This window comes from Rhineura floridana, chromosome 3 (assembly GCF_030035675.1).
Source record: "Rhineura floridana isolate rRhiFlo1 chromosome 3, rRhiFlo1.hap2, whole genome shotgun sequence".
Taxonomy (NCBI): Eukaryota; Metazoa; Chordata; class Lepidosauria; order Squamata; family Rhineuridae; genus Rhineura; species Rhineura floridana.
Window position 1 is genome coordinate 194931747 of NC_084482.1, and position 60948 is coordinate 194992694.

The window sequence follows — 60948 nt, forward strand, 5'->3', positions numbered from 1 at the left end:
TGGTTTTCACCAGGCCTCTGCTCCCAAGGACCAAGTTCATTGACTGCATGTACTGGAGGTTGGGCCCGAAGGGCAGTTTGGGGATTCTGCTTGTGTACCGCCCACCCCGCTGCACGGCAGACTCCCTGACTGAGGTGCTTGAGGTGGTCTCAGATGTACGAACACTGACCCCAGAACTGTTAGTGTTGGGGGACTTTAACGTGCATGCCGAGACCACTCTCATTGGAGGCCCTCGTGATTTCCTGGAAACCATGGCTTCCTGGGAACTGTGCCTTAGTAATACTGAGCCCACACATGTAGCCGGTCATGCTCTCGACCTTGTATTTGTCCTGGGAACGGAGGTGAGTGGTCTGAAGTTGGGGGCTATTTCTTCTACCCCCGTGTCATGGTCAGATCACTATCTGGTGAACTTTGATCTCTCGATGCCACACACCCTCCGCAGGGGTAAAGGACCTATTAGAATGGTCCGCCCCAGGCGCCTGATGGATCCGGTTGGATTCCTGACTGTGCTTGGGGACTTGGAACCTGCTGAAGGTCGCCCGGTCGAAACACTGGTGATGGAATGGAATGAGGGAATCACCAGGGCATTAGACCAGGTGGCTCCGAAACGTCCTCTCCCCCTGAACAGAACTCAGACAGCACCGTGGTACACACCCCGGTTGCGCAGTCTGAGACAGGAGGTGAGACGACTAGAACGCCGGTGGCGGAAATCCCATTCTGAGGATGTTCAAACACAGGTTAGAGCAGCAATAGCTGCCTACCAGGTGGCAATAAAGACAACAAAGAAGGATTTCTTTGCTGCCTCTATTGCATCCGCAGAGTGCTGTCCCAGGAAGCTGTTCCAGGTGGTCCGTAGCCTGGTCGGTCCAGTTGCCCAGGAACCCCTGGAACATTCTAAGGCTTCCTGTGACAAATTGGCAAGGCACTTTGCCGATAAAGTCAAACACCTAAGGAACTCGATTCCGTATGCCGTGGATGCAGTAGATGATCCAGAGTTGGCCAGCTGCAATCCGGTTCAATGGGATTGGTTCCGGCCTCTTCCTTCTGAGGATGTGGACGAGGTACTTTCAACTGTAAAGCCTACCACCTATCTGATTGATCCTTGCCCTTCATGGTTCCTTATGAACTGCAAAGAGAAATTGGGCGAAGGGATCAGGGCGGTGGTAAATGCATCCTTGAAGAAGGGTGTAATGCCATCGGCCCTCAAGGAGGCAATTGTAAGACCTATCTTGAAAAAGTCCTCCTTGGATCCCCAAGTTTTGAACAACTTTCGCCCCATTTCGAATTTGCCATTTTTGGGCAAGATCATTGAGCGAGTGGTGGCAAATCAGCTGTCAGCACACTTGGAGGAAACGGATTATTTGGATCCATACCAATCGGGTTTCAGGACTGGACATGGTACTGAAACAGCCTTGGTCGCTCTGGTGGATGATATGAGGAGGGCATTAGATAAGGGAGAATTCACCTTTCTTGTCCTCCTGGATCTCTCAGCGGCTTTTGATACCGTTGACCACGGTATCCTGTTGGATCGCCTGGGAGGTTTGGGAATAGGAGGCACTGTTTTACAGTGGTTCCGTTCCTTTCTCTCTGACAGGCATCAACAGGTAGCATTGGGGGATGAGGTTTCAGACCCTTGGCCCCTCACTTGCGGAGTGCCACAGGGTTCTATCCTCTCCCCCATGCTATTTAACATCTATCTAAAACCGCTGGGAGCCATCATCAGGAGATTTGGGCTGCGGTGTCACCAATATGCTGATGACACGCAGCTCTATCTCTCATTTAAATCTTCACCAGAGTTGGCTGTGGAGACCTTGTCCAAGTGCCTGGAATCCATGAGTGGATGGATGGGAAGGAACAGGCTGAAGCTCAATCCTGACAAAACCGAGGTGCTACTTGTGGGTGACAGGGGAAGGTTGGATATTGTTGACCTGGAACTCAGTGGGATAAGATTACCCCTGAAGGATCAGGTCCGCAGCCTTGGGGTTGTTCTTGATTCCAAACTGTCCATGGAGGCTCAGATTTCGGCAGTGAGCCGGGCAGCTTGGTATCAACTACATCTTATCCGGAGGCTGCAACCCTACCTCCCTATTCATCAGCTCCCACTGGTAGTACATGCCCTGGTCACCTCTCGATTGGACTACTGCAATGCGCTCTACGTGGGGTTACCCTTGAAAACGGTCCGGAAACTACAGCTGGTACAAAATGCGGCGGCTCGTCTGCTCACAAATAGCCGCCGCTGTGACCACATTATGCCAGTGTTAGTTCATCTACACTGGCTTCCAGTTGTTTTCCGGGCCCAATTCAAGGTGTTGGTATTAACCTTTAGATCCCTATACGGTCTCGGCCCAGTTTACCTGAAGGAACACCTCCAGTACCACCAATTAAGCCGCCTGACCAGATCAGCCACACAGGGCCTTCTCTCAGTCCCACCAACAAAAACAGCTAGGTTGGTGGGAACTAGGGAGAGGGCATTCTCAGTGGCGACCCCCACTCTCTGGAACTCCCTCCCGTTCAATCTTCGACATGCCCCCTCCCTGGATGCATTTCGCCGAGCATTAAAAACTTGGCTTTTTGAACAGGCCTTCGGGACCTCCAGGGTGGGCTAATCTTTATCAATATTACTGAATGCCCGTTGTTTATACACTGTTTTATGATGCTGTATTGTATTTGCTCTGTATTTTAAATTGTAATTTTACTGGAATTTAATTGTGTACGTCGCCTAGAGTGACTTCGGCCAGATAGGCGACACAAAAATTAAATTATTATTATTATTATTATTATTAAGATACTTTTAGGTTAGTAGCAACCAGTATGCTCAAGCCTCCTTTAGGGTGACCTCTTTTATCACTTTGTATAGCCACCAGGGAATGAGTCGTAAAACCATCCAAATCGAATTGATCTACAGCCCACGTCTCTTGAAGAAAGATCACGTCAATTTTTTTGAAATATATCAATAGGGATGGATCTGCTGATTTAGTTTTCACCCCTGCAATGTTCCAAGAGAGTAGAAAGAACTTAGAGGTCAGATGCTTCAGTCAACGTTTATTAAGCCGTGGTGTCTGATTTGATTGTTGACTCTTCTTGTTCTGTTGTTGCAGAAAACTGCTGCCTAGGGGTGAAACTGGTCTAGGAGTTATTAACAATTCCCGATCTCGATGCAGTGGAGCAACATTTGATGGACATATTTGGTTGTGCTTTATCGCGGGTTCTTTGTAGTCATACGCCTTTTGCATTGTGCTTTCTTTAAATTTCTCGAGGGACTTGTCTATATTGTTACTAACAGATAGATCCAAACTTCTAACTGTTGTTGGCGTGAGAATTCTTGGAGGACAGCTTGCTTCTGGGGAGCAGCTAGTGAGTGCATTCCCTGCAGATTTACTTAATAGAAGCGATGTTAGATTCTGTAATCTTTGGACTATATCAATTTGTGCAACACTTGAGAGGTCAATATAGGCTTCTAAAAGTATTACTTCTTCATCGATACACATATCGGATCCTCTCTCGATATCCAGCCCATGGTTCATTCCAGTTCCTGGGAGCTCTTTTGCTTTATCTTTGGGAGGGTCTTGCTGGCACATATATGGGGCGGTATCTAGTCCTTGATTTAAATCTATTGCTTTTATTTTTTGGGTATCTGGCCTCTGGATTCAATTTTTTGGTTTTATTGCCACCTTCTGTTGGATTTTTTGTTGGCAATTGGAAACAAAGGGGTTGTGGCGGTGCTTCATTTACAAATAGTCTCTTAACTTCGATACCATATCGTAACAGTATCCTTTTATTTTGAAATAGTATATCTGCCTTCTCCTATGTATCAAAAGTCACTATCGAGCTCATCGTTGTGGCTTTATGATGTAAATATTCCACCGAGAATATATTTACTAAAAAGAACCGACTGGGCAAGACATTGCTGAGCAAGTTCAACAAGTGAGTTTTACGTTCCCGTCATGTGGCATATCCAGTTGGTTTGGGATAATTCGTTATAACGAGCTTCTTTCAGGCAAGTGTTATATGCCATTTCTGGGATGGGAATTGTGGCTTATCGGCACTATTCCTTAGTTGACCAGAAGATCGAGAATCAGCGGGCTGTCTATGGGTAATATTTTCTTGGGTCCCAGGCTGAAGGGATATTGGAGGTGTTATTGGATCCATTGTCCCTTTGGCATGGACTCTAATTGTAGTCTGCCGTGAGTGGTTTGTTTGTTGTTTCCCTTTAGGAGTGGAAAGTGTCTCCAAAAATTTAAATAATTTGGAGAAATTCATCTTGCCATGCCGCTGTGACTTGGGCCTTTTGATGTTTTTACTCAATTTGGTAGATCTGACAGGCTTACTGCGGCCCCTTCGTGGTTTAATTGTGGGTTTACCCTTTTCCTTCTGCTTGATGTTTAATTGTCTCTTTATTTGATTCGGGCTTGTCCACTGCTGAGTTTGGCTGGATTTCAGGGTAGAGTCCAGCAAAGGGAGATATTTACTATACGCCTCTACCAAAGTAGTTAACAGATTGTTCGTCTCACATATAAAGTTTTTAATGTGCTCAATGTCCTTAGTCAGTGACAAAAACCAGCAGTCCACTGGAAAGTGACTAGGAATGATTTGATGGATTACTTTTCCCGGAATGACTACTTGGACTTAATGTAATAGGGGAAGATTGAGATATGGGATAAGGACTATCAAAGCCTGCTTCCGTATCTCCCAGATCTCTTATTCCCTTTCGTGAATTTTCCCTGGGCAAAGACTGCGCTAGGTTATCTGTTTCTGCAATTTCCCACGCCAGTGAAGGTGTTAATGGGGCAGAGGGTTCCAGATGCAGAGCCCCAATTAGGTCTATAGTCCAATCCAGAGGTGAATCTCTCTGGGAGCAGTTATCTTTTTTTCTTAAAGCGCTATCCACCACATGTTCCCTTTTTTCCGCTGACTCATGGTTACTGTTCTCCAGAGCCACAGCTGCTTTTGTCTGTTCTTTAGGTATAAAGTAGTGGGTTATTTTCTCCTGTTTTGCGTTTTTTCTCTCAGATGTCATTTCCAAGATAGCCAGCCCCTGTAATTTATAATCCCTTCTCGTGTTGACCATTTCAAAGTATTCGTCCTGCCCTTAAATCTCTCTGCATATGCTATGCTGGGAAGGAATTCATTCTCTACTCACTTTTGCTCTTTTCCAAACGCCCCTGGATTCCACTCCTTACAGCTTCGGCTAGCTTTGTTTTAAACTCGTATCTTCTTAACTTCGTTGTTTATTTAAACAATCGGTATCTACATTCCTTCCTTGGCATCTCATAGCAGAAGCTGATAACCATCAAAAGGAGTATCAGGTCGCAAGGAAACCGGCCATCTTTCCCAGTCAACACATAAGAACATCAACTAAAACCGTCAGGAAAGGTAAGGGAAAATATGTTAAGAGATAAAAGTTTGTAATTGCTTTAATTCAATATTTTGGCAGTTGTTGAAGAGCCCGGAGGTTTGCTGTTATCTACTGGACGCCATCTTGGATCGATCTGCCTTCTCTCTCAGCTTATGTCTTCTTTCTAGAAAGTGGAATAAGATGGAGAAATATTCTTCCAGAAAGTGGAATAAGATGGAGAAATATTAAGTGTACTAGAATCTGGGAGACCAAGGTTAAAATCATTCACAAAGCTCACTGTGTGACCTTGGGCCAGTAACTGCTTCAGCGTAACCTACCTTATAGGGTTATTGTGAGGATAACATGGGGGAAAGGAGACCCCTGAATGCCACCTTGAGCTCCTTCAAGGAAAGGTGAAATGGATATAAAAGTAATACTGATAAATAAATTATGATAATAAAAAGTCTATCTCCAGCCAGACTGTCCCTGATTTTTAAGTGGGAGGGGTGTGTATATATGTGCAGCCAGGTTTGGAATCATGGGGGGGGGCTTTTTAAAACCCTGGGATACAGCCAGGATATCCAGGCCTATAAACATTGGACTTCACATGTATGCCCCTCACAAATCCCATGTGTGGCTGCCTGCTGGGTAGCAGTGGAGGAGAAATTTGATTCAGTTCACATTTGAAGCTGAATCTATCAAATTTGCACTTTCCGAAACAATATGAAAAATGAAAAACAGTCATCCTTTGTAATGTGCAAGTATACAAATTTTGTGATGTAGTTTTCCAACCAACCAATGTTTTCAAAATTGCATATATTTGGGGAAAGTGTGTTTAAAAACAAATAGTGAAAATAACATACAAAAGTGCAGTATATTAGGAAAAATTGCTTGCAAAAGTGTGCACATTAGTCAAAACTGCGTGCAAAATGTATTTCCTAGGAGAAATTGCACTAAAACGCTGAAGAATTTTCATGAGGATTTTTTTTAAAAAATCTGCAAATTGCTGCAGAAATGTAGAGAACTGAATTTATGATTGAAAACATTAAAAACTGAAAGAACCAAAATTGGCAGATCGTTCCATCCCTAATGCACACTAGGGATCATAGAATAGTAGAGTTGGAAGGGGCCTACAAGGCCATCGAGTCCAACCCCCTGCTCAATGCAGGAATCCAAATCAAAGCATTCCCGACAGATGGCTGTCCAGCTGCCTCTTGAATGCCTCCAGTGTCAGAGAGCCCACTGCCTCTCTAGGTAATTGGTTCCATTGTCGTATGGCTCTAACAATTAGGAAGTTTTTCCTGATGTCCAGTCAAAATCTGGCTTCCTGCGACTTGAGCCAATTATTCCATGTCCTGCACTCTGGAACGACTGAGAAGAGATCCAGGCCCTCCTCTATGTGACAACCTTTCATGTATTTGAAGAGTGCTATCATATCTCCCCTCAGTCTTCTCTTCTCCAGGCTAAACATGCCCAGTTCTTTCAGTCTCTCCTCACAGGGCTTTGTTTCCAGTCCCCTGATCATCCTTGTTGCCCTCTTCTGAACCTATTCCAGTTTGTCTCCATCCTTCTTGAAGTGCGGAGACCAGAACTGGATGCAGTACAGTAGGGCCCCGCCCGTTGCTCTGAGCGAGTCGTCAGAGCTTGGAAATGTTCCTCCTACAGTTGGGCTGATGGGAGTTGTAGTTGAAGCAACGAACGTTTCCAAGCTCTGAGTCCGAGAAAAGCATCAGGCGCCATTTTACAGTGTACTACTGTATTGTCAGTGCAGTCTGATTCAGCATTTGTGCATTCAGCGTCTCTGTGTTCTGGCAATTTTCCAGAAATCACCGCACTGACAACTCACTCAGAGCAACGGGCGCAATCAATTGCGTCATACCGCAAAATCGCTGCAAAAACGGAAAAAGCACCGCACATATGGGACAGGGACCCAATTCAAAACCGTTACATTAGCGAAGCGCTGTAAAGCGAATTGCCGTATAGCGGGGCCCTACTGTATTCAAGATGAGGCCTCCTCTGAACCTGTTCCAGTTTGTCTGCATCCTTCTTGAAGTGTGGAGACCAGAACTGGATGCAGTATTCAAGACGAGGCCTAACCAGTGCTGAATAGAGGGGAACTAATACTTCACATGATTTGGAAACTATACTTCTATTAATGCAGCCTAATATAGCATTTGCCTTTTTTGTAGCCACATCACACTGTTGTCTCATATTCAGCTTGTGATCAATGACAATTCCAAGATCCTTCTCACATGTCATATTGCTGAGCCAAGTATTCCCCATCTTATAGCTGTACATTTGGTTTCTTTTTCCTAAGTGTAGAACTTTGCATTTATCCCTGTTGAATTTCATTCTGTTGTTTTCAGCACAATGCTCCAGCCTATCAAGGTCCCTTTGAATTTTCTTTCTGTCTTCCACAGTATTAGCTGTGCCCTCCAATTTTGTATCATCTGCAAATTTGATAAGCATGCTCTGTACCTCCTCATCCAAGTCGTTAATAAAAATGTTGAAGAGCACTGGCCCCAGGACTGAGCCCTGTGGTACCCCACTCATTACTTCCACCCAGTTTGAGAAGAAACCATTGATAAGCACTCTTTGAGTACGATGTTGGAGAATTCTGATAAAAAAGGGAGTGGAAATTGCTGATGTTTGCTTATTCGTCCCATGCCCAGAACAGAAATCAACCCAGTGAATATGATCGATATTTACTGTTATTGTTCCTTTCAGTCCGCAAACGATACATAATTGACTACATTTTACTCTCCCATTTGGATTGCATTGCATTTCCTTTGCATTGAAACGAACGGGGTGGGATAGCATAATGACAATTTAATTTATGTAATTAATTACATAAAACAACATAATTTCATCACAGTGGACAGCAAGACAAATAACATCGGTTTGGGATGAAAGACAAAATGCAACAGAACCAGAACAGTGCTGCATGCGATGAGTATGAGGCAGAACAGAAAACAATGCCTTCTTACATCCTTCATGCACATGCAAGGAACATGCACAGAATTATTGCAGCAACACACACTTTGAGTGTGAATTATAATAGCATTCACTAATAGGCAAAAAACCTTGCGGTTTAAGAATGTACCTATAGCCCACAGATATTTCTATCAAACTTTAAAAAGCAGGGAAATTGGGCAGCTATAGTGAATGCACCAGGGGAGCAGGAGACCTGAACTCCTCTCTGAGATATTGGACTGCTCTACAAATTGGTCAAAATGCAAACACCATTTGGGTTGGTCTTTCACAGTCCAATCCACTTGCTGTGTAGCTTTGGAAGAATTTGGTAACATGTGCCTCTGAGCATATGGTGAGTGATGGCAACACCTGCCATCTCCAAAGATAGAGAAATATATTTTTGTATGTTTGTTGTTCTTCTTACTTTGCTTCTTTTCTGTTACTACTATTTGTACAGAGAATCTAAACTAGAACATTTTATTTTCCTCATTATTCATCCCAGAAATCTATGTCAAATTTATTTTTATTAATTTCAAAGCCTTTTTAGTGGTCAGTGTCATATGATGGTGAAGACAGCCTTTTGTGTTTCAAATTGGAGGTTAATTTCTATTTCTATTTTGGGTGCTTTAACAGTTGAATCTGAAACTGTAGTTTGATGTAAAATCAGACTAATTCTAATATGTTGCTACTTCAGCAGTGACTCTAGCTGTTGGGGAAAAGAGGATGCATGTTTTCAGCCTGCTATGTTTAAACCACTTCATTTAAGGCAAGGTAGGCACGGTCAATTAAAAACATAGAGCACACCTAGCATTTTGTTAGAATATATTTCACCTCCCACTGTTTTATCTTGTGCAAATTGACACACTCTTGAGGTCCACTGGAGACTATTCTGCAGAAGTCAGTGCCATTATTATGTTTGGAGTTTTTTTAGTGTAAATTTTGCAAAGTGTGGCTGTACTTCACATATTTGCAGAAATAGAAACAAAAGAAAATGATTTCCTATAGGAAACTTCACTAAAATTGCAAAGGAAATCAGACATATTCAAAGTGACCATCTGAACTATATCAACTGTCTGAATAATGTTGCTTCCTCCCTGCTAAAACAAGATCAGCACATCACATGTCTTGTTTCTGTTATTTGGGCTGATTGCAGGTGTTGCCACCACTCACCATATGCTCAGAGGCACATGTGACCAAATTCTTCCAAGCTACACAGGAAGTGGATTGGACTGTGAAAGACCAACCCAAATTGTGTTAGCATTTTGACCAATTTGTAGGGCGGTACAATATCTCAGAGAGGAGTTCAGGTCTCCTGCTCCCCTGGTGCATTCACTATAGCTGCCCAATTTCCCTGCTTTTTAAAGTTTGATAGAAATATCTGTGGGCTATAGGTACATTCTTAAACCGCAAGGTTTTTTGCCTATTAGTGAATTTCCCTGCTTTTTAATCCGGGAGGTAAGAGATGGGATCCTGTGAAAATTAGCACCAGCAGTAACAGAAATAGTTCAGCAGTGTATTTTAAATGTTATATTACCATCAAGAATGCCTTTACCTTTACAAGAGAGTCATGGCTTAGTGGCAGAGAACATGCTTTGCATGCAAAAGTCCCCACATTCAATACCCAGCATCTCCAATTAGGGCTGGGAAGGATCCTTATCTGAAACCTTGTCAGTCAGTACTGAGCTAGGGACATCTATTGTTATAGGAGAAGGCATTAAAAAGGATCTTATTCTCAATGCAGCAGCAAAAAAAGAAGGAGGGGCATGGCTGTGACTATCATGAAGAGACCCTGCACTTTTTAATTTGCTACTGCACTACTGGTCACAAACAGAAAAACCACTTGGCCACCTCATTAGTGTAATATGGTATTACACTAACTGCAAATGTTTGATGCCCCTGCAAATGTTTGATGAAGACCTCTTCTCTGCAAAAGATGAAAATGAAAATGCCTCTTCCCTATACACCAAAGGCTTTCACAAAAGTGGAAAGTAGTGGCCAACACAGCACTAATTTCAGATGGGAGCTTCAACACAGGACTAATTTGAGGTAGTGAGTGAGTGAAAGAGATTTAAGATTAAACAACCAAGAGCTAAATTCAAGATTAAAGTGTTAAAAACAAAGAGTCGCATCAAATCTCAAAATAACTACAGCAATGTAGCACAGGTCAAACAGCCACACACACTTCAAACAAAAAGCATTTGAGCATTTGTCATGTATAAACCCATTTAAGGATTTATACCACCAGCATCAACCCAAACACAAGAAGCCTCTACTTTTCTCCCATGAGTGGGAAAGCAATGATCCCTCCACCCATTGCCGCCCTGGGCTCCTTCTAGGAGGAATGGTGGGATATAAATTTAATAAATTAAAGAAATAAATCTGCTGCTACAGTCAATTTAAAAGTTCTTTTCAAAAAAGAAAAAGAAAAAGCACAAAACCAAGAGACTGAACAACACTGGACTACACTTCTCAGCCCCCGCCCCCAATATCTGTACAGCCATACTAGGCTACTTTGCAGGGTTGCTGTAACATGGCTGCTGTAACCTATTTATTTATTTATTTATTAAATTTATTAGTCGCCCATCTGGCTGGCTGTCCAGCCAGTCTGGGCGATGTACAAAATAAAAACATACAAATACATTAAAACATTAAAAATCTCAACAACAATAATAAAACCTAACCCAACCTATGCATTCTCCAACACTATATCCACCCCTCCCCACTGCTCTACTATGCGTGCGTGTGTGTGTGTGTGTGTGTGTGTGTGTGTGTGTGTGTGTGTGAGAGAGAGAGAGAGAGAGAGAGAGAGAGAGAGAGAGAGAGAGAGAGATTTAAGATCCAAGAGCTAAATTCAGGATTAAAGTGTTACAAACAAAGAGTCTCATACAATCTCAAAATAACTACAACAATGTTATGAGCACAGGTCAAACAGCCACACACACTGCAAACAAAAAGTATTTGAGCTTTTGTCATTTATAAACCCATTTAAGGATAGGGGGTGGGGGTGGCAGGGCGATTGAGCCAGAGGAAAGAGCAGGCTGCAGGAGACAGCGGGGGTGGGAACACACACACACATCACCGTCACCTCCATTCTGCTGCTGCCTTCTCCATCATCCTTGCCCTGTGCCTTTCTCCCTCCACCATCCATTTTTCTCTTTCTCTCTCTCCTAACTGTCTGGCTGTCCATTTCCTCCCTCGTGCTTCCTTACACAGAGCACGGGGGAAAAGCAACACTGACCAGAAGGCCAGTGTGAGTCACATGTAGGGCTGCTTATTGCAATTCCACAAATCCAGGCAGGCTGATTTGCATATTATGCAAATTATAAATTAGTTGCATAATTTGCATAGTATGCAAATAATGTCCTGATTAGGCAAATTAATCATATTAAAAGTTGCATTGTCCAGTTTTGTTTTGTGCCTAGCAATTACCACCAAAAACTGGGGGAGGATTTGAAGATTTAAAAAAATCCTTCATTTTCAAACTTAAATGCCTATTATGGAACATTTATTTATTAAGAGGATTTATATCCTGCCTTTCCACTGTTAAAAACGGAGTTCAGGGCAGCTTACAAACATTGTAAAAACAATAAAAATGCACAATCGATGTAAAAACAATAAGAACATAACATAAAACAAGTCAATGCAGCACTATAACATCATACAACTTTTAACGCAAATAGAAATCAAGATTTCAATATTATCAGCTCTGTCAATCATCTTATCTAAAGGGAGCATGTCTGAGCATGTAAGAAGTGTCTTTAGTACACCGATTCTCACATATCCGATCAGAGAGAGGGAAAATGGAGCCTTCTATGATAAAGGCTAGAACATGATGGAGACCTGGGTGATGGCACCTTTTTTAAAAAAGAAAATAAAAATGCAGTGAATTCTAGAGACCTGGCAAGCTGTGGTAGCATTAGACAGGGTAGCTGTTCCATTCCTTAAGGGGGGGAAGGTTACGCCCCCCACTGCATTGAATATATGCATAGAGAGAGCAGAGATTGGAAAAGTTACTTTTTTGAACTACAACTCCCATCAGCCCAATCCAGTGGCCATGCTGGCTGAGGCTGATGGGAGTTGTAGTTCAAAAAAGTAACTTTTCCAAGCCGTGAGAGAGAGGGAGCGCCTCTGTGTGTATGTATATATATACACATGCGTGTAGGTATATGTGCACGCGCACACACACACACACATATCCATCCATGGGGAGATGGAAGTAGGGTGATCTTTGGTGGAGAGATGCCTGCCAGTCATTTTGAAGAAGGGTATGTATCAAAAATTACTTTTTAGCCTTTTCTGAATTGCTGAACAGAGGCTCTGTCATGCAACAGGGTGAGTGAGGCTGCATTCCAATGCAACTTTACTTAGGAGTAACCACCATTTAACAAGCTGGGTACAGGGCTGAAAAATGGAAATGCTAGTATCACTGCCTTTTCTACAGAGAGGTTTGCTTTTATATTTTGTATCTGTTCACGGGAGGGAGTGTTTAGTGGAATCAAACCCTTTTATTCCACCCTCCATGATGACAGGCAGACCCTCCCACTGCATTCACCACTTAAGACACATATCCTGAGAAACAGGCAACTGAGATGAAAGCTGCTTCTCCTTGCTGACACAACCAGAAAGTGTATGGGTAAGGGGTGGAGCAGCTGCATGTGTTGATCAAGTGGGCATGTGCAGTTTTCTAACCTGCTAGATTCTGCAGATGCAGCTCGCAAGCAGACTAAAATTCTTCATTTTTCCAGGATAACTGTGGTGTCTCTCATTGGCTAAGAACAATGGAAGCCAGGAATTAGGGTTGCCAGGTCAGAAGCATCCCAAACCCTGAAATTTCAGGGGTGGGCCAGAGGAGGTACTCCTGAGTGATGTCAGGGGGTGCACCTGAGTGATGTCACAGGGATGGGCCCTAGTGCTGCCTAGGATTAAGCATGATACATTAAGCATCAATCACAGTTGTGTAGAGCATACAATGAAAAAAAAACATTTTTCTGATTGAAAATTAAGACAGAAATCTTAGCTAAAATATGAAGCCCGGGTAGGGAACATTTAATCTAGCCCATTTGCTTTCAGCAAGAAGGGTTTAAGTGCCCCCAGGCCAGTCACCAGAAGGCCATTGTAGGAAGAAAGGAGCCTAGTGTTGTGGAGATGTTAGATGGGAACACTCAGGAGTAAAGATGGATGTCCCCAAAGGCAGCAATTCTAAACACACTCACTAATGGACTAAGCACCACAGAACTCAACAAGACTTACTTCTGAGTAGATATAGTATGGATTGTGATGTTGGTAAACCTTGACTATGGATCCTCTGCAAAGACATCCATATCCAAACAGGGTTGGCAACCCCCTGCCTGCAGTGCCCTGCCCGTATCTTTTAACATGGCTGCTCCAAAATTCTTAACAGATTTGACCCTTCAGAAAGAGGTCTGAGAAATGAGTAAGAGTAAGAAGGTTCTCTTTCTGTCTACCCTGTGGACTGCTATAAACTCACTTTGACAGCCAACCCAGTTCCAGTGAGCAATAATGGACAGAGAGAAAACACACATGGTTTGGTCTACTTTCATAAGCAGCAGCTTGGGAACAACAGTTGCAGCCACACTTCCAAATATATGAATTCTCTTTTACCACTATTGGGCAAACTGTCATGCAACCAACAAGATGCATAACCAGTGGGTTTAAGGGGGTTGTCCTGAGCACATGGAACTACTGCTGTTGCTTCTATGGCTGTAACAGAGTGAGGTTAAAGATAAGTGAAATGCAAATAGAAAAAACAACAACACAAAAGCCAGTAACACTTTCCTAAATGCAATACCATACCAACCACAACAAGATTCCTATGAATAAGGCAGAAAACTTTGCATCCCACAACCAGCCAGGATTCATAACCAAAAACCAAAACTAAAAAAATCCTACCAGACAGTCAGCCAAGGTCACAGAAATCCCCATGCAGCACAACCTGACCTGGGGACTTCAGTTAACGTAGAATGCTGCAGCACGATTGCTGACATGAGTGAGATCCTATCAGCACATTACACCTCTGCTCTGAAATCGGCATTGGTTGCTGATTTGCTACCAGGCCAAGTTCAAGCTGTGCTTTCCATGTTATGTTTCCAGGCATGTAGAAGCTATTGTGTTTTTAAATCTGTTTTTAACTCATTGTTGGTTTTATTATTTTGAACTTTTTAAAATATCTGTCCTTAACGCTTTTGCCAATAATTTTATTGTTTTAAGTCTTTCTGTAAACACCTTTGACATTTTTTACACTAAAGCGGTATATAAATGTTGCAAATAAAAATACATCAATAAATGTTGGAGTCACTGTGGCCCCTGAGTCTCTTCTCACTTTTAGGAACCAAGGAATCTGCCTTATACTGACTCAGGCCATTTTGTACCATCTAACTCAGTACTCGTGACATGGACTAGCATTGGTTCTCCAGGATTCCAGGCAATAGTCTTTTCCAGGAATTGAATTTTGCACCTTGTATGCAAAGCATATGCCCTAACGATGAGCTACAACCCTCCCCCTGTTTAAAAAAGTATCTTTTAAATTTTTTCTTTGCAATTCACTCTTGAATGCACATCATACCTACAACATTTATTTATAGCACATTCAACACCTATTTGAAGCACATGAATCCCACCACAGAATCATGGGAATTTTCATTTGTTAAGGGTGGAGAGAACTATAACTGTGAGGGGGAAACTACACTTCCCAGGATTCTTTAGGCGAAGTCATGGGCTTTAAATGTAAGTTGGATGTGCTTTAAATGTGTTGATCTACTTAATCAACTTTGCCTGCATGTAAATCGTTTTAATTAATTTTTCAAAATGGAAATGAGCTATAAAGTATACTGGGTGACCATGTGCTACTCACCATCTCTCAGCCTATCCTCCCCTCAAGATGAAAACAACAGAGTACCATGACCACCCCAAGGAAGAAGGGCACACTTAAAATGTAGAGAAAAAATCATCTACAACCATAGTGTGAAATCAAATACTTATTGGGACGCAGTATGAAGAAATATTTATATAAACATGACTATCAAATATGTTTATTAATTACACAATCTGTAAATATATTTATAGTGCAATCCGATGTTTGTTTACTCAGAAGCAAGTCCCAATGTATTCAATGGGGCTTACTAAACTGGGAAGTGTGCAGAGAACTACAGCCTCAAGTGATAAGGAACTTGTTCTTTCAACAAGCCTTTTAAGCTGAGACCTTATCCCAGTCTGAGTCTGTGTTGGAATTGCTTTTTTAAAAAAATATTTTTAAAGCTTTTTAAAAATGTTTTCAAAGATGTTTTAATAGATTTTAAAGTCTGTTTTTTATGATGTTTTAAAGTGCTTTTAGTACTTTTGTTTCCCGTCCTGGACTCCTACTGGGAGGAAGGGCAGGATATAAATCAAATAATAAATAAACTTCATTCACCCAACCCAAAATTCAGAATCATGCCTCTTTAGGCTGTTTTCCAACTGTTTATTCTTGCTTTATAGTTATTGAATTTTAAAGGGATTTATTTCTTGTTGTGAGTTGTCTTGGTTTCCAATCACCAACCCAATCACAGAGTTGTTAGAAAGACTCCATACACACACTGCAGATGTATAAATACATACAGCCCATATAATACTTTATTGTCAAACCACTTGGTCATTGCAAAAAATCAGTATTAATTTTAAACAAATCAGTATTAGTTTCCTACATAATAAAAAACTGTAATACCTAAGTAAGCCCTGCCTAATTGCTTTAAAACAGGAATGGAGAAGAACAGAAAGAAAGTCCTTCCCCCATTTTTAACTCTTTCCCACTCACCTCCCATCTGCTGCTGCTTTCTCCCTTCATTTTCGGCCATTTTCTCTCTCTCTCTCTCTCTTGCTTAATCACACAGAGCAAGCTCAGCAGAAGGCCAGTGTGAGTCACATGTCTGTTGCCCACCAATCACAGGAGCAGACTTTCTCTCTCTCTCTCTCTCTCTCTCTCTCTTCCTCACACAGAGCAAGCTCAGCAGAAGGCCAGTGTGAGTCACATGTCTGTTGCCCACCAATCACAGGAGCAGACTTCCCCTGCTTCCTCCAAGTAACTGGAAGGGGAGGGGGAGGAAGAGTAAAATGAAAGAATTCTTTCTTCTGTGCATGTGGTACGTTATAACCCACTCTAAGGCATTTTTAATCACTTAATTAAAAATAAACCGTGCCGTTTTTTAAACTGAAACTACTTCAGATGAAGTACAGTGTTTGGGGCAAGCTCGGGCAATTGATTAGGGATACCTTAGAGTCATCTCTGAGTTGTAATCAAGGACAACAGATTATGTCAATTTCAAGGGAAAAAAGTCCAAATGGCTTCAATTTTTTTTCCTCCCCTTTTTCACTTTAACCTGTGGATTCTCCGTGGGGGGGGGGGTGTATCACCAAGAAAACTTCCAGAGTTGTAGAACAAGCGATTCTGAATCCAGCAGTATAAGCCTTGTAAGTTTTTGTTTTGAATTGGGACTGTACAAAGCACCAGAAAGGGGTGTGGGGGGTATTTTCATTTAACATGGTAGAACGCGAAAAATCCCTACTGACTATAGTATACAGCCACTCTCGTGGCTGTATAATACCACTGGGCAGGTACAATTTTCTCTTTTTAAAAGCTCTGGGATTGCTGTGGCTACATTTATTTATTGTTATATTTATATCCCACCTTTTCTCCAAGGAGTTCAAGGTGGCATACATGTTTCTCCCCCTCCCATTTTATCCTCATAACAGCTCTGTGAGGTAGGTTGGGCTAAGAGAGAATGGCTCAAGGTCACCCTGTCAGCTGCATGGATGAGTAAGGATTTGAATCCTAGTCTCCCAGGTCCCAGTCCAATGCTCTAACCACTACGCCACACTAGCTTCTCAATGAAGTCAGACAATTACTGGGATGTCTCCTGCATCACGTCTAGTTTTACCCTCACATGATTGTTATCCTCTGTATGGCATGAATAGCTAACCCTTTTTGGCCCACGGGCCACAATCACCCTTGGCCAATCTCTGGGGCAGGGGGCATATGCAACTGTTGACTGTGAAAGAGTGGATGTGGCCACCCCGTCTCTTTCTCTATCTCTTACAGATATATGTACAAGACACACAGGCCCCCTCCTTGGCTGGTCCATGCAGGTTAGCCAAAGAGAGGGGTTATTGATCCTCTTTGCTCATATGATTGATCTGATGATTGGGGACTAAGTAATCTGAATTCCTATCAGGCTGCTGGGCTTACCCAGGAAGAGGGTACTTGGAAAGGGTTAATTTACATTGCAACTGATTAATAGTTGTTAATAAATTGTAAGCTCCAAAGAGGTTCTCTTTAGAAGGAATTCCTCTTATGACTATTTTCTTGAAGAAAGGATTCCAAAAATGGATTGTGGAAGTGGGGGGAATGGGTTGAGACATCAGTACATGATAAATGCTGCCTGTTTTTCAGACACATTTTTCCATCTGCATATTTAATGGGCAAATAACAAAGTTGTAAAGCTGTCACATTCAACATTGTTGAAATGAGTTTCTCATGTTCATCATTTTTATCCTGCCCTTTAGACACAGAGTTCAAGTCATCTTTTTTAAAAAAAAAAAATCTTAATAATAAACCATCAATAATTAAATGAATGAATGAATAAATAACATCAGACAAATAGACTTTTCAAAAAGAGCAGCAATGGAAACCAAACACAGCTAGATAAAAAGAACAGATCAAAATAACTCAGTCCCTCTGCACGACACACACAACACACACACACAAATACCTTGGTGAATGGAACAGTTTTTAAAATTTTATTCAACAACGTAGTAGGTGCCAGTCGAGAGAAGACCCCACCACCACTAGTATCCAACCAGTTTACTTCCAAAGAAGAAGGCATCCAGAAATTGACTTCTTGTGACAGGGTTGGCCCGAGACACTTTGCTGCCTGAGGCAGAACAGCAAACCCCCCCCCCCAAGCCACAGTGCAAAGTACCAGAAGCTGGTTGAGTTACTTTGGCACCTGAGGCAGAAACTCCCACAAGTGCCTCTCTCTGGGAGTGAAAAAACCACACAATTAAATCAAAATTCAATGCTGTTTCATGGTTTCTAAAGTCTTCCGTCTCAGGCAGCTGCCTCATTCTGCCCATTGGTAGGGCCGACCCTGTCGGATGATAATCTTAATAACTGAGCATGTTCAATGAGAAATAGCTGAGGTTGGCAAGTCCAGAAAATTAAAGAGCTGCATTTAGTACTTCCTGTGTGGGTTCTTTCCTGATGTTTGTGGAGGGTTTTTGAAGCTTTGAGGATTCAGTTCCTATTTTGGAGGGCAGTGTTCGTTAAGTGAATACGCCAGATCAAATAGTTGGTGAATATGGAGGAAGAAAAGAAATGTGCAGCCAGACCCCAGAGAGGAGCAGTGCCTGCAATACCACCTCCTGTTCCAGCCAAAGGTACCGCTAGAAATATTCTATATATCTCTTTCATCTTTCAAATGATGTAGCTAACTATCCATATACTTATTTCCATGCATATAAGTGAAGAGTACATCCCCTCTGTGACCAAACATGCATTCAAACCTTTGGTTTCATACACATTCTTAAAATAAATGCTTTTCTTTATGCTGATACATGCTACTTTTTAAAAAAAGACTCCCTCTTTTTTAAAAATGGGAAAGCTGTATGAAGTGGGTATATTATTCCTGAAGAGATAGCAGTGCTTATCATTTGTGTGTGTGTGTGTACATTTTCATCACATCAGAGAAAGTTTCCATCAAACATTCCCACGAGTGGGTGCGCTATATAGCACAGTGGGGAGGAGAGCTTGGCCGGGAGTCCAGAGTCTGTGAGTTCAAATCCCCGCTCATGTCTCCTGGGTGTCAAGGGCCAGTTAAAGATCACCCCCACAGGGAATGGCTCAGGGGTTACGTGCCCTGCCACCTGTGCAGCCGTGGGCAAGCTGCAGAGTCCCAATGAGCCCAGTTGCCCCCCAGCTGGCAGTTGCAGACAAGAAAAGGGCTGACTTGTGCAGCTGTGGCAAGCTGAGCAGGCCCTAGCCAGCTGGGGAGGACTAGCCTCAGAGGGAGGCAATGGTAAACCCCCTCTGAATACCGCTTACCATGAAATCCCTATTCATAGGGTCACCATAAGTCAGGATTGACTTGAAGGCAGTCCATTTCTATTTTCATTTAAAATGTATGCATTATTTGGTTTGGGGAGGAAACTCATGCAATGGCAGCATTAGGGCTTCCCTGTTCTAGCACATGGTGCATTTAGATGGAGGATGACAACGGTTGTGTTTCAATGCCCTTTTTTGGGTACCGCTTTATGACTTCCCAGTCGGCCCTATCATTAAGCAGAGGGGGGAAGTTGCCTCAGGTGACAGTTGGTGAGGAATTTTTGTAAATCACCTTGAGAGTCATGTGAAAGATTATTTATTGTTATTGGTATTGTTATTATTGTTATTGTTGTTGTTGTTATTTAGATTTATTCGTCATTTGACACCCAAAGGTCCCCAAGCAACCTACACAATGTTAAACCAAAAACAAACAAAACACAATAAAATATAACAATAAACAATAAACAAAACAATAGCAATAGCAATAATAAAAATTATACAGCCACAAGAGTGGCTGCATACTTTAGCCAGTCTGGATTTTTCACATTCCACAATGTTAAATTGAAAATAGCCCCCCATGCCATTCTGATGTTTCCCATAAGCTCATTTCAAAGCAAAACCTTACAAAACTTATAGTCCTGAACTTAGAAACACTTACTTAACAACCCTGTAAATTTTCATGGCGATACACAAAACAGTCAGAGAGAATAGGGAGTTCAAAGTCTAAAAAGAGAGAAAAAAACCCGAGAGCCCTTTCGGACTTTTTTCTGTCAGAGTTCTCATAATCTGTTGAAATTCATTAAAAATCAGCCATGTTCACAGAATACCTGTAATCCTATTACTGACCTTGCCCCATACTCTGACCTTCATCATCTACAGTTGAAAAGTTAAAGCAGTACAATATCTCAGAGAGGAGGTCAGGTCTCCTGCTCCCCTGGTACATTCACTATAGCTGCCCAATTTCCCTGCTTTTTAAAGTTTCATAGAAATATCTGTGGACTTAGGGTTTCCAGGTTCATGGCCTGAGACTGATCCTGTATCTTTAGGAGAAGGGAAAGTCAGCCAAGTGCAGGTGTTCTTGCAACATTGTAATGAGAAAAAACATAAGGTGGAATTCTCTCTTCCCCCTGCACAACTTTTAAAGAAACAGAAGACCTCTTGGAGGCTGGGCGGCAACCAAGAGGTCTTCTGTATCCTTAAAAGTTGTGCAGGGGGAAGAGAGAATTCCACCTTGTGGTTTTTCTCATTACAGTATAGCAAGAACACCTGCACTTGGCTGACTTTCTCTTCTCCTAAAGATACAGGATCAGTCTCAGGCCATGAACCTGGAAACCCTATGTGGGCTATAGGTACGTTCTTAAACTGCAAGGTTTTTTGCCTATTAGTGAATTTGTCAAAGAGATGTTGGAAGGCAGAGCTGTGCATGTGCTGCATGGCCTGCCCTGCACTGTAGAAATTAGCCTGCCGGCTAGGGTTGCCAGATCTCTGGTTTTCTGCCGGAGTCTCCGGGAAAAAGGGGCCGTCTCCGGGCATAGTTGCTTTAAAGACGTTGATCTCCAGCTTTTGAGTGTTCGCCAAGCCACGGGCATAGGCTCTTGTTGAGGCGTCTTGCAGAGAGAGAGAGAGAGAGAGAGAGAGGCCAAATTGTGCAACTTGATCTTGAGGCTTCCTCCATGCAGGCCCCCTCCGACATCTCCGCAAGCAAAAAGAGACTCACTTGCTCACTCACTTCAGTTCTTCTGAGTTGGCAACATAGGAAAGGGAAGTCCTTTTGCAACCTTCCCCGGTGCTCTAGAAACAGCTGCTCTATTGGGGTGGTTGTTAACCATTAAAGCGCAGAGTGGCTGAAGCCTTGGCTGCTTCACAGGGAAGAGGTGCAAAGGGAGGTGGTGGCTTCTGTATGTTTTCCCTCCTCCATGTTAAGAATAAAAATTAAAATCCCATGCATGCTTTTAAAAAAAAGGCTGTCACAGAAAAAGTTTAGCTTAGGCTAAACTCCTCTGTCTTCACTTGCTAGACTGCCAACTGTAGCTCTGTAAGGGGAATGGGGGTCTCCTAATGATTCTCAGCACCCTTAACAAACTACACTTCCCAGGATTCTTTGGGGGAAACCATGATTATTTATAGGGGTATGATAGTGCTTTACATTGATAGTGCAGATGGGACCTTAATCATTCACCAGTCTCATAAGGAGTAAAGAGTCCCCCCCCCATTTTTGTTGTTGTTAGGTGCCTTCAAGTTGATTATGACTTATGGCGACCCTACGAATCAGTGACCTCCAATAGAATCTGATATAAACCACCCTGTTCAGATCTTGTAAGTTCAGGTCTTGTTTGGTCTTCCTCTTTTTATACTCCCTTCTGTTTGTCCCAGCATTACTGTCTTTTCTAGTGAATCGTGTCTTCTCAATTTGTGTCCAAAGTATGATAACCTCAGTTTCATCATTTTAGCTTCTAGTGAAAAAGACAAATAATTGGGTGTTAGAACAAATTAAACCAGAACTGTCACTAGGAGCTAAAACGATGAAACTGAGGTTATCATAGTTTGGACACATGCTGAGAAGGCATGATTCACTAGAAAATACAATAATGCTTGGAAAAACAGAAGGGAGTAGAAAAAGAGGAAGGCCAAACAAGAGTTGGATTGATTCACATAAAGGAGGCCACAGACCTGAATTTACAAGACATGACATGACAGAAGCTATTGGAGGTCGCTGATTCATAGGGTCACCATAAGTCTTAATCTACTTGAAGGCATATAACAGTAACAAATTCACACTTCCCATAATGGTTTAACACTCAATCTTTCTTCCTAGCACCCTTAACATACTACATTTCCCAGGATTCTTCAGAGAGAAGCCATGACATTTAAAATGGTATAAATTTTTTTTAAGCAAATATTAAGAACAAATACCCAAAGCACATTTCGGGGTGGGCACCCCCAGTTCCTAATTTTTCAAAATACTGTACCTATTTTCATTCTGTGTAGATTCCCTTGTCCATGCCATATCCCCACAGGAAGCTCTGGGCGAGATGGGATCTGGTGGCATCTCATAAAGGACACTCTTTCCTGACCCAGAGCACATTTTGGGGTGGGCATCCCCAGTTACTATTTTCCCCCACAATCTTTAGCTATTTTCATTGTGTGTAGATGCCCTTGTCCATGCCATGCACCTGCAGGAATCTCTGGGCCAGGCAGATTTGGTTTTATGATGTCCTCCTCGTGCATTTATGAGCATTGCACAAGCCCGATAATTTTGTCTGAATAATTTTACCCTGGAGATATTTGATATGGGGTATTCCAGTACATGTTTGGGGGTTGAGTATAAACTTTACTTTGGAGTTCAGGGAACTGTGAACGTTCCTTTTAGTGTTTTGAACTTTAGGGCAAATGAGGAATTGGGAACTAACAACGCCATTCAGCATTGTAATCCCAGCTGGGATTCATTTTTTCAGCTCTGGTAAAGTGAGGTTGGGAAACACTCATAAGAATTCTGCTTTTAGGCTGCTGTCTTAAAGCACACTTACAAAGAGGGGAAGTTAGACTCTGTCAGATCTTTATTGAGCATTTGTTCTCATTTGTTTATGGCCTGGCAATAGGACAAGGAGCATTCATCCTGATTTTCATGCAGGGCATTTACGCAGCTGAGAAGTGCACTATTGGGGAGCAGCACAGTAATCATTCACAGAAGGAGCAGATTAGGCGAGAAATCTGTTTCTGGACTGGATCACCTCAGACTGCAGGGTGGCTGTGGGAGAATGGAACATTTCTCCATACAAGTTAACCAAAAACGTCCCTGCACACAGAAATACAGCAGGTAAAGAAAGAGCAGTTCAGCCTAAGCTAAACTTTTTCCCTGACAGTGATTTTTTTTTAACATGCATGGGATTTTTATTTCTGTTAACATGGAGCAGGAGAAGAGTACAGAAGCTTGCTGGCCACCTCCCCTTGCTCTCCCTGTGAAGCAGCCAAGGCTTCAGCCACTCTGCGCTTTAATGGTTAACAACCACCCCAACAGAGCAGCCGTTTCTACAGCACCAGGGAAGGTTGCAAAAGGACTTCCCTTTCCTATGTTGCCAACTCAGAAGAACTGAAGTGAGTGAGCAGGTGAGTCTCTTTGTGCTTGCGGAGATGTCGGAGGGGGGCTGTATGGAGGGAGCCTCAAGATCAAGGTGCACAATTTAGGGTGACAGGTAGGGAAGAGGGGGATGTTGGAAGAAAGCGGGAACCCCCCCCATTTAAGTGTCCCCTCCAGCAGACTCCCAGTGTTCAGGGATGCAATCCTGCCCCATGGATCCCAGCTCTGCCCTGCTGCTGGGTCCCCTCTGCCTCCTCCCCTGAGCTTGCTGTGTGTGGGGCCAGGTCTGAGTGTCCCTCAGGACCATCTGCATTTCTGGTGAGGAGTAAAATGATGTATGTAAATAGCAATCGACCCTGCTTGTTTTAAAGTGCTGCATTTTCCCCCCTTTCTCTTGGAATTTGACTATATCCGATCAGGGCCAGCACCAGGCATGACTGGGCCCTTGGGCACCAGTCTGCCCCGCCTGTGGTGCCATAGCCCAATATCCTCCCCATACAGGTGGCACAGGCTAATAAGCCCACCTACCTCTCATGTTGTATGAATGACTTGCATGCATAGCGTGCACCAAGATAGTGGCGGGGGCATCAGCCCCTTAGGGAAGCCCCTGCTTGGGTGATGGCAGGCATGCATGCACATAGTGCATGGCATTCATACTGATAGGAGGGGTAAGAGAACAGCAGCTACAGCCATCTGAATGCATGCATTTGTGCTTGTTCAGCAGTGCAAGGCTGCCACTCCTCCAACCTGGCAACCAATGCTTTATTTTCTCCTCTCAAAATGGATGGCATCCTTTCAGGACTGACCTGATGTCTTGGTGCTCTGAGAGTTGACTCAACCAGATCTAACCAAACCAGCAACACTTACAATTAGACTGCAGTCTCCTGAGTGCATTAAGATCTACTACTGTAGCTCCATTAGTCTGTTGAAGCACTAGAGTAGCCCTGATTGAAATTACTATGTTGATGCTCTGACCTTCAAATCTATTAATAAAATAGAAAACCACCTATCTAGTTCTCCTCTTTTTCTGTGGCAGTGAAACAATGTGTTGCCAACTGCTAGGGAAAAAATGTTGAGAACTACAGGCAATAAAATACCATGTGCAATAAAATAAAATAAAAATACAGTATCTGGCAGAACAGACCCAATTTTCCAGACACAAATAGGCCAGCATGCAACTTATTCCCTGGTGGTTAGTAGCATAATACTGGATTAAATGTCTGGTGTGAATGTGGCCTGAGTCTTAGCAAGTGGAGGAAGTAACTCCTATTGAGTTCTATGGGGCTTAGTTCCTTAATAAGCATGTTTACAGTTGCTGCCTTCAGGGGCATCCATCTGTGCTCCCATCTAACATCTCTGCAACACTAAGCTTCTTTCTTCCAATAATGGCCTGGCCTGAGGGCACGTCAACCCTTGTTGCCAGAAGCAAGTAAGCTAGATTAAATGTTCCCTAAAGGCGTTGAACTGTGACCTGGCAGACCAGACCTTGGGCCAGTCACTGCCTCTTAGACTCAGAGGAAGGCAATAGTAAACCACCTCTGTCTGAATACTGCTTACCATGAAGACCCTATCTGGGATCAACTTGAAGGCAGTCCATTTCCATTTTGCATCACCCTAAGCTTGTGAGAAAGAATGACCTTGTCACTTCAGATGGACCTAGGAACACCCTATTTTAGGTAAGATTTCTATTTTAATCTCCAGAGAATTTTTTTTGGAATGGTATGCTCCAAGCAACTGTGGTTGATACAATGTATCATGTTTAATGATGTCACTAGGGCCCGCCCCGTGACATCACTAGGGCCCGCCCCATGATGTCACTAGGGCCCGCCCCCATTTTCTCAGGTTTTTGGATGGTTCCGACCTGGCAACCCTACTGCCGGCCTCAAGTGGAGGAGAGGATGTTGACCTATTGCCAGTGTCAAAGTAAAGCATCATACATTTAAAGCAGTATCATACCACTTTAAACAGCTGTGGCTTCCCCCAAAGAATCCTGGGAACTGTAGTTTGTGATCGGTGCTTAGAGTTGTTAGGAGACCCCTGTTCCCCACACAGGACTACAATTGTTGGAGTGGTTTAACAGTCAATCTCTCTTCCCAGAGAACTCTGGGAATTGTAGTTCTGTGAGAGGAATAGAGGTCTCCTAACTCTCAGCACCCTTCACAAACTACAGTTTCCAGGATTCTTTGGGGGAAGCCATGACTGTTTAAAGTGGCATAAATGTATAGTGCAGATGGGGCTTTAGATTGAACTAGCAGTTTTGTGGGTTTCTGTTTGTGGAATGTGGGAGCAGAGCCATCTTGTTCGCCTCAGGCAGCAAAAAGTCTTGGGCCAATCCTGAATGGCTTTATGTTACCTTGTTGTTTGTAGGACTGTGCGTGTGGCCTTCATTTGATTTTCACTGTTTTTTTCTTTTTGTCATTATGCTTTTAAATAGTTTGCAAGCAGCTCTGAGGAACCTCATTGTTTGCAAACATTTTATAAATAAATAACAGATTTTATTCTTTTAAAACTGATTCTCCTTAAGTGTGACTAAGGTAAAAGAAAGTAGTGGGGAGGCACATTGAAAAGAAAAGGCTTTCAGCATCCCATGGGAAAGCAGAAACGAGCGCAACAAGTGCTGTTGGCATAGACACTATTGGCCACATGTAACAAAGCCAAAAGTCCAAAGTGTGGGAGAGAGAAAGCCAGCAAGACCTATGAGACAGCTAAGCCTAGAACTGTGACAAAAGAGCTAAATCTTCCCCTAGCAACAACATGAACTTCCCAAGTAGGCTGACAAATGTGAGAATTACATCTCAGTGCTGCCAGTCATGCGAGAATTCATATTTATGTACAGCAGTGGTGGGGAATCTGTGGCTCACCAGGTCTTGCAGGACTCCAATTCCCATCAGCCTTAAAGCCAGCATGGCCAATGGTCAGGGATTATGGGAACTGAAGTCCAGCAACATTTGTAAGGTACAAGAACCAAGGCCTACATATGAGCAATGAGAAAGCTTTGCACTCCAATATGCAAATATATGAGAATGTAGGGTTGACTGGCAGCAGGAAGGTACCACTTCCAAGGGTGCAGATAGATGTTATCTTGGCAAATACATGGCCCTAACTCTACATTTGCCATGGTGACAGTAATGCAAGAAGGTCACTTCCTCCTGCACACTGATCCTCGCCTGCAAACACCTCTAGGCTGTTTCCCACCATGCAGGCTCAATGTTAGTTTCAGAGGCCCACTGCGCATGAGCAGATGACAATACTGAGTATTCTGGTGCACTTGCATACTGGAGTGCAAACACTTCTCATCACTCGTAAGTTGGCCTTGGTCCTTGTACCTTCCAAATGTTGATGGACTTCAACTCCCATCATCCCTGACCATTGGCCATGCTGGCTCTAGGACTGATCTGAGCAATAACACCTGGCAAGCCACAGATTCCCCACCACTGTGGCATATAAATGGGAATTCTCACATGACAGACAGCACTGGGCTCTCATTTTTATATTTGCATGCAGTATCTTCTGGTGACTTCTGCAGCTGTTACAGGCAATTTCCGATCAGTTGCTCTTTGAGATCAGTTGGATTTCACTCATTTTGTTCTTGTTGCATTTGTACCCTGCATTCCTTCCATGATGGCTCCCACCTCGCCCCACCCTCTGGGCCTAGGAGACTTCATAGAGAAGCTGCAGAAGGTTTGGGAGCTGTGGTGGCTGGTGCCTGTTGAGACTGGTGGGGTGGAAGGCAGGGAGGCCAACATCAGGTGAAGTCTCTAGAGCCAATGGCAGGCAGAGCCAAATCATTCTAGTTTCATCCCCATCCTGCTCTTTGCTGAGTTCTACAAGGGCAACACTGAGACAAGGAGGAGGAAGCTGGCAGGCATTTCCATCTTTCTTGACTGGTTGTTAAGAAAGAAGACAGGCAGATGGAGGCTGACTGAGAGCAGACAGAGGCTGGCGGGGCTGTGCTCCAGTCATCCTAATGGACAAGCCTCCATTTGGCTGTGAGGAGAAAGACTTGCTATCAGGGAGCAGGATGTTTCCCCACTGCTTGGCCCTATTCTTTGGCCCTAGGAGCATCCATAAGGGAGATACTGACAGAAGAACTGTGAGGAGGCCTTCTGGTATGTTGAGTAGGTTTCCCTCTCACCATTTAGCTAGCACAGAGATGGGGAACTTGTGGCCCTCCTGTTGTTAGACTTCCATCTCCCATCAGCCCCAGCCAGCATGGCCAATGGACAGAGATGATGGGAGCTGTAATCCAGCAACAGCTGGAGAGCTACAGGTTCCTCAACCCTGCATTAGTGCTTTGGGGCTATTTTGGGGTGGGAAGGTATTGAATATAATTGATTGACCTATTGGTAAGCTTTACAATCACTTTGGCGGGGGGATACTTTATTGGGAATACCTGATCTCGGGTGAACCCACATCAGGAAAGATGTATCCTGAATGCTAGAAAAAAGTGAAGAGCAAACCACAAAGAGTCCAAGATCTAGAAAATGAAAAAGAAGTAGGAAAAGTGCACTAAAGGGGAGGAGGAAACAGCAGTTCTTTAGGAACCCGGGGATTCCCATTACTTGGTGTCCAAACAACTGAATTGTCAGTCACAGCTGTGACTTCACTCATTGGCTAAAAGCACTGAAAGGCAGGAGCAGCCAGACTGTTTCATTTCACAAAAATCAAGTAGATGGGTACCTGCACACTTTGTTTCATAACTTTCTTCCTAGGATGGCTGGAGACTCACTTTTTTTTAAAAAAAATGAAAGCTCAAAGTTTGGGGTTCCTGTTGGCTGTGACGCCTGGTACATCAGTACCCCCTGTTGGAACATCTGCTTGGTGGCCCTGTGCTTATGTACTTTTATTATCGGTTGCTTATTTTCTGCAAACTGCTTTGAGCACAAGTGTATACTGTTCGTGGAACATGCAGTCTATAAATAAACTGGCTATAACTGTGATGGCGTTGAAAGCAGCATACCCGGGGCACCCAGGGGGTCTCCCATTCAGGGACTGTCCAAAACCTGACCTACTTAGCTTTGTCCAAGGTTACATGTGCTCTTAAATTATCAAAGCTCTCCACTGGAGCTTCACGCCAAGCCCCTAAACTGTAACACTTTCTAGATTGTTGATGTTTATGCCATTTAATTACAATTCTCCACAGATCGTTTGTCTTTCTTCTGGCCTGGAATTGCTTTTGGGATGTTGCTGGCAGCAAGCGTTACTCTGAAGTGCATTGTGATCTTTCTGATTCTGTCTGGTAATCATCTGGTTTCATCACATATTTTGAAAATAGAAGTGCAGAATATGAGTACCAGCACCTCATTCCCCCCCAAAAAACCCCCCACTGTGTATAGTTAGATAAAGAGACAGACAGAGTTTTCCATAATGTGGTCATCAACTACACTTTTCTTTTGCCCCCACTATGTACACATACACATACACACATATGCACACACTTCTATACTCTCTTCTTGTTGTTTTTAACCTTTATTTCATGTTTTTTTTTCATGGTACTTATAAGGGGTGAGAGCCAGTGTGGCATAGTGGTTAAGGTGCTGGACTACGACCTGGGAGACCAGGGTTCAAATCCCCACAAAGCCATCAAGCTCACTGGGTGACCTTGGGCCAGCCACTGCCTCTCAGCCTCAGAGGAAGGCAATGGTAAACCCCCTCTGCATATTGCTTACCATGAAAACCCTATTCATAGGGTTGCCATAAGTCAGGATTGACTTGAAGGCAGTCCGTCATCATCATCATAAGGGGTGTGGAGAATTTTATTCACACTTTTGCATACAGCCCTGGAATCTTTTGATTGGCCTTCCTCAACTTACTGCTGGCTGAGGCTGATGGGGTTGTCATTCAAAGCATCTGGAGGGTACCTGGTTGGGAAAAGCAGCTTTTGATGAAGACATATTTTAAATAGATAGACTGATATCTATACATAGACACACAACAGTAATGTCTGATAGCCCTGTTCTAATGTTAAGCTATTTTCTAAGCTTCCCAGGTCCCTGCAAATCCACATGAAGAGATACAGAGTTGCCTGCAAAAATGTATTCCTTGCAGATCAGCTACTAACCACAGAACAGGTAATCTCTAGACCTTCCGCCACTGAACAGTCTGTTAGCCTGTCTATTATGGCTTCAAATACATCCAGAATGTCCATGTATGTTTGCACCAGGTACAGAACTGAACTCAGGTGCAGAAGTGACATGTCTAAGGGACCCTCCAGAATCCTTTGTATTGTGCATTCGTGATTCCACTTCCAATGCAATTTATATCTGCAGATGTTTTGGGACGGACAAACAGCTTTCTTCCCCAATCAGTGCATGTCCTGTAACAATCGGATAACTTTTTATACACAAATGTTCGGGGGGAGGGAGGCTGAAATGCTTTTGTTGTACTATAATAATGCAACAGTGCCCCTTTAGATGGCAAAAATGTGGTTGACACTTGGGGAGCATCACAGAAAAGCTAATAAGGTGGACTGATGTGCGGATGATCCTGTGTGGAACCAGCACTAATGCACTATTATTGCATCAATAACATGTTGCAGGGTATACACACACACACACACAAGCCAGTCTGGACAGGCCCTAAAGCCACTGAGTGAGTTGGTTCCAATGCCACAGACAAAAGCAGGGAGGGTTACGGTTTTTGTGTTTACAGGCTCTTTTCCTGCTGTGCATTTAATAGCAGCCTGACCTAGGTGACACTTTCCCCTTTTACTTTGGTGAGCACAATCCAGCCCAAATGTAAAATGCTTCAGTCCTATTGCATTTCAATGGGTGTGATTGCTTCGCTATGAATCTCACTCACAAATTGCAGCTCAGCCAACATTCCATGATGCTCCCAAGTGGTGGGGTAGTGGTGTATTGAAGCCTCTTTGAACTCAGCTACCTCTGGAGCAGCAATAGGTGAATCTGTCATTTGCTGTCTCTCTCAGTTTCTCATTTTTCCAATCTTCAGTTAGGTTCTCCTCATTTCCACATCAGTTTGTGGGGGGGAAACATTTAAAAGTCCTCATGAAAATTCCTCAGCATTTTAGTGCAAAGTTCTGCTAATATACGCATTTGTATGCAATTTTGCCTAAGTTAATATATGCATTTTATGCACACTTTATTATAATATATGCATTTTTGTACGCATTACTTGACTGGAGAAGTGCACTGCAAAATTTTGAGACATACAGATTTCAAAGGATGACTGTGTTGTGGTTGACATATTATTTTGGAAAATGCCAATTCAGTAAGTTTGCCTTTAACTGTGACCTGAATCCAATTTCTCTTCCATTCTTACTCTTGAGCAGTAATATCAATTATTTCCTTCAAAATATCAATATTTTTCCAACCGACCCCCCCCCCAGATTGGTAAAACCAGCAGCTAGCAGATAAAGAACAGACTTGAATCAATACCAGCCTGTAAGGTCAATGGAATGCTTTCAAACAGGCACTGGCCAACAGATCCCATCCCTACTCGGGCCTAAAGTTAGGGAATGGATAATATGTTGATTGAAATTGGCCGTGTCTTAGAAACACCCACACAGCACGTGCAATACTGGGACATCCCCCCCTTCTGTTGACAAGCAGCTTTTAATGCAATATTTGATGGCACCATCCTCCGCAATGGTAACCAGCTTTTTGTGTAGTATTCATCTCAGTTCTCCACTCGTCCAGTGCAGATGTAGGACAGTTTCGGTTCTGCAGTTCTTTAGCTGTGTGGATACATGGGCCGCTGTGGTTTCATTCTTCTGCAGACATAAGTGGGTGGGCCGGCTGGGGGGGTGTCAGTCTGATCAGATAAGCATAATTTGGCTTTTGTGGCTCAAGCCACCTAACACAATTTGACAGGCAGGCTTACCACAGCTACAGCTGACCCAATTTAGACTTGTACCAGTGTGGAAAAAAGATGAACATCTGCGGTTATAAAAAGGCAGACATGGAAGTGTCACAAATCCATATCTTAAAATGTCACAAAGGCAGAGCATATCGAGTGCGGTGGCTTCAGCCTGAGAAATATATGTGTGTGTATATATAAATATATATTACTTTTATGCATTTTAATTGCGTTTTAAGGTTTTGTGATTTTTATTGGGTACAATTTTATTATGTATGTGCTGGATTTTATTGTAAGCCGCCCTGAGTGCCCTATTATAGGGTAGAAGCGCGGGATAGAAATATTTTAGATAAATAGATAAATAAATAAATAAATAAAAATGGTAGATAAATGTGTTAAATAAATAAAATAAGCAGGGGGGAAATGGCTTAGTGGCAGAGCACCTGCTTTGCATGCAAAAGGTCCTGGGTTCAATCCCTAGTATGTCTGAATAGGGCTGGGAGAGATTACACACACGCTCTAAAACTCAGGCGAGCCACTATCAGTCAGTGCTACCAAGACTGAGCTAGAGGGCCTGACTCCACAGCTCCCTAGGTTCCAAAGCATATTTACTCCAAAGTAAATCCCACGTCCCACTAAATTCAGCAGGGCTTACCGCCTGGTAAGCATGCAGAGGAGTGTAGCCTTGAAATAATTAAACTCTCTTATGCATTTGGGGACATAGTTCAACCCAAATGTGGACAGCAGGGGCAGAGAACATGTAGCCCTCCCATTCTTGCTGGACACCATTCCCATCATCTCTGACCACTAGCCCTGCTGGCTGGGGATGATGGGAGGGTCACAGCTGCCCTGCCTACCACCATATTATTATTATTAAATTTATATTCCAGCCTTCCTCTAAAAAGGAGCCCAGGGCATAGAACTCCTCACCCCCAAAATCTGAGGCACTTCACACTCCACGTATTGTGATTCAGTAAAACCATCAATTGCTCTGCATTATTTAACATCCTCTCTCTCTCTCTTTTAATTTGCTTCATTTGATATTTGGGTTAACAAGAACACCAGTGAAAGCGGCCAACAGTGTAATCCTTGACAATGTACAATATACACATTACTCAGAAGTAAACCACTGCTGAGTTTCACGAGACATATTCCCCTGTAAGTGTACATCAGAGGTCTGCCTGGGGGAAAAAAGGAAATAAATGCAAGTGCTCTGCCTCCAAGGCATTTAGGTCTCATGGAGGGGCAGGCAACCCTTTTCAGCCCGAGGGCCACATTCCCTTCTGGGGAACCTTCCACAGGCCGCATGCCAGTGGTGGGCAGAACCCGAGGCAAAAGTGAACAGAGCAAGGAATATAAATGTTGCCATTGTACCGTAGGCTTGTTTCTCCACGCACTCGCACAAACCCCTCTTTCCTCCTCCCAGACGAGCACAATCGGAGTTCAAGGACGCATCCCATCCAAGCAAAAACATTCCAGTTGCCAAGCAGGGCCAGTGAGGGGGTTTGGGCCCGAGGAGATTTCCTAAAGGCAGACAGAGAAACCTGGAGGGCCACAGTTGGCCTCTGAGCCTGAGGCTCCCTGCCCCTGGCCTGATGGCTCCAGTCATAATGAAACTTCCACTTATGACCACAATGATGGCTTGCTGTTCGCGCAACAGTTTAAGATGCAAGAGGTAGGAACAAAATCAGTAGTAAGAGGTTTTACTCAGACCTCAAAGTACAGGAATGTGAGAGCGACGGCGGGAAGCAGAATTGAAGGCATTTGAGATCCATCTTTTTAATATTGGAGACTTTACAGCAGTAATGTAGTCATCCAGGGTCTCAGGGGGTCTTAGACGTTTTGAGTCCCAGCAGGGTCCCTATAGCTCCAAGATTCTATGAGCCAATCAGAATGAAAGGGGAATGTGTTCGCCACTGAGAAGAGACTTCAAACTTCCTTGTCCTTTCCTGCTGACCGGAACCAATCAGAGCTAAAGGAGGTGAGTCAGCCACTGAGAAGACTCTTCTCAGTAACAAAGACACTCCACTTTCATGTCAATTGGCTCCTATAGACAACTGTTGTTGTGGGAGAAGGCATTAACAAGGATCTCATTCTCAACCCAGCAGCAAAAAAAGAGGGAGGGGTGGTTGTGACGAATCATGAAGGGACCCTGCACTTCTGAATTTGCCACTACTCTAATGCTTTATAGACTGTGAGGGATCAACAGTATATGGCTCTACTTTCATACAATCAAAATTAGTCTGTAATTTTATTTCATATTTTAGATTGACAGGGGTGTGGAGCCTTGGGCCCAGAGACCAAATGTGCCCCTTCTCAGGCCTCTCTGTTGGGCCTTGGGGTTCTCTCTAGGCCGGCATGGGGAACTCTTTTCAACCTGAGGGCCGCATTCTTTTCTGGAACACCTTCTAGGCACCACATACCAGTGGCAGGCAGGGACAGAGGCTAAAGTGGGTGGAGGAATGAATATAAATTTATATAAAAGCAGTAATTGTGGTGGGTTACTTTTATATCAATAAAGGTAAATGTTATATTCATTACTCCACCCACTTTTACTGGCCTCAGTTTTGGTGCAAATCTATGTGAGTGTGCCATAATTATTGTTTGGACAAGATGCATATTGTTCCTCTGAGTAGAGTTAAATTTAATAGTTAAGTTGCATACTCACATGCTATTTTTCCCCATATAATCATTATTTGTATATTTGAATTTTTCTGTGTAATCACTGTTTGCATACGCTGCTGCTTATTCCTCCCTTCCCCAAGATTCATTTAGGCATAAAGTGCTGTTGATTTTTATTTTTTGGTACTCCTATGCTTATACCATTTATAAACTGATGGCCCCTCCAGGCTGGTGGGGATTTTTCCCAGGGGTGCATTAATGGTGGGTTTATACTGGACTATACATACATCATTCCACTTTATTTGTCATTCTGTGATGTTCTCCCAATGTTATTGAATTATTACCATCTGGAGGGGCACTCTTGCACTAAAACACAACAACAGCGGGACAAAAAATAAGCCAGAACATTTGTGATATGAAAAGTTACAGGATGTCACCAGGACGTTACGGAGCATGCACTAGTTGGAAATTAAGCAGTATGCTTGCCCCAAAACTTTAGCAGGTGCGAACAGTATTCAAAGTAGGATCACATATAACCCCCTCAATACCATCATGAGCACAAATCATCATGAATTTATTTATTTATATCCCGCCCTTCCTCCCAAAAGGAGCCCAGGTATTTTATGTATGATAAAAAGGATGTCTGGAGGGGCCATGAAATGCATTCACTAGTCTTCTGGTGATGCATTTAAAATAATATTTCCAAACAGACTTTAGCCTCTCAGATCCTGTTTGGTCACCACCATCTCACCCACTTGGGCAAATTAAGAACCTCATTTTCAGTCTCTTGTTCCTCTTTCAACAAGCCTTTTAAGTTGAGACCTTATCCCAGTCTGCGTCTGTGTTGGAATTGCTTTTTAATATGTTTTAAAACCTTTAAATATATATATATATATGTGTGTGTGTGTTTAACCTTTTTCTTAAGATGTCTTCAAAGCTTTTTTAAAAATGTTTTTAAAGATGTTTTAATGTATTTTAAAGTCTGTTTTTATGACGTTTTAAAGTGTTTTTAGTGCTTTTGTTTGCCTCCCTGGGCTCCTGCTGGGACGAAGGGTGGGATATAAATCAAATAATAAATAAATAAATAAATAATACAGTTTTAATAATAGCCCCCAAAAAAGGAATAAAAGTGCTGAATCACGGATTGCAATCTCTTTTTCTTCTTTGTAGCCAATCTCACTCTGGATCCAAAGACAGCTCATCCCCAGCTCTATGTCTCTGATGATCTGAAGACAGTAAAATGGAGAGATATGAAACAACATGTGACTAGCGGTCCTCTGAGATATGACGTGATGGCCAGCGTATTAAGCCATGAGGGCTTCACCTCAGGGAAAAATTGCTGGGAAGTAGAGGTGGTGCAAGGAGGAAGCTGGTGGGGTGTGGGTGTTATCAGGGAGTCCGCAAACAGAAATGGGCCTATTTTCCTTGCACCTGAAGGGGGCTACTGGGCTGTACAGCGTATTGATGGACAGTACCAGGCAATCACCAATAATCCTAGGACAAATTTGTCCTTGTGCCACCCCCCCAGTAGGATCCGGGTTTCCCTGGACTATTCTGAGGGTCTGGTAGCATTTTTTGATGGTGATACCAATGCTCATCTCTTTACCTTTCCAAAAGCTGAGTTCGCTGGAGAGAAGATCCATGCTTGGCTCTTGATCTATGGGTGGAATGGGGAGCTCACAATCCATCCATGAGACAAAGGAACATCCTAATGCTTTCAGGGTCTGTGAAACCTGCTGTTCTAGGTTCTCAAATCAGTCTCTATGTGTGGTTTTGGAGGGCTCCGATATAGGAACACCTTTCACATCTCAACACTGGCATTAGGGTAATACTTTTATTAGGCCAGCCAAAATGCCACAAAATACTATGCAAGCTCTCAAGTTCTTCAGAATTCTTCACAGGATTTGTGAGTTTTATCTCTGTCGTTTCTATATTGCTTTGTTTTCACTATGTCATACTTTTACACCACTTTGAAACTTTTTGTATTAGCAGTCTATAGGGATGGAAGGTTCTGCCAATGTTAGTACTCTGTTTCTCATTTTTCCAACCCTAAATTCAGTTCACATTTCTGTAGCAATTTGTGGTTTTTTAAAAAAAATTCCTCCTGAAAATTCTTCCATGTTTTTACACAAATTTCTTCTAATAAACACATTTGTTTGCAGTTCTTCCTAACATACACATATTTGCAAGCCATTTCTCCTAATATAATGCATTTGTATTTTATTTTCACAATATATTCATTTTTATGCATGATTTTCCCCTAATATATGGTTTTTGTAAACGTTGGTTGGTTGGGAAACTACAGCGCAAACTTCAAATAAGTGCAAATTTCAAAGTACAGCTGTGTTTGGTTGTCATTTCGTTCTTGAAAATGTGGATTTGATATCTTTGGCTTTAAATGCAAACTGACTTTAATTTCTCCCCCATCCCTAAGTGGTGTATAAATTATTGTAAATGAATAAATAAATAAAGGCTTGGTGGTAAGCAAGAGGTGGAAGTTCCCCAAGGATCAGTATCGGGACCTGTACTGTTTAACTTGTTAATAAATGATCTAGAGTTGGGGTGAGCAGTGAGATGGCCAAGTTTTCTCATGATACTAAATTGTTCAGGGTTGTTAAAAAGAGAAAGGCGATTGTGAAGAGCTCTAAAACGACATCTCTGAACTGAGTGGGTGGTAAAATGGCAAATGGAATTAATTTGTTAAGTTTTGCATATTGGAGCAAATAATCTTAATTTCACATGCATGATCAAAGGATCTGAATTGTCGGTGACTGACCAGGAACAAAACAGTACATAGTTAACCTATGGAATTCGCTTCCATAAGAGGCAGTGAAGGCCACCAACTTGGATGGCTTTAAAAGACAATTAGCCAAATTCATGGAGGAAAAGGCTATCAGTGGCTACTGACTATGATGGCTATGCTCTGCCTCCAAAGTCAAAGGCAGCATGCTTTTGAATACCAGTTGCTGGAAACTGTAGGAGGGGAGAGTGCTTTTGCACTCAGGTCTTGCTTGTGGGCTTCCAACAGGCATCTGTTTGGCCACTGTGTGAAAGGGATGCTGGACTAGATGGGCCACCCGCCTGATGCAGCAGGCTCTTCTTACATTCATATGTTCTTATGAAGAGAAGTAAATAGCTGGCTGATGTTGAAATCATGGAGCTTTATGGCACAGTATTATGTGAGAGGAGGCAGCAGACATTCAAATGAGACTGTAGTAGGTGTTATGTAGGTTTCAGGTTCCACCTAGGACTGCTAGGAATAAGAAACACATGATGGTTGATTCCCTATTTTCAAAATTATAAAATCCAGCTGTTACCTAGCTCTGCTTCCATTCTTAAGCAAAACACACAGATTTCTTCGTAGATGGGAAACAAAAATAAATGGATAGCCTTAAAAGAGGTTTAGATGAATTCATGGAGAATAAAACTATCAAGGGCCACTAGCCACCAAGGCTATGTTCCACCTCCACTGTCAGAGGCAGTGGAGTACCAATTGCTGGGAATTGCAGGTGGGGAGAGCGTTGGTCCACTCAGGTCTTGTTTGCAGGCTTTCTGTAGGCATCTGATTGGGCCACTGTGAGAAAAGGATGCTGGACTACATGGGCCTTTGGCCTGGTCCAGCAGCCTCTTCTTATGCTCTTAAAGAAACTAGGCAATTTTTATATTAACAAAGCTGGAAATTAATTTTGGGTGGCATACTAGGTTAAAAAGCTCAATAGATGCTGAACTGGTTAGCTTTACCTAGTGCTTGGAGGAAATGTTCCCTCAGAGAATAAAGTCCCACCTTGAAACAATATAAGATCCTCTAGTTTAGGATCCCACTGTTGAACAGTTGAATCTGGTATTCTCCCAAGTCACACAAATAGCAAAGGTAGCCACATTGGCCCATAAGAAAAAATCCAAAATCCACATTAAGGAAACACCTTCATTAGGCCAACCAAAATCTTAGCGTGCAGATGTCCACATTCTCCAGAACTTTTTATCAGGCTTCATATTCAACCCTCCGAATCCCAGAGACAGATACATTCAGGAGGTGTCACTCTAAAGGACTACCTACTTACCTTGTGTAGCAAGGCCAAAATGTTCTCTTTGAGGTGCTGTATGGCATATTTGAATAAACCAGGGATGTAGTTCTCTAGGGTTGCAGGGGGTCATAGCCCCTTTTTGGGAGCAGGCTCCCTGCCAGGTCCCTATGTACAAGTCAATGAGCATGAAAGGGGACCATGTCAGCCACTGAGAAGAGTCCTTGTCCTTTTGTGCTGACTGGAGCCAATCCGAGTGAAAGGAGGTGAGTCAGCCACTGAGAAGACTCTTCTCAGGAGCTACAGTAACACATAGCCTTCCCCGTCATCCTGATTGGCTCCCATGGATGTCTGTTGTAGTAGAGTGTGGACTCAGAGACAGTATGGAGAGCAAGGGAGATGAGGGAAAGTGGGAATGGGGGCATGGCTGGGAGGGGGCATTGCATGACTATCATGAAGGGACCCTGCACCTCTGCACCTCTGAATTTGCCACTACACTACTGGAGCTGAGAGATACTTTTGCAGATTTCACTGAAGATTTAATGAATATTCCAAAGCATATTTACTCCAAAGTAAATCCCACGTCCCACTAAATTCAGCAGGGCTTACCGCCTGGTAAGCATGCAGAGGAGTGTAGCCTTATATTTAATATATATATATTTAATGAATATATGTTTTAGTGCAGGGGTGCGGAGCCTCAGGCATGTATACCAAATCTACCTGACCTTGGTATTCTGCCCAGGCCACCCCATCTGCCACCCTACCCTTCACCAGCTGTGCTTTATAGATGGGCAGCAAAAAGGTGAGTGTTTTTACCTGGCCAGAATGTGTCTGATCATGACTCTTGCCTGCCTGGATGGATGGAGGATTGAGAGATGTGTACGAGTGTGTGTAGAAACTAGAGTACCGTACAAAGGTAACATTTATATTTGTTGCTCCATCCACTTTTGCCTCTGGCCCCGCCCACCACTGGCATGTGAACAGTGCACCAATGAATTCTTTCTTGTGGTGGTTGTATTAATGATAGCAATTTTGTGCACAGAAAGATAGTATACACCAGCTATTGTAAGTAAAAAATTTTTTAATATATATAAAGATTTATCATGTATGGTTTTAATGTGTATGTTTATTAAAGCAGTTTGTCCCTGCTATTTTATTATATTTACAGCCCCTGATGAAGGCCTGTATGTAGTGGCTGAAACACATTGGGCTCTTGAATAAAACATTTTTCTAGCATCTTGGGGTTTCCCCCCTTTTTTCTTCTTTTATCATACTTTGGACACATAATGAGAAGACATGAATCACTAGAAAAGACAATCATGCTGGGAAAAACAGAAGGGAGTAGAAAAAGAGGAAGGCCAAACAAGAGATGGATTGATTCTATAAAGGAAGCCACAGACCTGAATTTACAAGATCTGAACAGGGTGGTTCACGACAGATTCACCGATTCATGGTCACCGATTCATGGGGTCGCCATAAGTCGTAATTGTCTTGAAGGCACATAACAATAACAAAATGTACTATATGTACTATTATGCCATGTAGGTGTTGTTATATATGAATCAACACATTTTTGAACTCTCCGGGGGGGGGGGGGAGACGCAGGAAGGGAGCCATCATGAATAGCTCTCCTCCACTTGCGACGTTACCGTATACCACTGAAGGGTGGGGAAAAATGGAGAGGAAGATTTACTATCCGTGCCTGCCAGAGGGCCCCCAGCTATTACTCAAGGAAAGAAGGCGATTGCTCTCACTCTCTAGTGAACCCCAGACCAATCTTGCTAAATCACGCGCTGCAAGCAGCCACCAGCGCTGTCTCTCTTCGGTGGTTATATCAGGGGGTGCTCGGGAGCATGGAAACGGGCCTTGGTAATCCTCGGCGGCTCAAGGCGAGGACTGTTCAGAAGGGGACGAGGATTTCCATCCGCCTTTGCGAGGGTCCCTTGCTGCCCGATCCGAAAAGGACGCCCGCAAATATTGCACAGGAGAAGATTGAAACAGAAATGAGGTGCGTGCGCCTAAGCCAAAACGCTCGCCGCTAGGTGGAGGCAGATTTCCAAGAGCTGGAGCAAACTCACCTTCTGGTTTTGAGGCAAAAAAGGCGATAGAAGCGGAAAGCGCTGTTCGCCTTTAGCGATTGCTCTGGGTCTCCCGCCAGTGCTTCCCTCCCCTAATTTTAGGGCGAGCGCGGGAAGGGGACTTTTTTTGAATGGAAGCAGCTGCGGATTGGTGCGTCTTCGTCAGCGCACAGCTGTAAGTCGCGCCTACCAGAAGGATTCGATCGGGCGCTGAAGTGACTCTGCGGTCGTGCGGGTGATTATTGTTTATGACAGCCTTCGCCAAGCTGGGGCCCTCCAAATGTTTTAGACCTCAGCTCCCATCAGCTTCAGCTAGGACAGCCCCAGGGCACCAGGTTGGCGAAAGCTGATAGATTAGAAGTCTGGGTTGAAGGAAGCACACCGGGCACCAATGCAGAGGAATTCGCTCCTCCCCCATCCCCCACTTCTGTCGCTGTGAGGAATGAGATCACCTGAGTGGGGATGAAGACAAAATCGGAAAACATCCATTGAAAAGTGGCTAGGAAACAAGTCAGCGGAGTGGCCTCCCCTTTTGTCAAAGCTCCCGCCCTGGCTGGAATTCAATACTGTAGGTGCAGATCCCCCCATTCTCTAGAGAAAAGCTGTGCCTTGTGAATTTCTGCTTCTTGTGTAGTGGCTAAATTAACTAATTGAAAGCGCAATCCTAGCCATGTCTACTCAGAAGTAAATTCCATTGAATTCAATGGGGCTTCCTCCCAGGTAAGTGGGGTTAGGACTGCAGCCTTATTTGTCAAGAGACTATAAATATGAAATTCATATGCAACTCTGTTCACACAAGTATAAATAGGGAAGCGGCCCTATTCTGTCAAACTATTGCTCCATTTATTGCCTGCACTGACTGGCAGCAACTCCCCAGGATTTCAGGCAGGGAGTCTTTCCCAACTGAACTTTGGGCCTTTTGCATGCGAAGCAGCATCATAAAACAATCAGATGTTCTGTTTTTAAAAGCCCAGGTGTCCTATCCCCACACTGAGATCCTTGAGAAAGGCTTTTCTCACCAGCATGCGAAAGTATAAGAACAGGAGAAGCTCCCCCCTGGATCAGGCCAAAGGCCCATCTAGTCTAGCATCCAGTTCTCACAGTGGTCACCAGATGCATGTGGGAAGCCTGCAAGCAGGATCTGAGCACAAGAGCACTCCCAGCAACTGGGATTCAGAGACATGCACTATGGCCCTTTGGTAGTGATGTCCAAGTTTTCAAATATCTGGCATCCTCCTTGCTTTTCTTTAGGCCAGATCATAGAATCATAGAGTTGGAGGGGGTTTATGTGCTATCTAGTCCAGCAGGACTTTTAACCTTTTTAAGGAATATCTCTTAAAGGACCAGACCCCTGCAAACCACCCTGTGGATATGGTTTTTTTCGTAAACATACACACACACATACTGGCCCTTCCACAGGTTTTCCTCACTTCTTCCTTGTTCCTCTTTTTTGTCATCATCAGGTAACTTGTCTCTAAGAGCAATCCAAGAGGAGGGTGACCCTTTATGGCAGTGTGGCATCTTGCCTGTGAGACCTCAGCTAATGGTTTCCCCAAAGTTTGAGCACCATGAGAACAGCAAGAGGTTGGAGATACCACGAGAGAAACAGTTTGAATCCACTCCATCCAAAAGAGGCTTCACAGCCACAAATACAATGATCATGAACCCAAAGAAGAAGAAACAGTTCAGCTCCAATTGTAGAAAAAGTTTTCATTATCGATCCAAGTTCTTCGCACATCAGAGAGTCCATACAGGGGAGAAACCTGACAAGTGTTCAGAGTGCAGAAAGAGACTCTGCCAACTCTCCAGTCTCCTCTTCAGTAGACCACTGTTAAGGGTTAATTCCTCTAACACACTAAAGCACCTCCTTGAGGGCCATCCTTGAGAGTTAACTACTGTTTTGATTAAGCATCGCCATCTTACAATGGATGTCTATATCCGCCATCTTAGCAATGTAAGCTGATTACGCACTTAAAAAGTGATCAGGACATGCTCAAGAGCATGACCGGAAGTATGACGCAGGGGTGGATCTGGGGAAGACCGGGTGTGTGCCATGTCTGCTGAACTGTAGTATTACCTTATTTGTTCCTACTGTAAGCTTCCTGTAAGTTGTTTACTGAGGGGTATAAATATTGGGGGAACAAGACAGTCGGGGTCGACCGCACCCACTCTGAATTGCCGGTGTGAGTGCTGCTTATTTTTTAATAAACGATTTTTTAAGTTTTTGTCCTAAACTGCTGTTAGCATCTTGTTTTGACCAGAGTGAGAAACGAACATTATTTTCTCACAACTCCACCCACACAGAGAAGAAACCCGACAAGTGCTCCAGATGGGGGGGAAAGTCTGTCACACAGTGCCATAAGCAAACATAACTGTGCCTGCTATGAGCCATGTGTTGTGTGCCCGTATTGCTGTTAGTGTAAACTATAAACAATCAAACCAAAAATGGAATTTGAAGGCAAGTTAGTTTAGTCTGATAAAATTGAGGCTCCAATGAGCATCTCAATATCACTGTCGGGAGGATGAGCTGGGCTCCTGGGGGGTTGGAAGAAGAGGATTCAAATGGCTGGCAGAGGGAGGAGGGAGGAACTTACCCTCTGTGGAGCAAAGCCGAAACAGAGGACATGCCAGAGATAGGGTCGCCTAGCAACGGGGAGCCTGAGAGCCTTGAAGTTTTAGAATCCCCCCCAGACATTCCCAGGCCCTCCCTTCTCCGCAGCTCAGAGCAAGAGGGAGGGCTGATCACAGCAGAAAGGCGGAGAGATGGTTTACCCTCAGCTCCTTCTTTATCACCCATAGTGGAATCGGACACTTCAGAAGAGGAGGAGGTGATGCCTCCCCCCTCACCACGCAGACGCAGACGGTTGAAAAGACAGGAGAGAAGGGGGGGAAGGCGGGCAGTACCTGAGGGGGAGTTAAGGAGGAGCGAAAGGTTGCGCGCCCGTTTAGCCCCTTCTTAAAGAACAGGCGGGAAGCAGCCCCTTGCTCTGTCAACTTTCTCCCAATGTCGCAGGACCTGTATCCCTGTATTGCTTCATGAGAAAGCGCAGTCTTTGTTTGGACATTACTCTAATAAAACACGAATTAACTACAACCTCTGGTCTGGTTCCTGAGTCGCATCCTGGGCCTGACAATCACAAAATCACATTAATGCAATTTATTAATCAATGGTAAATTTGAGCTAAAATATTAAGATTGAACACATTTCATACATGTATTGATTTTCTTATTTATTTCATTATTAAAAAATCAACATTCATAATGGTTTTATTAATCACACATGGGTAATTTTGTAACAAAATAAATATGGAAATCATCTTGTATAAAATTCATGCTATTATGGTGATTTTAAACTACGCTCCCTTGACCAATCTTGCCACCCCCTCAGATCTTTGCTCAGTGTTGGGACACTGGTCACACCCCTAGTTAGACAACTGCTGCCACACTTCAAACCTTATACCACACAGGAGAGAGAAACCCCACAGTTGCTCGGACTGTGGGAAAACATTTGCTCAAAGCACAAACTTCACTACTTGTTTGAGAGTCCACCAAGGAGAAAAATTCTTGTAGTGCTCCCCATTCCATCCTCATTTCAGTATGGCATCAAAGGCTGCCACAGATGAGAAGAGGCTATGGGGAGTTGTAGCTCTTCCAGCTGATATTATTTTGGAAGATTCAATAGGTGGGTTTTTCTCATGCTGAGGGCCTTTGCCTTGGTGCCAGATTCATTGCGGTTTCTGTTGCTTTTCCTTCATTATAACTTGGTAGTCACTTCCTCATTACTTGATCCCATGCTACACAGAATCACAAGACGAATTACAGAATCACAGCATCATATGAATTGTGGGGATCAGATGAGAGTTGCTGTCACTTTCCATGGGACCTGCATGTACCATGTGACTCTCTTAGTTATCTCTTAGGTCACCCTTCTCCAATCTGATGTCCCTCCATCAGTTCCAGTCAGCATGGCCAATGGCCAGGGATGATAGCAGCAGTTGACCACCAACCTCTGGAGGGTTCCAGGCTTGGGAAGGCTTTATTAGCCAAATTTTACCAGAGTAGAATAGGGACCCTGTCCTCAGGGAGTAAGCAATCATGGCAACATATGAGTCGGCTCCACATCTGAAGTAAAGAAAAAGTTTTCTTCCCTAAGATATGCATTCACTTTTTAAAAAATCCTGGTTTTCAAGAAAAAAAGTCCAACATTTTCAATCAATAAAAAACATGTTGGATAAATAGAAAAAGCTAAAAAGAAAAAGCTGAGAATAGCAGAATAAAAATAATAATTTGAAGCACCCATTACAACTGTTTCCAACAGAGTTAAATTCCCTTAAGACCCAAAAGCAGGGTTGGGAAACCTGTAGCTCTCTAGATGTTGTCGAATGCCAATTCCTGTCATCCCTATGAGTGAGGATGGGGGAGAAATAAAGGTGAATCTGTCAATATAGCCATCTTTTGAAATTTACACTAATCCTAATTTTGCAATGCAGTTCTCCAACCAAAGAGTCTTTACAAAAAATGCATATATCAGGGGAAAGTATGCATTTTAATGAACATAACAGCCAAAGATGCATTATATTAGGATAAATCACTTGCAAAAATGTGTATATTAGTCAAAACTGCAGACAAAACACTGTGTTTATTAGGAGAAATTTGCACCAAAATGCTGAAGAATTTTCAGGAGGTTTTTTTTTAATTGCAAATTGCTGCAGAAGTGTTGAGAACTGAATTTAAGATTGGAAAATTGAGAAACTGAGATTCAGCTGAAATTGACAGATCCTTCCATCCCTACTTGCAGGTAGCAGGAAGCAACAGATGGTCTCTTTTTTTTGCTGCCACTAATGTAGCAGTAACAGTGGAATTCCTTAAGGCGGCTGCCAGCTATGTACCAGTCACCTAAATTACAGTAGTGACTGCCACATATAACTATCTATGGTGAAGACAGCAGACACTTCCTTTTTATCTTTTTTATGACTAGCACCTAATCCTGTAACTGACACACAAAATAAAGCAGCTACAATCTTCTGAGTCACATTTATATGCAAAGGATCGATCACTCAACCACCTGTAAACTTCCTTATCCTGGTTTTCAGATAATCACATGGCCACTTAGGCTGAGCCCATTGCCAGGAAATCACAGGACGGCAGTCACCCAACCGCACCCTTGTACCTGTTTGGCTGGTTCAGAGGAGGCCCAATTAGTTATTCAGATGCACACTGAGCCTTCACTAGACATTTAGGTTTCCCAGTGCTGAATTCCAGAAAGTAAGTACTTCACAGTACCCATAATTCACGATGGCATTCCATGCTGCAAGATGTGGGGATGGTCATTGACTTAGACAGATTTATTTATTTATTTACTATTTATTTATTTATTTATTTATTGCATTCTTATACCACCCCATAGCCAAAGCTCTCTGGGCGGTTTACAACAATTAAAAACAAATATACAAATTTAAAAGCACATTTTAAAAAAAATTAAAAACACATGCTAAAATGCCTGGGAGGGAGGAAAGTCTTGACCTGGCGCTGAAAAGATAACAATGTTGGTGCCAGATGCACTTGTCAGAGAGATTGTTCCATAATTTGGGGGCCACCACTGAGAAGGCCCTCTCCCTTGTTGCCAGACTCCCAGCTTCCCTCAGAGTAGGCACCTGGAGGAGGGCCTTTGATGGTGAGCGTAGTGTATGGGTAGGTTCATGTTGGGAGAGGCGTTCCATCAGGTATTGTGGTCCCAAGCCGTGTAAGGCTTTATAGGTTAAAACCAGCACCTTGAATTGAGCTCAGAAACATACAGGCAGCCAATGCAAGGTGACCTTTAATGGAGGGATGGGGAATTTTTTCAGCCGGAATGTTTTCATTCTTTTTTAGACAACATTCTGGGGGCCACATGCCAGTGGTGTGTGGGGCCAGAAGTAAAAGGGGGTTGAGCATGAAATGTTAATTTACTGATACTTTCTTCTCTGTTCTCCATTCAGGCAAGCAAGAAACATTGCTGGAGCTTAAGGATAGATTTCAGACAGGCAAAAACCCTCACGGAGGGTTGAAAGCAGGGCTGGTGAGGAATGCTGCCTGATAAGAGTCCCAAGGGTCTACTCTGAGTAAACATGTTGCGGGACCAGTTTACCCCATATCTTCTCACTCAAATGCTTCGATCTGTGAGACTGGCACTTTTACAGGTGCCACGTAATACTCGTTCCACACGTGTAAGAAATTCTTCTTTTACGATTGGCAGCATCTACCCTTGGGAACCCCCTGCCTACTGACAGGCACTTTCGTTGTATTCTTTTTGGCTTCTTCTTGAAACATTTTTGTTTAGACAAGCCTATCCAGACACATAGATATTGCTGTGCTTTCATCCCTTTTTAATCGGTTGTTGTTTTAATTGTTTTTAATGTTTTTAACTGTGTTTATTGATCATTTTAATGTTTGTTTAGTTAAATGTTTAATTTCAGTGTTTAATCTAGTCAAGCAGTATATAAAATTTCTTAAATAAATAAATAAATTGAAATTAATGAACCTAAATTTCTAATGCCCACTAATGGGTTTACTCTGAGTAAGACTTAGTTGAATACCATCCTACTTTCTTGTAAACCCTGGGATGCAGGGCTCATGGGGCCCTGTGGGTAAGACTGATGGGTGAAGGTTCTGAAATCTAGCTGCAGCTGCTTGTGTCACTGGCAAAGAGGGATATCAAAAGGTATACAGAGCAGCTGAGATGATCCTAGGCTGTCTCATCATCCACACTGCTGTATTGCATGATCACTGAAACTACTGACAGAGCAGGAAATGCAGCACTTCTCCCTCCTATCCCTTTCCCAATCCGGTCATCTGCCTTCTTCTGCAACTACTGTGCTGCACAACTGGAGTCCTGCTCACTACAGCAGGTCAGGAAGGGGAAGGGGATGAAATCTGCAGGCCACATTTGGCCCACAAGACATCCAGTGTTAGTTCTAACGAAGGAATGAGCTTATGTAATTCCAACTGAACAAAACTGACTTCAGCAACTGGGAGGTTGGTTTTGTAACTTTCTATAATTGCATCAGGCTGTTTTCTAAACCTCGAGGAATTGCCAGTTCTTTCTTAAAAGACTGTCCTACTTGCAACTAGTATCAAAACAGAGCTCCGGAAGATGGAAGACGAAGATGGATATATGACTATATCGCCAAAAAAATTGGAACTTTGCACAGCAGCAACTCCCACCAAGGAGACTACAGGTATTGACTTAAAATTCTCTGCTTGCCTTTTTTTTTCTTTTAAAGCAAGGCAGTTTGCAGTGACTTTTCTTTAAAGCCCTCTAGACAGGGTTTGGAAAGACTTGATCTTGGAATGAACATTTTCCACATGACTTCTTCTTCTTTCATAAAATGGCCTTTGGGGCATGTGTGACATCTTTTTGAAATGAGCTTCCCATCTTCTCTTCTAGAGATTGTTGATCCAACCCAGCCCCTCCCCCCAAAAAAGTTATCTAGGCTGTGAATTGAACAGAAGGAGGCTTAAACTGTGGAGTAACTTGCTCATCTGCTTTGGATGAGAATTATAACTGATATATTTAGACTATAAAGTTTTACTTTCTTTAAAACTTGCTGCCAGGGCAATAACAGCTCTTATTAAATCCTATGGTCCAATTTCACCACCATCCCTCTTCTGCAGAGCCCTTTATATCATTGTTTGTTTGCAAAAGGACAATGCAGAAACACCCATCACTATGACTAGGGTTTTCATGCTAAGCGGTATTCAGAGGTGGTTTACCATTGCCTTTCTCTGAAGCTGAGAGGCAGTGACTGGCCCAAGGTCACCCAGTGAGCTTCATGGCTGTGTGGGGATTCGGACCCTGGTTTCCCAGGTCATAGTCCAGCACCTTAACCACTACACCACACTAGCTCTACCACCCACGTTATCTACCCCAAAAGTTATATTAGAGAGGAGGAAGAGAGAAGGACAAAGGTGAAAGAAAGGAGGAAATGGAATGCAGAAAGGCATGAGAATAATTTGAGGCCTCTAGCAACCCACTTCATAATCGTCTTTTCAAAATTTTGAAAGTTTCTAGAGGGTAGGGCTGCACCAAACATTTGCACCTGATGCTTGTTGCTATGAAAATAGTGTTTTGGAGAAAGGAATGTTCTTCCTAAACTCTCCCCCAGTTCACTTTTTCCAACCTGTTCATCTACCAAATGGCAGCTGCTTAGACATAATTAAAAAGCAAACAAATGGGACATCTTCCTTGGGGGGGGGTTGTGTGAAAATGCAGATGTTGGCATCAGACGGAAGTCCCTGCTCTAACTTGGGTCTTACTTCATATCCATTTTTTTGAAAAGTGCAACCTATCTCTATGCAAAACAATGGATTGTGAGGCAAATGCTGGGTTTCGCCTGGGGGAAGGGGAGGTCTTTGGGAACAATTTAAGTAGAAATCCAGGTTGCCAAAATGATGCCCTCCAGATGACATTGGACTACAACTCCCGTCAGCCCGACCTACTGTAGTAAATAGTCAAGGATGATGAGAGTTGTAGTCCATGATGGGAGTTGTAGTGCAACAACATCTAGAGGGCACTATACTGGCTACCCCTTAATTAGATTGACCTTTGCTGCAACCTGTGGGGGAACCTAAGGCCTCTCTCTGAGAAAAACTTGCCACCTTTTCATCTAGAGATTGTCATTTCCAACTCAAATAATTTGTGACCGGGTTCTCCTGAATGTAATCAGACTTCAAATAGTTGTGACTAGAGATGGGTAAGAATCCCACCCATGTTGGATTGTTAGCTGGATGTTGTATAGTTCACATGCTTGCTCTGTACTGCAGAGTAAGCGTGCTTCCTGCAAACGTAGCAGCTTTTCTGTGCCGCTGGATTTACTCCCCAATTACCCCCATGCTGCTCCCTTTACCCCACCTCAGTGCCACCTGATAGAGTGAGGCAAAATGGGAGCTTGTCAGTGAAACCTGGAGAAGTGATGAGGGCAGAGCACAGGATGCCACGGCTGCGAAGAGCCTCCGTGAGGCAGTGCAGGGAGCTGCTGCAACAGACTCACCCTCTTGTCTGTTTTTTCCCTCCCCTGAGACTGCAGCAGCAGTAGCAGCAGGCGGCAAAATAGAAGGAAGCGGCCACTGAGAATAGGTGAGGCTTGAGAGCATGGAGGGAAGGTCTCAGTGAGCGGTGCCTACTTCTCCTCATGGCAGCGCCACACTTTGTCTTCCCAGCCCTGGTAGTGTGGACAGTGCTGCCCGGCCCCACTTGGAGGCAGGCAGCATGTCATCGACGTGGCTGAGCTGCATCCTGCCACTGCACTTGGGCTCGGGCTGCCCAGGGGCCTCCTTCATCCTGGCTTCCCGCCTCAGCCTCCAGCCACAACATCCGTGGCGGCCCCTCCTAGCCACTGCTAATGCCTCATCTGTAACTGCCGCTGCCTGAACACCTTCTGATACGGCACCAGCTCCAAAGGATTATGACTCCCACCTTCCCCTGTGCCTCCATCATCGCCAGTTTATCTCTATTGTTACTAGGGCAGTGATTTCCAACCTGGGGGCCATGACCCCCGGGGGACCACAAAGTAATGCCGAGGGGGCCATGAACAGTAAATAATTATTTATTAATTCACCCCCTGGATGCTGTCTTCTCCCTACTGCCACTGCAGACGACGCCTCCCCCTTGCTCCAAACGAGAGGGAAGGCCTTTTGCTGAAGTGCCAGAGTGTCTTTCAGGAGCACCGAAGGGCAGGCATCTGCCTATAAAACACATGGCAGATGCTGAAGGAGGCTAAGGGTGCACCTACCAGGAAGAAGAGGGGATTACTGTCACTGACCCTCGTCTCCTTGCACTACCACTGCTGACACTCTTGCTCAGAATGAGAGGAGAGGGCTTTTCTTGAAGCAAAAAGAAGCAAGGCTGCAAGGAAAGGCTGCTTTCCCCCTTCCTTCCTGGCAGCCAGTGTGCCTGCCTTTCTTGTCTCCTGATTCATTGCCACCTCCTTTTAAAAATTCTTATTTGTGAGGCCACCCAGATCTTGCCTTCAGCCAAGGCAGAGCCAAGGAGTAATTAGGGAGCTCAGGATTTGCTAGCCCCCCATCTCTGAGGCTAAGTGTGTGTGCCAGTGTCCCCCTTTTCTTCCATCTACACTCTGCCCCCCAATCTCTCTCTCCAAGATGCTGAAGCAGTTCAGGGCATCCCCCCTGATCTACCCAAATGCATGCACGCCTGCAGATGCTTGCAGGAGGGGCAGGTGTGTTTATGTATGTGCATGCACTGATCTGTTTTCTGTTCCACTCTCATTCCCCAAGTGCACGCTAACCAAGTCATCAGTTCTGATGATTATCCCAAGGCCTGAAAACTCTAACCCACCTCCTCAATTTATCCATCCTTTTGTCTTCACAATCCAGCATCTCCAGCACTACCACATTGCTTTTATTATTGTTGTTGTTATTGTTGTTGTTGTTAATGCCAGCAGGTTGGCTGAGGCTAGGGTCCACATGTTGTTGTCATGTGCCTTATGATGACTTATGGTGTCCCTATGAATCAGCAACCTCCAATAGCATCTGTCGTGAACCTCCCTGTTCAGATCTTGTAAGTTCAGCTCTGTGGCTCCCTTTATGGAATCAATCCATCTCTTGTTTGGCCTTCCTCTTTTTCTACTCCCTTCTGCTTTTCCCAGCATTATTGTCTTTCTGTAGTGAATCATGTCTTCTCATTATGTGTCCAAAGTATGATAACCTCAGTTTCATCATTTTTGCTTGAAGTGATAGTTCTGGTTTAATTTGTTCTAATACTCAATTATTTGTCTTTTTCGCAGTCCACAGTATCCGCAAAGCTCTCCTCCAGCACCTCATTTCAAATGAGTTGATTTTTCTCTTATCCGCCTTTTTCACTGTCCAACTTTCACATCCATACATAGAGATCGGGAATACCATGGTCTTCATGACTTGAGTGTTCAGTGATACATCTTTGCATTTGAGGACCTTTTCTAGTTCTGTCATAGTTGCCCTCCCCAGTCCTAGCCTTCTGATTTCTTGACTATTGTCTCCATTTTGGTTAATGACTGTGCCGAGGTATTGATAATCCTTGACAAGTTCAATGTCCTCGTTGTCAACTTTAAAGCTACATAAATCTTCTGTTGTCATTACTTTAGTCTTTTTGACGTTCAGCTGTAGTCCTGCTTTTGTGCTTTCTTCTTTAACTTTCATCAGGATTTGTTTCAAATCATTACTGGTTTCTGCTAGTAGCATGGTATCGTCTGCATATCTTAAATTATTGGTATTTCTCCCTCCAATTTTCACACCTCCTTCATCTTGGTCCAATCCTGCTTTCCGTATGATATGTTCTGTGTATAGATTAAACAAATAGGGTGATAAGATACATCCATCTCACACCCTTTTCTATTGGGATCCTATCAGTTTCTCCATATTCTGTCCTTACAGTAGCCTCTTGTCCAGAGTATAGGTTGTGCATCAAGACAATCAGATGCTGTGGCACCCCCATTCCTTTTAAAGCATTCCATAGTTTTTCATGATTTACACAATCAAAGGCTTTGCTGTAATCTATAAAGCACAGTGTGATTTCCTTCTGAAATTTGTAAACAGTTTTAAAGGGAAGGGAAAAATATGCCTCGGGCAACTTTCAAGGAAATCTCTCTACCCCATGCCATTCTGAAAGTGGTAGAAAATCCCATACACACACACACACTCACATGGAGGAAGAATGAACCCTAAAAGTGGGAGCAATTTTTGTCTCACCAATATTATTATTATTATTATTATCTTTATTTATACCCCGCCATTTTTCCAAAGCTGGAACTCATAGTGTAGGCTAGAGTGAAGCTAATACTGTACTGAACTTTACCTCTAACTTTAATTGTACAGATTGTTGCCCATTTCTCTGGTGGAAAATTGGTTTTGGCATTTCGCTCGTGGGGAACGTTGCTCTAGCCCTGGTTATTATTTCTCTTTGTCTTCCAGGTAAGATTCTACTCTGTTCCTTGGGGTTCAGAAAGACTTCCCCATATATGCAGGGGGGGGCAACCTTCATGCAATAAATATCCAATTGCAATTCATTTTTGAAATGGGACCAAACCTTTTCCTCATTGCTTTTCCCCAGTATACAAGCAATGCTTTGTTTTGGAGAAAATGAGATGCTTCCTGATGCCCAAATAGCAAAAAAAAAAAAGAGAGAGAAAAAAAGTTATTTTTACCATTGTGCTGCCAGTTTCCTAACCCATCACATCTTCCAAACTTTTAAGGGTCCTCTGAAGTAACGCAGGTGATCTCACAACATCCACATTCAGTGTTTTCTCCAGAACATTTTTGTGGCTCAAATAGCAGTGTATTCTTCTGGAACATCTTTATAACATAGACTCTCAAATACAGGTGCATCAAGTTATGCCTCAAGTGAGTTCAGCTCCTTACGCCAAATTACATATTATGTTATTCACAAGTTTAAACAAGCATGCTTAAACTGCCCACTTTTATTTTGAAGAAAAACTAGCTGCAGGGCCCCAGTACTCCAATGTCCTGCTGATGCAGATTGAGATCCCATGTTGGCTCATCACATACATCCCAGCCACAATTAGCCCCATCCCACTCAAGATACTGTTAGCAGTAAACCAAGAATGACTCACTTGCAATTTTGGCCCACACACCTGAGCATATATAAGGTGTTCTGTCACTGCTAGGCATTGAGGAAGCAATTGTTCAGTCTGCTTTTTGCAGTAGACTAGCTCAATGTGAAGATCCCAAATTTGCTTGCAGAGTGAAATGTAACTTTCAATTGAATTATGCACTTCTCTGCAGTTTGTGATGTGGATTTGGTGTGCAAACATTGCACGCAAAAAATCGTATTTTAAATAGAATTTAAGTTCAGTGCTGCATTCACAGTAGCCAAGGGATGGATTCTGACATGCATTTTATGGTTGAAATGCACACAGAGTGTGTATTTTAGATGAAAATGCTTGGAAAGCAGGGAATGTATATTTTAGGAGAAATGCAGACAAAACTGAAATGCAGATTGTTTATGCATTCTTTAAAAAAATCCATACACAAATGAACCTATGATGGAGCACAAGTAAAACTGAAATAGGACGTACTTCAACTAATTTGTCAATCCCTAGTCCTTACACAAATGGAAAAGACAGGCAAATATACATAGTGTTGAATTGTTATTGTTGGCTGTTGGAAAATTATTTCTTATGCAAAATAACTCACCATATCTATGAGAAGTAGCGCAAAGTCCACTGATAACGAACTTTCTACAAGGCTCTCTCAGTAAGAACAAATTCTAAGCTTTGTGAATTGATGGCAATCTTCTAAAGTCAAGCTATTTTCTAAGTTTCCCAGGACGTTCTTCCCCGCAAGCTCCTGAACCACGAGATCCGCAGTTGCACGCTAAAATGTATTCCTTGCAGTTCAGATAAGAAGAGCATAACAGGTAATCCCAGCACTTTCCATCACCAAACAACCTATTTGCTTCTTTGTGCCAATGGTTTCAAAGATCTACAGAACATGGAAGTAAAAGTGAACTGAAAGTGGTAATGTGACTTACTTAAGGTCACTCTGACTATGCAATTCTATACATACTTCTGAGCAAAAGTCCCACTGTGTTCAGTGTGGCTTACCAGAGACATCTCCATAGAACTGCAGCCTGAGTCTGAGAGTGACGAGTAAAATAAGTGTTACCCCCACCCCTTTTGTTCAGGACCTGCTCCTGTGATTGAATGACGGTTTGACATAAGAAACTGAGTTAGTGATAACTAGTGTCCCTTGGGTATAACCCAGATATGTCAGCTAGGAGTGGTCTGCTTTCTCTCTGTTTCAGATTTATCTGGTTTGGGGAGAGCATTTAGGGCAAATTCCAAAATGGGGTGAAGCAGGGGAGGCATGAAGATATTAGTATCATTTTGGAGATGATTTCATTGATGACAGAAGAGGGGTTGTCTTAAAATTTATTCTTTCCTGAACCTGTTAAAAGCCACAGGCTTTGCCAGCAGCTTGAGGCAGAGTTTTGGCCACCACACTTTCCCTTCCCTTCCTTTCCCAGAGTGCCTCTGAGATAGGGAAGAGAGGATCTGTCAATTTCGGTTCTCTCATTTTATCGTTTTTCCAGTCTTAAATTCGATTTGTCACATTTCTGCAGCAATTTGCACTTTTTTAAAAACAAAATCCTCAGGAAAATTATTCAGCATTGTAGGGCAAATTTCTCCTAAGTTGACTGATGCACATATTTTTTGCATTCTTTCTTAATATAATGCATTCTTGTATGTTGTTTTTGCTAATATATTCATTTTAATGCACATTTTCCCCCAATATATGTGTTTTTGTAAACACTGGTTGGTTGGCAAAGTGCATCACAAAATTCGAATAAGTGTAACTTTCAACGGATGGCTGTGTTTCAGTTCTCATATTGTTTCAGAAAATGCAAATTTAATAAATTTGGCTTTAAATGCAAACTGAAACAAATTTTTCTCTGCACTGCAACACTTTGTTGCAGGTCCCACTTGTATTTTATATTTTACATGACAGTACCTGTCATCTCATTCTTAAAACTCAGATTGAATCATGACACGACTCCTGTACTGTTAATAAAGTGTTCTTTTGCCAGCTTTAAGAACATTAAATTAACGGTGGGTTGACCGCCTCTAATCGTAATGATGCTAATAATGTTTATTATTTCTGAAGTGTTTAATAAAAGGGAGGTGATGTGCAATGGGTTGCAATTCCTTCTTCTCTCTCTCCTCTTCTTTATAGCAAATCTCACTCTGGATCCAAAGACAGCTCATCCCCAGCTCTATGTCTCTGATGATCTGAAGACAGTGAAATGGAGAGATATGAAACAACATGTGACTAGCGGTCCTCTGAGATATGACGTGATGGCCAGCGTAATAAGCCATGAGGGCTTCACCTCAGGGAAAAATTGCTGGGAAGTAGAGGTGGTGCAAGGAGGAAGCTGGTGGGGTGTGGGTGTTATCAGGGAGTCCGCAAACAGAAATGGGCCTATTTTCCTTGCACCTGAAGGGGGCTACTGGGCTGTACAGCGTATTGATGGACAGTACCAGGCAATCACCAATAATCCTAGGACAAATTTGTCCTTGTGCCACCCCCCCAGTAGGATCCGGGTTTCCCTGGACTATTCTGAGGGTCTGGTAGCATTTTTTGATGGTGATACCAATGCTCATCTCTTTACCTTTCCAAAAGCTGAGTTCGCTGGAGAGAAGATCCATGCTTGGCTCTTGATCTATGGGTGGAATGGGGAGCTCATAATCTATCCATGAGACAAAGTGACATCCTAATGCTTTTAGGGTCTGTGGAACCTGCTGTTCTAGGACCTCAAACCAGACTTTATGGCTCCAGAGGGCCCTCATATAGGACTATCTTTTATAGACCAGCCCCTCAACCACAGACTCATAAATACAGTGAAGGTATCACTCTAGCAGAAGTACTTACTTACCTTGTGTATCAGGACCAGGGGCTTCACTAGGGCGGTGGGATAGGTGCGGGCTGCACTGGGTGACATCACAAGACGGGAGTGACACCCAGAGCCGCCCCCCCAGGCACCACTGGGAAGCGGGGCAGGCAGGCGGAGATCTGCCGTGCCTGCACTAACACGTGGAAGGCCGCGGCTCTAGCCGCGGTGCACGGGAGAAAAGAGGAAGCCTGCGCAGCCGTGGAGGCACGGGGGAAGAGCAGGAAGCTAACAGGCGGAGAGCTGCCCTGCTCCTGCCCCGCTCTAACACGTGGAAGGCGTGGTGCGGCCGCAGTGGTTCACGCACCTACTCTGGAGGAGAGCCCACGTGCCAGAGCCTGTGTTGCGCTGCAGCCAACTCAGAAGGGACAGGAAGGGGGGAGGCATGAGTTTCAGGCACCTCCGCAGCCAGAAGAAGCAGAGTTGGGGATTGTTGTGTCTGAGCAGGATCGTGCGGGAGGGGGGCAGCCTGCTCTCCAGCCAGTTCCCACAAGTAACGCCCTTTCCGAGGAGCCGAGCACACCACCCCCAGTTGATGCAGAGGACTTGTGGGGGGAAGCTTCAGAGTCAGTGCCAGCTCCTACTTTCCCAAGCAGTTCCCAGGAGGATTCCAGTGTGGCACCACCCTCTGACCTCGAGCCTGTTGCTCGGGAGCAGGTGTCTTCAGATGAGCTGTTGGATGCGCGTCCCCTGTCTCCTCATTCCCGTCGCCGTGAGAAACGGACAGGGCAAAGACAGGAATTACGAAGGAGTCAGCGATTACGTTCAAAAACATTTCCTATATAAGCCTGCCGCTCCCAGTGGGGGGTTGTTGAGTCAACTTCCTTCACACGCTGCAGAGCATGTCTAGAGTATAGTTAGGGACTCTAGTGAGTTAGCTTAGGGTTTCCTATGAAGCGCAATGCCTTTGATGTATCCAATACTCTAATAAAACGAGATTTACTTGCACACACACTCCAGCCTCATTCTTTCGGCTCTGGATGGGACAGCCTGAGGGGACGGCAGGCGAGCAGAGAGATGGTTTTAGCCTGGCCCAGCAGCGCTTTCAGTGCCTGCCACAGCAGCGGGTCCTTCTCCTTCCTCCCCACCCACCTCTGGCCGCTCTCCGCCTTCTCTCTTCCCCTCTGCTGCCGCTGCTGCTGCTTTGCCAGGCAATCCAGCCTCCCTCTTGGTCTTCACTACCGGGTCAGGCTTGGAGGAGAGTGAGTGTGTGAGCCAGACAGACATTTCCCCACCTCGCTCCCGCCTCCTACTCCAGCATACACAGCCTGCCCTCCCCCTTCTCTCCCCCTTTCATCCAGTTACTGTACAACTTCTCGCTCTCGCTCTCTCTCTCTCTCTCTCTCTCTCTCGCTCTCTCTCGCTCTCTCTCTCGCTCTCTCTCTCGCTCTCTCTCTCGCTCTCTCTCTCTCTCGCACCCACCCACACACTCGACAGAATCCTGGCAGCTGCATCTGCCATGGCTAGCAGCTCACACCACGCGAGCAGCTAAAGAAACGGAGAGGGGGAAAGAGTTGCCCTTCCTTCCTTCCTTCCTTCCTCATCCCCTCTTCATCCTCCCTTCTCTCCCCCAGTTCAGGGAAGAGGAGCAGTAACAGCAGGAGCAGCCCTGACCCGCCCCTCTCAGAGCCTCCCCAACCTCCCCTTTTTCCTTACCACCAGCTAAAAGGAAACTCCAAGGACACCCCAAGGCAAAAGAGAGAGTGAGGGGGGAATAAAAGGGGGGGACAGCCCATCCCTTCCTCTGACCCCCACACATGGCAATGTCCAAGGGCTTGAAGAAGAAAAGCCACTGGACTAGCCGAGTCCATGAGTGTATCATAATGAGGAACCAGGCAGGGGCGTCACTAGGGCGGTGTGGCAGGTGCGGGCTGCACCGGGTGACACCAACCCTAGTGACGCCACTGATCAGGACCATATTGAAAATGTACTGTTTGAGGTGTCATGTGACATTTTTGGATAAATGCATTTGCACTGGGCTACCAGCTCCTGTTAAAGAGCCAAACTGCACAGTATTTGTTCTGACTTTGAAATGTCTTCTAGGGACTGGATTCTAGGCTTATTAACGTTCAGTGAACACCAGACCTCCATACTGTTTGTGACCTGCCAGGTGTATATAGTGGCCTGCTAAGTGTTTATTCCAAACAGTGAACAGGAAGTATATCAAGGCCATAGTGGGCTTCCATACATGGCTAGCCCACTATGTCCAATCTAGATCAGGGATGGTGAATATGCGGCCCTTCAGAAGTTGTTGGACTCCACACCCAGAGCTTGTAAAATTACATTTAAAAAGTAATAAATCAGAGTTACAATTACATGGCCCAAAAATGTAGTAATTACCATTACAATTGCTCTGAAAGTAACTGATTACTTTTTACCAAAAATAATCACTACAATTACATTTCAAGGTGCTGGTCTTGGCTGCTGCACATCTAAGTAGCCTAAAATAACATTGAAAATAAACACACACACACAGAGGGTAGTAGAATTTTTTCATCCATAAGATTAACAGAATGGCATAATAGAATCTCACATCCTCCCACCCCCCCAACAATGATGATACCCCAACACTTGAAATCAAATTTTACACTTGAAATGCTGCTTTCAAATGTAAAATTTATGTTATGTCTCAAAAGAACAAGATGCTCAAAGAGCATGTCAGACAAGGAATGCCTTTCTACAGTCATTACGTTGCCACCAGTACTGAACAGGCGTTCTGCTGCGGCACTTGAAGGCATGCCTGTGTTGTGTGGCAAAAAACACCACAGTACATGTGGAAAGCCATGGAGTGATGACACTTTCCTGCTGGGAGACCTCAGGTACCTCAACAATTCCTCATCAGCAGTGTCCACTGCTGACTTCTTGCCCTGGGGCTGAATGTTAAAGAATTCGGTTTCCAAATCATCTCCTTCTTGGTCTTTGTCTGAAGACTGATCCCTGTCCTCATTAAGTGCACCCACTTTATTTCAGGTTTCAACAAGGCTTCCATTGTGTATCTAAGGGCTCATCCAGACGACTGCAAAATGTGTGACACGCCCGCTATGTGCGTTCATTATTTTGCGGTCATCCAAATGACGTCTCGTGCTGTTACGCATTTTCGCGGGTTAAATCCGCTCCTTGCAATACCGGCAAAAATGCGATTTGCTGTTTAAAATTGGGAATCTTCCGCTGTGCCTTCAGGAGTTAGGATGCAATACCGTGGACTTTACAGCTGATGGGCGGTTCTTGGGCGTTTCCCCTTGCCCCTTCTCCTCATTCCAGCCAATCACATATCTGCACTTTTGCGCATGTGCGAGAATAAGCCCGGGAAAATTGAACCAATCATCACAATGGTGGGGTGTTGGGGGGGTGTCTGCAACTACTGCGTAGATGCATTTTATTTTTTGCCAGCCTGCAAACTGGGCGGCCGCTCTGGGTGAGATCTGCAATGCACAGCAAGCGAGAAAGGGGGGGTGGTCAGTTTCAGCCTGCCTCCGGAAAGCTTTGTCAATTTCATTCTAGTCGCTGGGGTTTTTGCTTCAAATCAGAAAAGTATACATTGGTTTAAGTGTAATATCGCAAATGCAAAGGGCTTCTGGTCGGTTTCAAGCCTGCTCCGGAAAGCTTTGTCAATTTCATTCTCGTGGGAAGAAAAGGGAGAAGGGGGGGGACACGTTTCTTGCTTTTTTGGAGAAATATGTGCATTGCCAGCATGTGTATCTCCTTAAATATCAATAAAGGCAGAAAAGCATACATTCATTTAAGTGTAATATCACAAATGCAAACAAGAAAAGGGCTTCTGGTCAGTTTCAAGCCTGCTCCAGAAAGCTTTGTCAATTTCATTCTTGGTGGGAAGGCAGGCCTGAAACCGACCAGCAGCCTTTCCTTCACAGGCGAGAACTCCTTTACAACCATATTGTGCTTTGTTGCAAAGGGGGAGAGGAGCATACGTAATTTTTTTGCTGACCAATTGGTTGATAGGGGGAGGTTTTAGAGGCGGAGCTTGGAAAAAGCTAAAAGAATGTAGGGGTCTTACCGCTGCAGGTGCGGGTGCAAAAAAGCATTTTTTTAATTGGGAAAGAGCAAACTAAAAGGTAAAGTGAGGACTATCAGATGACAAACCGAATATGGAAACCGTGGATTATCCCGCTCCTTTTGGATAAGCCCTGACAAAGAGAGATATGTTAACACATATATGTTAGGAAAACACCATCTGCTCTTGATTTCCTGATGCTTGTCATGTCCCCTGGTTCAGGGTTCAGCCTGAGCCTGTGGGTGATGACATGGAAGGTAGGATGGTGACCAAGTCATGGGGCAGCACAGCAGGCCCTTAAGGATTACCTGCAGCACCCAAGGTTGTGATGAGGAGCCCCAGGAAGAAAAGGTCCAGCCCCTGCCTACCACCTTAAGCCCTCTGATGCCTCCCTTGAGACATTTCCCTTGGAGTAATCAACCCAAAGGGCTTCCCTAATGTTCTTACTTGTTGGTATGGGTGGTTGCCTAGCACAATTCCAGCCACTCTAGTTTGAAGCAAGGGTGTGGGCAGGCTGCCAGAAGAAGCCTATTGTCCTCCCAGATAGCTGCAGACCACTTTCTTAGGGCTTTGCAAACACACCTATCAGCAGCTGAAAACAGTATGTGTACCTCACAGGTTTGTTTTCCAGCCCTTCTAGCTTGCGGTCCAGATTGTAGAGCATTGGTAGCAAATACCCCATGAATGTGCCATTCTCCCGTTGCAGGATGTCTAGGGACTGGGCTAGTGGCCCCATGATCTCTGTATATTCCTGCACCACTACAGTCTCAGCAGCTGTGATCCTGGACAAGGAGCACTGGTCCATTATGGTGTACATTTTCAGTGGCACAGTTGACAGGAGCTCATGTAGTTGCTTCAATGCATCAAAGGTGGAATTCCACCTGGTCTTGTTTGGTCCCTTCAGATATATACCATATTGCAAATGGATGTACTCAGCAATCTGTACTGACTGGTTATGCTTGGACCACAACCTGCTGCACTTTCCCTCAAGGCACAAAAGTCTTTCTTGAAAGAACCAAGACGACTACTTTTGGAGGAGTCAGAAAGCATGGCCTCTATGACTTGTGTTGCCACCAGGTTGAGGATGTGGCCAGCACATCTCTGGAGTGGTGATAAAACAAAATCTTCTCCTGAGTCTGCAGCTTCTTACTCTGCCTCACGTCCTGTATCCAGGATCTCACAGATGGGCACAAACTCCACCTCAGCCTCCTCCTCCTGGTTATCACCATCATCGTCATTTGCACTGGTGTCTGCAACTTCTGCTGGTTCTTTGGCCATGAAAACTTTGAACACTTTCACAAAGTTGGAACCATTGTCTGTAGTAGTGCACATAACTTTGTTGTGAATCCTGTACTGTACATGCACATCATGCAGTGTTTTTGCAAGGACATCATATGTATGGCGCCCCTTCAGACTCTTGCAAGCCAAGGCCCCGACCTCTCATTTCAGGGTAGTTGGATTGATCCAGTGGGCTGT

The 60948-nt window shown here is 43.8% G+C and overlaps 2 protein-coding genes and 1 long non-coding RNA gene across 6 annotated transcripts; all 3 read left to right on the forward strand.

The window, feature by feature from the left end:
• Positions 1-18616: 18616 nt before the first annotated feature.
• Positions 18617-39055, forward strand: LOC133380944 (butyrophilin subfamily 1 member A1-like). 3 transcript variants are annotated; one of them, XM_061619203.1, is made up of 6 exons: positions 18647-18736; positions 23032-23217; positions 23315-23507; positions 28622-28717; positions 29460-29549; positions 35089-39055. In XM_061619203.1, exons 4-6 carry the CDS (start codon positions 28660-28662, stop codon positions 35610-35612), a joined length of 672 nt encoding a protein of 223 aa, XP_061475187.1. In that variant the 5' UTR covers positions 18647-18736; positions 23032-23217; positions 23315-23507; positions 28622-28659; the 3' UTR covers positions 35613-39055. The 3 variants fall into 3 exon arrangements, with proteins under 3 accessions (XP_061475186.1, XP_061475187.1, XP_061475188.1); XM_061619204.1 differs by having other exon boundaries at positions 23315-23495; XM_061619202.1 differs by lacking the exons at positions 23032-23217; positions 23315-23507 and having other exon boundaries at positions 18617-18736.
• A 912-nt stretch (positions 39056-39967) lies between these two features.
• LOC133382405 (uncharacterized) lies at positions 39968-42252 on the forward strand. 2 transcript variants are annotated; one of them, XR_009761949.1, is made up of 2 exons: positions 39968-40253; positions 41482-42252. It is a non-coding gene; the product is annotated as an uncharacterized LOC133382405 (long non-coding RNA). The 2 variants fall into 2 exon arrangements; XR_009761950.1 differs by having other exon boundaries at positions 39968-40193.
• A 4466-nt stretch (positions 42253-46718) lies between these two features.
• Positions 46719-56408, forward strand: LOC133380945 (butyrophilin subfamily 1 member A1-like). Its single transcript, XM_061619205.1, has 4 exons — positions 46719-47235; positions 51869-51964; positions 53331-53429; positions 54746-56408. Exons 1-4 carry the CDS (start codon positions 47151-47153, stop codon positions 55267-55269), a joined length of 804 nt encoding a protein of 267 aa, XP_061475189.1. The 5' UTR covers positions 46719-47150; the 3' UTR covers positions 55270-56408.
• The last annotated feature ends 4540 nt before the right edge of the window (positions 56409-60948 follow it).

Coding starts and splice junctions, on each gene's coding strand:
- LOC133380945 (XM_061619205.1), top strand. CDS start 47,151: ATGGAAGACGAAGATGGATATATGACTATATCGCCAAAAAAATTGGAA. Junction 51,965..53,330: donor TATTTCTCTTTGTCTTCCAG/GTAAGATTCTAC, acceptor CTATTTTCTAAG/TTTCCCAGGACGTTCTTCCC. Junction 53,430..54,745: donor AGATAAGAAGAGCATAACAG/GTAATCCCAGCA, acceptor TCTTCTTTATAG/CAAATCTCACTCTGGATCCA.
- LOC133380944 (XM_061619202.1), top strand. CDS start 18,658: ATGGAGGAAGAAAAGAAATGTGCAGCCAGACCCCAGAGAGGAGCAGTG. Junction 28,718..29,459: donor GATCTTTCTGATTCTGTCTG/GTAATCATCTGG, acceptor CTATTTTCTAAG/CTTCCCAGGTCCCTGCAAAT. Junction 29,550..35,088: donor AGCTACTAACCACAGAACAG/GTAATCTCTAGA, acceptor TCTTCTTTGTAG/CCAATCTCACTCTGGATCCA.